The 67,734-nt window shown below is 62.9% G+C and overlaps 4 protein-coding genes across 5 annotated transcripts; 2 read left to right on the top strand and 2 right to left on the bottom strand.

Moving 5' to 3' along the window:
- Positions 1-679: 679 nt before the first annotated feature.
- IGFBP4 (insulin like growth factor binding protein 4) lies at positions 680-9,365 on the bottom strand (the record flags this gene model as incomplete). Its single annotated transcript, XM_082331751.1, has 4 exons — positions 680-1,985; positions 2,295-2,429; positions 2,670-2,824; positions 8,978-9,365. 4 exons carry the CDS (start codon positions 9,363-9,365, stop codon positions 1,857-1,859), a joined length of 807 nt encoding a protein of 268 aa, XP_082187877.1. The 3' UTR covers positions 680-1,856.
- Positions 9,366-21,446: 12,081 nt separating this feature from the next.
- On the top strand, positions 21,447-40,520 carry TOP2A (DNA topoisomerase II alpha; the record flags this gene model as incomplete). The annotated part of the gene is made up of 35 exons (XM_082331740.1): positions 21,447-21,495; positions 21,868-22,014; positions 22,192-22,282; positions 22,744-22,807; positions 23,317-23,462; positions 23,835-23,932; positions 24,253-24,465; positions 24,671-24,844; positions 25,035-25,136; positions 25,618-25,755; positions 25,935-26,077; positions 26,351-26,504; positions 26,930-27,055; positions 27,530-27,640; positions 27,734-27,839; positions 28,518-28,627; positions 29,385-29,477; positions 29,942-30,056; positions 30,375-30,496; positions 31,081-31,229; positions 31,339-31,570; positions 31,700-31,834; positions 31,957-32,157; positions 32,732-32,927; positions 34,252-34,343; positions 34,938-35,078; positions 35,180-35,263; positions 35,906-36,103; positions 37,064-37,169; positions 37,455-37,595; positions 38,022-38,172; positions 38,314-38,375; positions 38,686-38,811; positions 39,882-40,111; positions 40,371-40,520. Exons 1-35 carry the CDS (start codon positions 21,463-21,465, stop codon positions 40,518-40,520), a joined length of 4,680 nt encoding a protein of 1,559 aa, XP_082187866.1. The 5' UTR covers positions 21,447-21,462.
- A 3,153-nt stretch (positions 40,521-43,673) lies between these two features.
- GJD3 (gap junction protein delta 3) lies at positions 43,674-44,393 on the top strand (the record flags this gene model as incomplete). Its single annotated transcript, XM_082331753.1, has 1 exon — positions 43,674-44,393. The coding sequence occupies one exon, from the start codon at positions 43,674-43,676 to the stop codon at positions 44,391-44,393; it is 720 nt and encodes a 239-aa protein (XP_082187879.1).
- An 864-nt stretch (positions 44,394-45,257) lies between these two features.
- RARA (retinoic acid receptor alpha) lies at positions 45,258-67,425 on the bottom strand. Of its 2 annotated transcripts, XM_082331743.1 has the most exons (9): positions 67,295-67,425; positions 59,772-60,073; positions 48,577-48,725; positions 48,340-48,481; positions 47,248-47,408; positions 46,994-47,170; positions 46,701-46,905; positions 46,278-46,436; positions 45,258-45,935 (listed from the first exon to the last, which is right to left on the bottom strand). In XM_082331743.1, the coding sequence occupies exons 2-9, from the start codon at positions 59,947-59,949 to the stop codon at positions 45,724-45,726; spliced, it is 1,383 nt and encodes a 460-aa protein (XP_082187869.1). In that variant the 5' UTR covers positions 59,950-60,073; positions 67,295-67,425; the 3' UTR covers positions 45,258-45,723. The 2 variants fall into 2 exon arrangements, with proteins under 2 accessions (XP_082187869.1, XP_082187870.1); XM_082331744.1 differs by lacking the exons at positions 59,772-60,073; positions 67,295-67,425 and adding an exon at positions 53,911-53,938.
- Between the last annotated feature and the right edge of the window lie 309 nt (positions 67,426-67,734).

Raw genomic sequence — 67,734 nt, 5'->3', positions numbered from 1 at the left:
CCCAGATGAGAACCCAGGCGAAGCCGTGCCGATGAGCTGCAATGCTGAGCCTGGCGCCAGCCCCTGTCCCAGCTCGCTCCATACTCGCTGTCCGGCGAGCCCTGGCCAGCGGGATGGCAGCACTTGCCAATCCCTGTCCCCACCCGCAACCCCACCGAGACACCTGGGAACATCCCTGCCGGCACCAGGGAGCTGCCGTGCCATGCCGTGCCATGCCGTGCCATGCCATGCCATGCCGTGCCATGCCGTGCCATGCCGTGCCAAGCCGGGGAGCTGCTGGGGACCAAAGAGGCAAACGGGTGTTTCACTAAAACTGAAACATTTCATTCCCATCGAGGGCCTTGGCACCCACAGGCGTGGACGGGGCAAATCCACACGGACAACCAAAATCTCCCACTGCGATCATGGAGCCGGGGGCGGGTCTGGGGGGGAATCGGCAAAATCCGCTCCGTCTTTGGCACACTTGCCATGGCAGCCAGCACGGCCATTTCTCACCTAAAAGACATTTAGGTGAAAAATTTCCAGCCCAGCTTAAAAAAAAAAGAAGAAAAAAAAATAGCTGCAAAAATAGTGACAATTTCTCAGCTGAGAACTTTGCGCTGGCGAAATCTGCAGATCTCGTCACTGAGACGTTCCAGAAATTCATCCCAGTTTTGTCACGTTGGCCAAGTTGGAAGAAGAGAAGACAGAAACCATCGCCAGCAGTGCCCCGTTCCATGGAGGAGGAGGATTTCAGCCTCAGGGGCCACATGGTCGGTTTTAAGATCCCACCAATGACATTTTTTAAATATTAAAAATCTTTGGGGAAGAAAAAAAAAACCAAAAGAAGCCCTTCCTGCTGGGAGGTGTTTCCTGGGCGTCCCTCATCCCCCGACCCTCCCGTTGGACCCAGCACCCACGGGGCGCACCCCCGCGCGCCTGGGGGTGCCCGACCCCCCTTGCCCCGGGGACGGCGGCTGGGGACGGGGCAGGGGGAGACAGGACGGACGGGAGGAAAACGCTGCGGCCGCCAGCTTTGTCCCTGCACGGGGAGTGGGACGGGGCTGGGCCGCGGGGCAGGCGGTTCCCGGGCTGGGGGGCTGCAGCGGGGAGGGGGAAGGTCTCTTATTGCTCTGCGCGGCTGCGACGCCCATCGCACGCCCACGCTTTGGGTGAGATGGAGGCAGGGAGGGCCCCAGGCAGGAGGTGCTGGGGGGCTCTCCGGGCCCCCCGGTCCTTGCCTGGGCAGCCTCCCGCCGCCGGGGAGGGCAGGATGAGGCACTTCTCCTGCTGCCGCACACAGAGGTCTGGCGTGGACGGCAAGGCACTGCGGGCAGGGGTGCCGCCACAGCACCCCACGAGGCACCGTGGCTGCCTGCGGGGCCAGGCTGGGCCAGGGCAGCAGCCGAGCCTCTGCCGCAGCCGCCGGGCTCTGGGTCCCCCGGCCGTGCCGCAGCACGGAGGGGCCGGGGTGAAAGCCAGGGGGGCACCACGGAGCGGGTGGGTAGCGGCGGCTGCGGGAGCAGCACCGAGGGGTGGCAGCATCGTGGGTGCTCTCCATCCGCTCCACCCAGGCAGCCTGACGCCAGCTGCAGGGCAGCATCTGTCCAAGCAAGTGTCCGTGCGGGATGGAGGTGCCGCTGGCACATGCCGGGGACGCCTCGGCAGTGGCGGCTAGTGGTCATGGTGCAGGTCGCGGTGCCGTGTCCCGTGCCGTGGGCAGCCCATGGCGCAGAGCACAGCGGCGATCTGGGGCGCATGCCAGGGTCCCCCAGCAACTGGGAGCTGCTCGGCAGTCATGTCCCCTCTCTTCCTCTCCTACGCAGCCCCGGTGGGTGTCCTGGACATGGCACGGCGCGGGGCCGCCGCAGTCGCACTCACATGCTGTCCGCCAGCTGGTGACAGTCCAAGTCCCCCTTCAGCTCCAGGAAGCCCGGCAGCTTCACCCCCGTCTTGCGGTCCACACACCAGCACTTGCCGCGCTGCCCGTCCAGCGCCGGGTGACACTGAGGGGACAGGGTCAGTGAGGGGCGCCCAGCCTGGCCCCCACCGCCCGCTCCCCGCCGGCTGCCTGGCTGGGGCGACCAGGGGCTCTCACGGGGGCTTTGCCACCCCCATCGCACCCCGGGGCTCTTGCAAAGGGCCCCACAACACCCGAAGGGCGATTCCCACCGAAGCCAGGAGCTGAGGGTGCCCTGCTGTGCCCCAGCACCGGCCCGTCCTTCCGTCTGTCCATTCCCCCCTCCCGGCTCTGCAAAACGCCCCCAGGCAAGCGGCCCCCCCAGCCCCCCATGATGGGTGAGAGCCCATCCTACCTGCTTGGGGTGGAAGTTGCCGTTGCGGTCGCAGTTGGGGATGGGGATGACGTACAGGTCTTCGTGCGTGCGGGTCTGCGAGGCGGCCAGCCTCTCCAGCGCCCGGTGCAGCTCGCTCTGGCACGAGCCCTGCGCCTGCGGGAAGGCGGGGCTGAGCCGGCAGCAGGGCTGGCACATGCCCCCGCTGCAGCACCCCGGGACCCCAACCCTTGGGGCTGCCCCACAAGCACCGGCTTCAAACCCCCCTCCTGCCCTAGGCTCCGCCAGCACTGGAGCATGGCCCAGGGATGCTCAGCACCCACTTTGCCCTCCCCAGGCCAGCACCGCCCCGGCGCCCGGTGCCAGCCACCCGCCGCGGTGCCACCCGGTGCTCACTATGGGCCGCGTCTCCTCGCGGTGGTATGGGCTCCCGCTGTTGCGCATCTTGTTGCCGTGGTTCACCCGCTTCGCCTGCTGCTTCTGCAGGCACTTGCGGTCGTGGATGCTGCAGGGGCTGAAGCTGTTGTTGGGGTGGTCGATCTCCTCCTTCTCTGCAAGGACACAGACCGGAGCGGGCTCAGTGCCGCGGGGCAGCCCCAGGGATGGCGGTGCCCCGGCCTCCGTGGAGCAACTTGCACCCCCAGGCTCAACATGCAGCTGGTGCTGCCGGACCCCACGCTGCCCTGCCGGTCCCCACAGGTGTCACCCCCAGCCCTGGGTCCCCTCCTGCCCCTGCCACCACCCTGGGCTGAGCTCTCCCTGCAGCACTGGGAAAGGCTCCTGGGAGTTTTTACGACTCATTAGCCACGATTCACCGGCTTGTTGCCATCTGTTATTGTAGGGCTGGAAGCGCATGCTGCGAGAGCACCAGGCAGTTGCTCCAGTGTGCTGTGCGGCACCGAGGGTCTGGCTGTGCCCTGGCCAGCCACGTGCCACCAGGCGCCGGCTGCTCGTCCACAGCACCGGACCCACAGGGCTGGAAGGTGACCCTGGGAAGCACAGCCAGGGAGCCCCAGGAAGATCCCAGTGCCCCCACAAAGCTGCCTCTGAGGAGCTGCAGTGGGAATGGGGGCACTGGGGCTGCACTGGGACGGTGCTGAGCACCCGCCAGGCCCGGGGCAGCACCGGGCACCACGGCCAGGAGTGGAGCCGTGCTCTGCTTTGGGGCACAGCCCCCGCAAAGACATGAAAGAAGAAATTCCTGGAATAAGAAAGTTAATCTCCCACAGGGCCAATCCCGAAAGGCGGCGCTTGGCATCCTCGCCTGCGCCAGGAGCGCAGCCAAACTGCGATCCCAGATGTTGGCAGCTGGAGGGAGCGTCATGAGACCCGAGCTCTCGGCGCGACTTTATTTTTAAAAAGCTGCCGGTTCCTCCGGTTTGGGGCCCATTAACGCTCCGCCGAGGGGGGACACCCCAGGGAGCCGGGGTTCCACCTGCGCTCGGAGCCGCGTCAGGCACAGCCCAAGCAGCGTTTTGACTCCCAACCCGCCTGGGCTGTAAGAGGAAAGCAGCCAGGGCTCCCTGCCCGGGTTTATCCCGGGGCTGGGCTTATACTAATCAACCTTGCACCCGGGAACGGGAAAAACCTTCCCAAAGCAGGCGGGGGGTGGTCACGGTGCAGCATGGGTGGAAGCACCCAGGGGCTCACAGCATCGGGGATGGAGGCTGCAGGGGTTATGCCCGGCACTGGCTCTTCCTGCAGGCAGGCAGCAGGCAGGCAGCAGGCAGCAGGCAGGCAGCAGGCAGGCAGCGGGGTCAGAGCTGCAGCCTCCTGCCCACCGCGTCCCTGCAGGATCCCGGCCCTGGGCTCCCATCAGCACCTCACGCAGAGGCTCCCCTGCAGCAAAGCGTTCCTGGACCGGCTCCCAGCGGCCCGGTTAAAGTTCACAGCAAAGCCCCAATCAAATCTTTCTCCTTTATTCGTGTTATTTGCTTTTTCTTTAATCTGTCAATTTTTTCCAGGAAATGGCTCATGCCCTTGAAATTTGAAACACAAACCCAAAGCCTCCAGGACCCTGTGCAGAGCGATGCCAGCCCTGGCGCGCACCAGCCCCAGCGGCACCAACCATGGGGCCGTGGCGCAATGCAGGCACTGGCGGCAGAGCCCAACGAGGGGCTCGGGGGGCTCGGGCGGGGATGCTCCTTCCTCCCCCCTGCACCTCCTTGGGGAGACAGGCAAGGAAGAGTCAGGCGGGAGATTTGGCACCGGTGAGGACCACCATGCCAAAGTCCCGGCACCTCCATGCGCTGCTCCCGCGCCGTGGAAAGGCAGGACTGGGAGGCACCGACCGCTGCCCGCTCTGCCCAGGGGAAGCCCTCACCCAGCCCCAGCATGGACAAACACCCCTCCTCCCCCCTCCAGACGCCTTTAGAGCGTCAAATCTCTCGGCTTAAATAAAACCAGATGCCGGTAACATTTTCATAAGGTCACATGAAACGTCGGTGCCTCCGGGCAGCGAGGCAGCTCTCGCCCGGCACCCGGCTCTGCGGATGGAGCTCTGGGACCCGCCGTCCCCCAACCCAGACACCAGCTCCAGGATCCCTCCCTGCGGCGGGGATCGCTGCGGTCCTGGGGGTGACTTTCCCACCCGCTAAGCGATGTGCGGCAGCTCGAGGAGCCTCTCACTTCCCTTGGCAATCCTCCTGCGCCAGCTGGATGAGGGAACTCCTCGCACTCGTGCACAAAGGCATGGAAAAAGCACCTTCTGGAGGCCCCCCGACCCACCAGCCCTCTGCACCGCTCCCGGTGCAGCCCGCTCTGCCCCGACCCCTTGGGAAGCACCATCTGGATGCCGGCCCCGGCAGCACCGGTGCCTGCAGGCTGCCCCCGAGCCTCCTCACACCTCTGCCCCCGGTCCCTCCCCGCCTGGCAGCCCTAGCCGCGCAGGGCAGCCCACGCACCGGCCGCCACCACTCTGGTGCTGCCGGTCGCGGTTGGGGCTGTGCCGGCAGAGAGAGGTCTCCAAGCGGCAGGGGAAGACAGGCAGAGCAGAGGCAGGGGTGCCCTCCTGGCCGCGGGCTGGGGGAAGGCTCTGCTCAGTTTGGGATGGAAGCGGGTGCCAAGGGGATGGGAATGGGTGCTGCCCTCGCCGGCCACACAGACCAGCCACCCTGTCCCAGCAGGAGGAGGGTTTCTGCCCAGCCTTCTGCTCGGCCCGCGGACAGGAGACACAAACGAGTCATTCAGCATCGCCTCCAATTAATGGGAGCTGCAAATGAGGTTGGTCACGTGCTGAACTTGTGACTCACCGCACTGAGCCCAAGGGAACAGCGAAGGGCTCCGGGCTCCACCGCGTGGCTCCCATGGGAGGAGAGCCCGGGGCAGCGAGCGAAGCCTTGGGCGTGTGCGCGTGTCCGTGGGAGAGGGACCAGTGTCAGGGGCCCCTGCAGCTCCAGCCCCGCTCTCCCCACCCCGCCAGCCCAGGCGCAAAGGACCCCACGTGCCCCATGGGCCGGAGGGGACACATCCACGTGTCTGTGGCCAACACGGCACATGAGCCACAGCGAGTCCCAGCACCCTCTGCTTTGCTGTCCGGCACCCCTGCTGTCGCCTGCGGGTGGTCCTGGCAGGGCCGTGGCGCAGTGGCTTGGCTGCCGGGGCTCTTGACTTGGCAGGCATCGGCGCAGAGAAGTCTCTGCTCGTCCTGCCAAGCGCTGGCCCCAGCGAAGCACGGGGAGCCGCGGCACGGGGGTGGCTGGGGCACAGGCACCTACTGCCCCTTGGCCAGGGACACCAGCTGGGAAGCTGGGCCCGTCCCCACCCCGTGGGGACACGCTGCTGAGCCCCGCCATGCTCAAACATGGCTGAGCACATCTGCACCTCCCGGCTCGGCGCCCGACGTGAGCCTGATGGAGGAGAGGTCGGGATACAGGAGAGGGACTGAGGGATGCAGATGATTCCCCGTAGGGACCAGAGCCTCGCCAGGAGCAGTGCCTGGCCCAGAGAAACCCGAGCATGGGCGAAGGCCAGACCCCATCCCAGGGAACAGCTGGGACAGGACAACAGCCTCGCCTGGCGCCCTGACTGGGTGGAAAGGGGCAGTGATGGATGCATACGGGGTGGACGTCGCCGGGGGCTGAACCCGGCCCGTTCTCACCTCCTGTGCACCATCCAGCCGGGGCTCAGCCACCGCCATCCCTCCCAGTCACTGCAAGCAGGAAGGGAAGAGGATCCGTCCCAGCCACTGCTTACAGCAACCACGCGGGATGAATGCAACTCCCATGGGGTCAATTTTTCCCAGACATAATTATTTACCCAGCATTAAATCATTCATCATGTGTGCTGGGGAAAATGTCCTCACCTCTTCCCGGCTGCCACACACGGGTTCAGCCACCACCTCCCCCAGGCACCCACAGGCTGTGCCGAAAAACCACAGCTGGAACCTCCCAGGGCTGGCCCTGTCGCAGGGCTCCCGGCCCGAGCAGCAGCGGGATGCCCCGGGAGCCAGCTCGGAGCTGGCAGGGCTGGGAGCAGGGCGCAGGGACCAGGGTCCTGCACAAGGTCCCCAGACCCACAGCCATGGGAGAGGGTCTCGGGTCAGAGAGCGGCCACCCGCTCCCTCGCTTCCTAGAAAGTCCCGTCCCGCGGGTGCTGCGCGTCCTGGGAGAGCAGAGAGGCTCTTTCCTGGCGATGGAGCAGGGAGCCATCACCCAACCTCTCGGAAAGCCCAGCCTCAGCCCAGCCCCCACTGATCCCAGCCTCTTCCCTGGAATGCGGAGCCCCCCTCCCGGCCGAGCCCCCAGACAAAGTGTTTACTGTACGAGCGTCACGTTAACCGCTTCCCAGCCGCCCGCTGCAGCCTCCGCTCGCCCGGCACCCACATGGGCTCAGCCCCGAGGGACATGGGCGCAGCCGGGGGGCACCTGCTCCATACACCCCTGCCCCTAAACGGGCATTTAAGTCCCTTCTGCTTACCCGGAGGGGACCCGTCGGATGCACCGGCCGTGCCGGGGTGCCCTCGCTGTGCCAGGCAGGGCTGTGGTGGGAGCGACAGGTCTGCAGCCCCCAGCCCCACGCTCCCGCTGGCTCTGGGCTGCTGGAGCAGGACAGGGACTCGTGGCTCGGACGTCCCACCGGGACGTTCCCACCGGGGCTGCACCAAGCAACGTGCTGCGGGGGATCCTGCCCGCGTCCTGCTGGCCTGTCCCGGGCGAAGGGGCTCACCGCTGCCCGCTCCCCCCATCCTGCCACCTGCGATGCTGCAGGCAGACGCGGTGCCTGGCGGGCGAGCCCCGCTCCCACGGCCACCCACCCATCCCCAGCAAGGCCAAAACACCACATGAAGGAAAGGAAAAAACTGCAAGTCTGTTTCCTAAAGGCTCTGGGAAAAAATGCTGCGTTACACAGGGCACGGCCAAAACCAACAGGCCTTGGCAGCCCGACGCAGCCCCGGGCCAGGGAGCCCAGACAGCTCCTGCAGGATGTGGGATGAGGACAGACAGGCAGGGCAGGGGGTCTCCGCAGCAGACCCCATGCCGAGCACTCACGGCCAACTCCCGTCCCTGGAGAGGAGCGGCCGGAGGGGCCCATCCTCGAAGGGCCCTCCTCACCACGGGGACACCGGCGGAGCTGCCATGGACCAGCCATGCAAGCAGGGAACGGAGCTGGGATCCGGCCCTCGGGGCGGACAGGGACAGACGCTGCTCCAGCCCCTTCTGCCCCTCAGGGAGCTCTGGGTGACCCCACACAGGGACACAGGGCCAGGCCAGCTCGTGGACCGTCCTGTGGCGGGATGCTGCTCCCCAGCTCCAGGGGACGTGGTCCCCATCACAGCCCGTGGGACGGGGAAGGTGGAGCATGGCACCCAGACCCACTGATGGGCCAGCCCCACGGGCCAGGTCTCCACACTCAGCCCCTGGGAGCAGCTCCGTTCCCACTGTCAAAGCCACGGCGCGACCTGCGCAGCTCTGGGGCTGGGCTCCCACTGCCGGCTCCGCTCCTGGCCCCCAGGCCCTGCCCAAGCACCACAGGGGTGGCAGGGGGCCACGATCAACACCTGCAAGAGGGTCCTGGGGCAGACAGGTGCAGGCAGAGCCTGCAGGCAGGGGGTTTCTCTGGCCTGGCCCTGCCTGCTGCCCACACCCCCCTACCCTGCGCGGCTGTGGGAAGGACACAGCCCTTGGCCGAGCCCCGGCACAGAGCGAAGCCTGGCCCGCCTGCGAGGGAAGCAGGTGCCCCGAGGCCTCTTTCCTGTTTCCTCCTGGCGGTGCAGGCAGAGCTGCCGGCAGCATCCCGGGGAAGCGGCAGCACAGGGGTCACCGTGCAACGGGAGCTTCCCCAGCAGCTGGGACCAGTCCCCAGGGGCCGCGGGTGCCTGCGGGACCCCGGGCTGCCCTGTCACCCAGGGGCACTCTGCAGCCAGGGCACGGCAGGTGATGAGTCCCTGTGCGGCACCCCGCTCCGGCACGCACGGTGCCACCGGCCGTGGCACTGCTGTGCCAGCGGTGGGTAAGGATGGCACAAACGCGACCCGCTGGTACCCGGCTGCGGGAGCTCGTGCAGCTCAGCGCTGCTCCCTCCCTGGGCCACGCTCCGTGCATGCCCATCGCCGCCGCAGGGTCCCTGCCCCGCTCCCAGCCCTGCGGCCCCAACTCTCGCCAAGGGAGCGGCGACCAGCTTGGCGCAAACGGGGGCTGCTCGGGGTCACCGCTGGCAACCCGGCACCCACCCTTCGCCCCTCGGCCGCCCGGGGCCGCCCTTACCTGGTGGCTGGAGGCTCTCCTGGATGGCCTCGACGTCGGCCAGGTCGGTGCAGACGCCCTGGCCGTGCATGAGGGTGTGCAGGGGCCGCGGCACGCCGCGGGGCGGGTAGCAGCGCAGCCCGGCGCCGCAGCGGGCGGTGTAGACGCCGCAGGCGGTGCCGCGGCCGAGGGCGCAGGTCGCGCAGCAGCCGCAGCCCGGCTCCCGCACCAGCTCCGCGCAGCCCTGCGGGGCTTTGCACCGCGCCAGCCGCTCCTCCGAGCACGGCGGGCACTGGATCGCCTCCTCGCCGCCGCCGCCCCGTCCCGCCGCCGCCGCCGCCAGCAGCAGCAGCAGCAGCAGGAGCGGCGGCGGCAGCGGCGGCAGAGCGAGCCCCGCGGCTCCGCGCATGGCGGCCCCGCTCCGCTCCGCGCTCCGGCCCCGCTGCTGGCGGCGCTGGGCTGGCGGCGGGCGCGGGGCGGCGGCGGTGGCGGCTTTATGCGGCCCCTGGCCACACCTCCCGCCGCCGGCACCGGGGCCACCGGCGGGGCCGCCCCCGTCGCCACCGGGAAGGCACCGGGGAGAGTCGCTCGCTCCCCGGCGGCGGCAACGGCGGCGGCGGCTTCAGCACCGGGGAGGGCGGCTTCAGCACCGGGGCCACCGGCGGAGCGGCTCCGGCGCCGGGCAGCCCGGAGACCCCCGGCCCTGCGGCCCCCCGCCCCCTCGCAGCCCCCCGGCAGCCGCCCCGACACCCCGCCCGCCGCCGCCTTCCCGGCCCTGAGAGCAACTGGGATGAACTGGGAAGGGTGGGAAGCATAACGGGGCTGCATCGCGGGGGCCGTGGTCGAGACCCCCAGCGAGGGGCAGCCCCGGGTGGGCTCCGGACCCCGGGCGCGGGGGTCCCCGGCGGGAGCAAAAGCGCTGCGGGCATCGCAGCATCCCGGGCGGCTCTGCCCCGGGGCGGCTCCGCCGGCTCCCCCCGGCCCCGCACAGGCCCGCCGTAAGTTGAAAGCTGCCGGCACCTAGTGGCTATTTAGGAAAATCGGGAGGCAAAATCGAGCCCCAGCATCCCTCCCCGCGGCTCCGGCCCCGCCAGTCCCCGCAGCAGCCGGGCAGGGGCGGCCGGGCGGGAGGGCGGAGGGCTGGGAGACGGCAGGGACCAGCCCCTGTGCCCGGGGGAACGGGTCCCCGAGCATCCCCCGGGGCCTGGCGGCCCACGAGCTGTGCCCAGGGGCATCGCAGCCAGCGCCGGGCTGGGGCGGCCGGGGGGGACCCGCCTGGATGCGGCAAGGGGGTCTTGGACGCAGCCCGGGGTGGGGTGAGCTCCGGCACAAGCACGGCCTCGCTGCCCCTGCCCTGCGTGAGATGCTGCGGCGCCTGGGCAGGCCTGGCACGGGCTGTCCGCCGTGTCCCCGGCTCGCTGCGGGTCCCTGGGGCAGGATCCGCTGTGGCCAGGGGTAAGGCAGGGGCTGGCTGAACTCACGCCATGGGACAAGGAGCAGCTGCGCGCTGCAGGGAGCTTTGTCCCGCATGCACAGGGACACACGGACACAGCAGCACCCAGGTGCTGGCCGTGTCACCATGCCGGCCCCTGCTCAACGCCGGCAAAACCGCTGCCCTGTGCTGCACAGAGACTGGCAAGATGACCACAACCAGCACCAGCGGGGAGACAACGCAGCCCCTCGGGAAGGTGACCTTCACCCTGTGGGACACGGGGAGCCAGCCCGGCCCCGTGCGGCACTGCGGGGCGAGCACAACGTGCGGGGAACAACCACATCCTGCAGCGTCCGCGCTGGCCCCGCCGAGGACTTGGCTGAGCAGCGGGAGCCGCTGGGGTTTGTGACTGCGCTCCGCACCCCTTTCCAGGCGATTTAATGGGCTGTAAACACTCAGACATCGGGTCCTGCTGCAGGGCCCTGGAGCGGGGCTCTGTGCAGCGGGTGGGACGTGGGGCAGCCTCCCGGGGGTGGGCAAAGCTTGAAAGGGGCCCAAGGAGGTGGGGGCTGCCCCGCGGTGATGTACAAGGGGATGCACCTGGGCTGCCCGGGAGGGATCCTGCCCCAGCGCAGCAGCAGCCTGCAGCTCCCGCAGCTCCCGCAGCTCCCGCCGCTCCCGTCGCTCCCGCCGCTCCCGCCGCTCCTGCCCCAGCACGCTGCTCCTGCCCCAGCACGCTGCTCCGTGACAGAGGGGTGGGGAGGGGGGGGTCACACCAGGGCCCAGCTCTGGTTGTGCCCAGGAATTTAATGCAGCACAGAGGGACAGGAGCAGGCGCAGGGCCCTGTGCGGGTGCAATACTGGATGTCACTTGTTTCATTTGCCCTGATTAAACAGGCAAGAAGGAGGAAGGTGGGGAGCAGTGAGTGGACAAAAAGCCACCTCCTCAGGGTGCTTTAGCATGGCCACACATGGAAAGGGCTCAGCACATCGCAGCCCCCTCGAGAGGAACAGGGCCAGCCTGCAGTGCAGGGCCTGGGCTGAGAACCCCGAACTCATCTCGTGGGTGAGTACATCTAGTGTTCAAACTGGCGTTTTGAGGGTTGGGTGCCAGCACTGGTGGCACTGGCCGCGGGGGCTCCCAGGACCATCTTTTCTCTCCTGTGCAGGTGAGCTGGGCAGCACTGAGCGTGCAGGCAGGACACGGGCAGGCGGGTAGGACTTGGGGCGGGCAGGCAGGGTCTGTGTCCCCCACGCTCTCCAGCCCCCCTTCTCCGCTCCCAGCCGGCGCAGGGGCCCTGCAAGGCGTCAGCATCCAGTGCTGCCACGGAGCCCCTGCCCTGCCTGGCGCTGCCGCGCAGTGGCCGTGACTCGGGGCAGAGGCACCAGCCTTGACACGGTGTCCAAGCGGGGACCAAACCCAAACAGGTGCCCGGCCCCGCTCAGGCCGCGGCACCTTATCAGGCCTTGGCAGCGCTGAGCGCTTGCTGGGGAGACTGTTGTGTCTGCGGGCGCAGGCAGCGCGGCAGTGCTGGCGGCCGGCGCGCCACGCAGGGAACGGGGACGCGCTCGCTGTGCGGCCCTGGGGGCTGTCCCCCGCTCCAGCCAGGCATGGCTCCTCCATCCCAGCACCATCCTGCGAGACAGAGAGGGGGCCAGGGCTGGTGCACCCCACAGCCGTGCTGCCCCCCACCCCAAGATCACGGCCCCGCAGCCAAAGAGGGTGCTCGGTGCTCAGCGCTCGGTGCAGCCCAGCTCCCCCACCTGTGACGGGGCAGCCCCGTGCTCCCAGCCCCGGGGCTCTGTGGGCTCCCAGCACGTCTTTCCCAACCTCGGGGGCTCTTTGGGGTTCCCGAGGCTATAGGGGCTCAGGCTGCTTCCCTACAACTCCCCCACACAGGGTCTGGAGCGACCCCAGCCATGGGGAGAGGCTGCAGGGCAGGGGCAGAAGCGGACTGGGGGTCAGAGAGGGCTGGAGACCCCCAGCTGAGGGTGGCCCTGGCAGAGGTGGCGAGACACAGGGCCCTTTGCACCCGCTGTGGGACACGGTGACTGCACACGCCGTGGGTGCCACACATGCTGCAGGACGCCGACACCTCCTGGGCCCTCGCACTCCCGTCCCCAGGGCTCAGCCCGGCCAACGCTTGAGCCGGTCTCCTCCCAGCATCAGGCACCGGTGGCCGGGCAGACCCCGCAGAGCACCCGGCTGCTGTCCCCATGGCCAATGCCCCCAGCTCTCAGCCAGCCCCTTCCTCCACTCCCCTCCTCGCTGGTTTTACTCCCCATTTCCAGGCAGCATCTCCTCCCTGGCCCTCCCTCGCCTCGCTTCCAGCAGCTCCTCCTGGCTCTGGCTCCCTTCCCGCGGTTCCCGGCTGCCCTCCTTGCCCCTGGCCAGCGGGGCAGATGGTGACGGCCACATGGGTGCTCAGACCCTGCTGGATGTGGCCTGCGGGGTGTGGGTGCCGGGGCGGGCAAGGGGCGTGTCGGGCGGCACAGGGGCCGCCGTGATAACAGCGGGGGCCGTGCTGGGGCCGTGGGAGAAGACGGCGCAGGCAAGCAGGATGAGCCAAACCCCCCTGTCCTGGGCAGCCTGGCCCCGAGGCAGCAGCATGGGATCCGGCGGCTGCCAGCACCTCCTCCATGCTCTCTGCATCCTCTCGGTGCTGGCTGGGCGCCTGTCCCCTGCCACGGCCCAGTGGTTTTACCCCCTGGGCTCAGAGGACACCACCCCGGATCCAGGCACTGGTCCTACAGCCTCAACGGTGCCCACCCTGGACTGGGAAAAAGGTAGGCACGGTGATGCGGGGGCACGGCTTCCCTGGCAGCCCCAGCTCCTGCACCGCAGCAAGGAGGGGACACCTCTGGTGTAAGGCTGGAGGGTGAGGTGTGGGGTGCCGGGGTCCGGGGCTGCTGGTGGCACCACTGTGGCTGCGGTGAGTGCTGGGAACTGGGAGTGCTGTGCCACCCTGGTCCCCCTCCAGCCCTGCCACCTCCCGCCCCATCGCCCCTTTGCTCCTGCAGATGGAGATGCTGGCAGCGTGGAGCCCACGCAGAAGGTGCTGCTGAACAAACCCCCGCTGGCGACAGCCTCCAGGCGCCGGGAGCCCCTCGCCAGGGGGGCAGCGAAGGGCCCGGGCCATGCCCCACCGCGCACACGAGGCCAGGTGCCCTGCCCTGGGCAGCATCCCCCCTTGCTCCCCCAGCCCTCCTGAAACTCCCCAGCCGCTGCCGGGCCCTCGCCACGTCCTTCTCCTTATCTGTGCCCTGCTGGCACAGCCACAGCAGCCCGGGCAGGGCAGCATGCCCTGCTCCAGCCCTGAGCCGCGGCTCGGCCGCCTCTGCTCCCTTGGAAAGGAGCCGCGGCAGCTCCCGGTGTCCCCCTGCACGGCGCAGCCCCACGGCAGCGCTGGGGCTCGGCCCCCACCCCGGGCTGGGGGCAGCGATGGCTGCGGGAGGCTCCCGTGTGTCCCCTGGGATTCCCCCAGCCCCGCACTGAGCTCTCCCCATCTGTCCTAGCAGCACCGACCCACGGCCGCCCCGGAGATCTTCGAGGGGAGCGCGGAGGAAGAGGAGTTCCTGCAGATCAAGGTGGTGGAGGGGTCCTGGTCCCTGGGGGGGGGCTGTGATGGGCAGCCCGGGATGGGCACCCAGGCGAGGGGCTCTGGGGGATGTGGGCTGGCAGGGCAGGACAGGGATGGTGCTGCGGGGGACGGGGACGGTGCTCAGGGGTCTCACACTCAGCCCCTCCTCTCCTCTGCACAGACGACGGCGAAGGGGCTGCCCCGGCGGGGGCCCCCGGCCCCGGAGACGGACCCTGCTCCCCAGGTGAGAGGTGGGCGCAGGGCGCCCGTGCCAGTCCCTGGCAGCCGGGGCTCCCGTCCCGCGGCTCACCGCTCTCTCCCTCTCCAGATGCACAACAGCTCCGGCTGCGTCTGCCCCGTGCGCCCTGGCCCTCCCGGCCTTCCCGGCCCAAAGGTGCGGTGGTCCTCCTCAGGGAGAGGCACAGGGTCCCGCTGGGAGAAATCCCTCTGCTCTTTTGGCCATGCAAAACCTTTTCTGCTTGGGATTTGTACTCTCATTTCGGAGTTTGGGCTGGGGGGACAACTCAGGTGTCCCCTGCCAGGGGGGCGGCATGTCCCCGTGGTGGGTGCTGGCAGAGGAAAGTGCCAGGAGCCAGGAGCCAAGAGCCAGACTCCGTCTTTCCCCGACAGGGAGAGAAAGGCGACCGAGGGTCCCCAGGAGAGAGAGGCCAGCCCGGATTTTCTGGGGAGAGAGGGAAGACCGGCAGCCCAGGGCAGCCAGGTCACCAGGGTCCCCGGGGCCCCCCAGGTCCTCCGGGACCACCGGGGCCCCCGGGACCACCAGGCGCATTGGGAGCCAGGAGCCCACCCGTGCCTGCTGCCCTCCCCAAGGGATCAGAGAATGAGGTGAGCGCCGGGGTGGGGGCACAGGTGGGTGATGCCAGGGCTGGTGGGTGATGCCGGCACTGGCTGCAGTGTCCATCCCCGGCTGGACCGGCAGGGATGGGGAGGGCTGGGGCATGGGGCCGTGGGAGTGGGCAGCCCAGGGGAGGGGGACCAGGGGATGGGATGTGGCCCTTCACTGACTCTGCTCTCTCTTTCCTCTCTCCCTCCAACCTGACACGCAGCTGGGAGCATCCAGCCCTGCGGGGAACCTGGGACCCCCAGGCCCCCCTGGGCTGCCCGGCCTGCCCGGACCCCCTGGCTACCCAGGCCACGAAGGCCCCCCAGGGGCTCCCGGGCGGGAGGGGCAGCCAGGACCCCCCGGCCCACCGGGGGCTGTGGGACCACCTGGTTTCCCCGGGGCTGAAGGACCGCCGGGGTCTCCAGGCTTGGCTGGGCCAGATGGACCCCCGGGGGCACCAGGGCTCCCAGGCCCACAAGGTCCCCCCGGGGTACCCGGGCATGAAGGACCCCCCGGTCCCGCAGGACCTGTGTCACTCCCTGGCAAACCAGGGCTCCGAGGGGAGCCGGGATTCCCCGGACTAAAGGTAAGGGGGTCCCAGCCCAGCCCGTCTGTGGCCCTGGGGCCAGAGCAGAGCCAGCGAGATGGGGATGGAGCAGCTGGGCTCAGTGGCCCCTCGCTCTGCCCCAGCAGGGAGCAGCCCCCAGCACTGAGCCCATCGGAGGGCTCTGGGGCTGCCCCAGCCCTGCTGCTGCGGGGACCAGGGGGACACGGGGTGCCGAGCCCCCATGCTCACCACCCTGCACGCTGTGTGCCGGCAGGGTGAGAAGGGTGAACACGGACTGCCGGGCATGCCAGGGAGCCCTGGCCGAACCGGAGAGACAGGCTCCCCGGGCATGCCCGGTCCCATGGGGCCACCGGGCCCACCGGGGGACTACAGGGTGAGTAGGGGGTCCCAGGGCTGTGGGTGCTCAGGGGCGGGGGGCAGCCCCCACACTCACCCCAGCACATTCTCTCCTTCCAGTGTGACCTGCGCCACGCGGGGCACCACGGACCCACTGGGCCACCAGGCCCCAAGGTGAGCGGGGGGAGCGGGCACCGCGGGCGGCGGGTGTTGGCAGCGAGGGCACAGGGACAGCGTCAGCCGCGGCCACCCCCCAGCGCTGATGCCAAGCCCAAACAGCTCCATGGCGGGTGCTACCCCATGGAGCGAGGCACAGCGCTGTGTCGGGGCGCCAGGAGTGCCCGGGGACCCCTGGAGCCAGGGCACTGACAGGACCTCTCTGCTTTCCTTCCAGGGAGAAAAGGGCGACCCTGGCGAGCGGGTTTGTAGCCACAGGCGCTGGTGTGGGGGGAGCTGGCTGGGGGGGTCCCATCCCCACAGCCTGAGTGTGAACCCCTGAGCCCCGGGTGCTGCCTCCGCTCCCCCACCACCCTCTCCATGCCAGGGCAGTGACAGCCTTCGCCTCGCCCCGGCGGCATCGCCAGAGTTCCTAAACGGGCTGGGGGACAGGGAGGGGGGTGACAGGTCACACCATCCCCTGCGGCACAGGCAAATGCACGTGTGCACACACCCGTGCACGCACACAGCACGCAGCCCCATCCCCACACCCAGCACAGGCTCTAATCATGCCTCTCTCTGTGGCTCACCCAGGGGTGCTGCTACGGGGAACACGGGTGCAAACCGGGCCACCTCCCCTTCCCCAGCACCGGCAGCCAGTCCAGCTCCTGGGTGCCCATCAGCGGGTACCAAACGGTGAGTCCTCAGGGCTCATGGGGCCCCATCATGGTGAGGGGTGCCCGGGGACCCCAGCCTGGCCTTGGGGACACTGCTGCCGGAGCCTGGGTGGCTCTGCATGCCCCATGCCACGGCTCACCCCATCAGCAGTCCCACAGGGCTCACAGCCCCTGCTGGGATGGAGGGATGGAGGATGGAGAGGGGGAGGATGGAGATCAGTCTCAATCTTCTCTCTTCCCTGCAGGGCAGCAAAGAGGAGCCAGAGATTTACGGAGCGATCATCCCCCACGTGAGAGACACTGCCTGGCTCACGTCTGCGCGCTGCCCCGGCCTGGGGAGGTTCAGCCCCGGGAGGGGAACGGAGCGGGAAGGATGAGGGACAGCGACGGGGTGTCTTATAGCTGCCCCCCCCAAAAGGCAGCACCAAAATAGCCCAGCCCAATCTCCACGTTGCTCTACTGCAGGGTCTTCGAGGTACCCCTGGGAATCCCGGCCCCCCCGGCCCCCCTGGCCCCCCTGGACCTCCCGGAGCACCAGGTCTCCTCTACCTCAACGTAAGGCCCAGCACAGGCTGTGCACATGCCTGTGCCAGAGCACGCACACGGGTGAGTGTGCACAGCATGAGAAGCTCCCCACAAACCCGCCTGTCTTTGCTTCCAGAGGGTTTACCCCATCCGTGCCCAGCCGCCCTGCAAGCAGCCGGTAAGCCGCCGCAGCCTCGCTGTCCCTGAGAGAGACCCTGTCCCCTCCCCATGCACCGGGAAGGGCGTCCCTGTGCCCGGCAGCAGTAACGGGCCCCGCTTGCCTTCACAGGCAGCCGCCGACGCAGGCTGGCCAGCAGGTAAGGGCATTTCTCAGGTGTTTTGAGGGCTCCAGCCTCCTTGGAAACACCTTTTGTGAAGTCTTGCCTCCCTTCCCGGGCGCCGGGGCCGTGCCACCTTGCATGGGTCCCCGGCACCGCAGCTGGCTCTCCCACCCGGCTCCTGCCGCCACCGCACCCCTGCGGGGCCAGCTCCTGCGGGAGCATCTAGCCCCTGTGCCGGGGCGCCTCATGACCCCGCACCCTCTCCGGGCTCTCCAGATGCTGACATCCCTTGGACGGAGCCGCTGGACTCCCGCACCGATCTCCGGGTGCGTTCTGGCTGCGGCCACGGGCGAGCCCCCCGGGCTGTCCGGCTGCCCCGCACGCCGCAGCTGGGCTGTGAACTTCTCCATCCCCCCCAGAGCCAGACATGGGTCTTCAGGTCCAAGGAGCTGATGCTGAAGTCGGGCAGCGCCGTGCCCGAGGGGAGCCTGGTCTACGTGCGGGAAGGGAGCAGCGCCTTCCTCCGAACCCCCACCGGCTGGAGCCGCCTCTTGGTACGGTGCACCAAGGACGCCCCTCGGGGTCCCTCGCAGGGAGGGGGGTCCGGGCTGCATCCCAGGCAGCCAGCACCGGGCTGGATTTGGCGCTGGGGCAGCACAGCCCACGAAAGGAACCGGTTCCCCCCTAACCCGTCCCTCTGCTCATTGCATTGAGCAGCTGGAGGATTCGGAGTCACTCTTCGCCGGTGACGACCCCTCCGCCTCCACCCCACGGTACCAGGTGAGGGGTGCGGGCAGCTGCCAGGTCCCCTCGCGTCCCAGCAAGGGGACAGAGCCCTCCTTTGCCTGGCGGGGGGGACAGGCCCCCGCGGGACTGTCCTCTCCTTTCCATCCAGGAGGCGAAGCAGGTGCAGATGAGAGGTCCCGACACGGGGCCGCCTGCGCTGGCCCTGACAGACTCACTGGTGAGCGCTGCTGCCCGTCCGGCCGTGCTGGGAGGGATGTGCCGTGGAGATGGGCTGTTGGCAGGGCAGCACCGGCCCGGCACACGCAGAGCCTGGGGTCATGTTGGGATGGGGAGGGTGCTGCACCCATGGCACCCATGGCACCCATGGCACTGGGATGGGTGTCCCTAGGCTGACCTGAGCCACGTTATTGCAGGTCCAGAAGGAGGAGGGACAAGGGCTGCCCCAGATCCTGCCAACCACCATCGCCCCACGGATCCCATCGGTAAGCAGTGCCCCGCTCTCTGGCTCTGGGGGTGGGAGGCAAGTGGCCCAGCCGTGGGAGAGGGGGGAGAGGTGGCCGGGGGACCCCTCCGTGCCCAGGCAGCACTGCCAGAGGCTCGCACCCTCCCGGGAAGGGGGGAGCAGAGACCTCAATGCCTGGCGGTGCCTGAGCCTCCCCCCTGCCATGCCGCCCCTCCCCAGCTCCGCCTGGCCGCCCTGAACGTGCCCCTCGCCGGTGACATGAGCGGGATCCGGGGCGCCGACCTGCAGTGCTACCGGCAGGCCCAGGAGGCTCAGCTCTACGGCACTTTCCGGGCGTTCCTGTCAGCCCCCACCCAGGACCTGGTCTCCATCGTCAAGAGGACGGACAGGACCCTCCCTGTGCTCAACCTGAAGGCAGGTACCCCCGTCCCCCGTGGGGGCTGCCGGCAGCAAAGCCCCACGGCCCCGGTGAGCCTCGGCGGGGGGAGCCTTGCCCAGTCCCGCGCTGGGGCTGCCGCACCCCGGCCGTGCTCAGCACTTGTGGTTTGGGGGAGCCGGGAGGAACCCAGAGCAAGTTATTGCCCGCATGTGGTCGGGACAAGGGCACTGCCCTGGCCCTCTGGTCCCCAGCCCCCATCTCAGCACCGCTGCCTGTGCCCGCAGGGCCAGCTGCTGGCCAAGTCCTGGAGCTCCCTCTTCGGGGGCCAAGCTGGTGCCGCTCCGCGCGGCCCCATCTACTCCTTCAATGGGCGCAACGTCCTGACAGATCCCCTCTGGTGAGTCCGGCCGCGGGGTGGGCGCTGGCAGGGCGTCCCCGAACAAAGGCACCCACGCCAGGAACCGGGGTGAGGGGGCTGCAGTGGGTCCCCCCCGGCCCCTGGCGCTTGCATGGATGCAGGAGCTGGTGCAAAGAGCCAGAGGTGCCCTGGAGGGTGTCCCCCAGCCCTTCTCACCCCCGTCCCTATCCGCAGGCCCCGCCGGCTGGCCTGGCACGGATCCACGCCGCGGGGCGGCCAAGCCCGCAGGCGGGATTGCCAGGGCTGGCGCAGCTCCGGCCCCGGGGAGGGCCTGGCCGCCCCCCTGGGCGAGGGCAGGCTGCTGGCCGGGCAGCGGCACAACTGTTCGGAGGAGCTGGTGGTGCTCTGCGTGGAGGTGGCCTTTCCCTACCGGCACATGTGGTGACCCCGGCACCGCGGCTCCGGTGACCCCCAACCGCACGCCCCAGGCAGCCCCCCCGTCCTGCAGGGCCGGGGAAACAGCCCTGGGAGCCCCACGGGCAGCGGTGGGGGGGAACTGCAGCATCGGAGCCACGCAAGAGCACCGAGAGGACGCCGTCCGCGCGGCCGGGTTGTGCCGTGCTCATCCCCAGCTGTGCCGTCCCTGCAGATCCCCGTGCCACGGGGCGGCAGGGTGATGCCAGGCTGTGCCCAGCCGCCTCCCTGCACCTCCAGCAACGCAAACGCTGTCACTGCCCCAGAAATAAAGACACAAAAAAGGTGGCGTTTTGGATGACACCCAGTGCTTTGTTACAGGGACATCGCCTGCAGCAGCGAGGGGCGTGGGGGACGCGGCAGCCAGCCCGGGGAGCGGGGAGAGGGTCTGGAGCCTCGGGATCAGCACAGATGGGGGGCGGCGGGAGGGAGGGGGCACCACAGGGTCGGTGAAGTCACAGGGTTCCATTTCCAATGATGTCAGCGTTGCCGGGCGCTGCGTCAACACACCGGCCTCTCCCAGAGTGCGGGCAGCGGGCTTGGCCTCTCCCAGCGTGGGCAGCGGGCTCGGCTGCTCCGGGAGCGCGGGCGGCAGAGTTTGCCTCTCCCGGGTTGCAGGCAGCGGGGTTTGCCCCTCCTGGAGCGCCAGCAGCGGGCGGAGGCAGAATGCACAAGAAGCGGGCACAGTCACGCTCTCCGCAGAGGAGCGGGAAGGCAAGGGGGCGCGGGCAGGGCCGGGGCGCGGGCTCCGGGCAGCCGCGGAGAGGTTCGGGTCTCTGCCTGCACGTGGCGGCAGCCCCCGGTCGGTGGCTGCGGGGTCGGCACGCGGGGCCACGCTCCAGCGGCCGGTTGAAGAGGCAGTGCTGTGCCCCAGTGTCTGCCCGGGGCCTGCCCAGTGGGTCCCACTGTGTCCTCAGGACCTGCCCAGTGGGTCCCAGTGTGTCCTAGAGACCTGCCCAGTGTGTCCCAATGTGTCCCAGGGACCTGCCCAGTATGCCCCAGTGTGTCCCCAGGGCCTGCCCAGTGCGTCCCAGGGACCTGCCCAGTGTGCCCCAATGTGTCCCAGGGACCTGCCCAGTATGCCCCAGTGTGTCCCAGGGACCTGCCCAGTGTGTCCCAATGTGTCCCGGGGACCTGCCCAGTATGCCCCAGTGCGTCCCCATGGCCTGCCCAGTGTGTCCCCAGGACCTGCCCAGTGGTCCCAGTGTGTCCTGGGGACCTGCCCAATATGGTCCCAGGGGCTGCCCAGTATGCCCCAGTGTGACATGAGGGCCAGCCCAGTGGGTCCCCAGGGCCTGTCCAGTAGGTCCCAGTGTATCCCAGTGTGTCCCCGGTTCCTGCCCAGCGCGTCCCAGTACATTACAGCACCAACGGCGACTGGGCAAGCGTTGACCCCCGCCGCACAGTGCCCTCCCCTCGCTCTGCTATTGGTCAATATCGCCGTCCGTCCCGCAGCTGTCCCTCCTGAGTGGCTGGTTTGAATGCGCGGATCGCCTTCTGACTGGCAGGAGGGTGGGAGGGGCGCGACGCGTGTCCCCGCCCTCCCGCTGCGATTGGCGGCCTGCGGGGGGCCCGCGGGCGGGGATTGGCGGAGGGTTTCGGCGGGCTGAGCAGAGGTTTGAAACGCGCCGGGCGGTTGGGGCCGCCATCGCCTCCGCTCAGCAGCGCCCGCCGCCGCCGCCGCCATGGAGCTCCCGGAGTCCCCGGTGCCCCTCCGAGTGCGTGCGGCGCCCCGCCGCTCCCTCCCGCCCCACACAGCGCGGCCCCCTCTCCCCGCAGGGCTTCGGGTTCCCCCGCCGCCCCTTCCCCTCGCCGTCCCGGGCCTCCCTCGGCTCCCTCGGGGTCTCCCCGGGCCCCTCTGGCGGCCTCTTCCCCCCGGTCTCCTCAGGTCCCCCGTTCCCCTGAGATTTCCCCCGTCCACCTTCTCCTCGGGATCCTCCCCCTCTCCCCTGGTACCGCGTCGGGGCCTCCCGCCGCCCGGGCCCACTCCAACTCCCCCCCGCCGCCCCCGGCTTGATCCCCTTCGCCCCCCTCGGTTCCCCTCCCGGATCCCGCTGCCCCTCACCGTCTCTGTCTCTCCCCCCGAGCAGCCCGCGAATGAGAACCACCGGCTGCCCAAGGGCGATGGCCCCAAGAAGCAGATCTCGGTGGAGCACATCTACCAGAAGAAGACGCAGCTGGAGCACATCCTGCTCCGGCCCGACACCTACATCGGCTCCGTGGAGCTGGTCACCCAGGTGCGGGGGGAGGCCCGGGGCCAGGGCGGGTCGTGGGGCTAAGCCGCCTGAACCCCTCGGGGCAGGTGAGGCGTCATTAACATCTGTGTATAAAGGACAAAACGCCGGCTTTACAAACTGGTGGCAGAGAAGAGGAGGTGTACCTGGAGTCTCATGTATTTCTTGCCTTCTTTTCAGCAAATGTGGGTTTTTGACGAGGACGTGGGCCTGAACTGCAGAGATGTGACCTTTGTGCCTGGCTTATACAAAATCTTTGATGAGATTCTAGGTAAGGTGACCTCCCTGCTGAGTCAGTGATTGACGAGTTATTAATGGGTGCTGAATGTCTAAGAAACTGGAACTAAATGTAAGAACTGACCAAGTGTACTTTTATTCAGTTGCGTTGTTGACCAAGTAACACCTATTGCGTAATTTGACGGATGGTGTTTGGAGGGTACGTTGTTGATTGTGCTTGGAAATATTGGATACCAATGTCCTTCCATTAGCGCTGCTTCATAGTAAGCTATTCATGGGATGATGGCGCACTCTATTACAAAACCAATTTCACTCAGCCCAAAATTCTCCCTTCTATATTAACTTGTAGTACTTGTCTCTGTAACTTGCAAAATATTTGCATACCAAGATGATTATTAGTAATGTTGTATTGAATTTTTGCATTCTACTGAAGACACTTAATAGTTTTGTCTTGATTGAGAATGTAATATAATAACAATAATCTTTCCGTTCTAGTCAATGCTGCAGACAACAAGCAGAGGGATAAAAGCATGTCATGCATTAAAGTTACAATTGATGTGTAAGTTTTATTTCATTTTTGTTCATTGCCTTCCCAACTCAAGTGCGTTAGATTTTCTCACTCAGATGCTGTTCGGCTAAGCTGGTGTAGTGTCGGAGGGCTCCGCAATGCGGCCAATCCGAGTCAGACCAAATGTAATTCACCAGTTGTGAAAGCCTTTTTCTTTGTTCAGTCCTTTGGTCTCTTAGCGTGCTGACTGGTGAAATGACTGCTTTTTTGTTGTTGTTGTTTTCCATTGTGTCTGTTTTCCTCTTTTCTTCCTCTCAACGTTTTTATTCTGTCATTGAGCATAGACGGAGGATTTTTGTGTGTGGTGGTCCATTTCATAGTATCTGCAGATCTGAGAATTTTTTTGTTGACTTGTCCTCCCTCTGCTGGCTGTTTCTGCACTTGCTGAACAGAGATTTGCTCTTGATGAAATGGTGGCCTTTCCCCAGAGCTTCCGTAGGATACTTGTTTCATAGTTCAGTCATTTGCAGCCTTAAAAACACACTTTTTTTTTCCCCTAGAGAGAATAACACAATCAGTGTATGGAACAATGGGAAAGGTATTCCAGTTGTTGAACACAAAGTGGAGAAGGTCTACGTGCCTGCTCTTATCTTCGGACAGCTACTAACATCCAGCAACTACGATGACAACGAAAAGAAAGTCACAGGTAGGGAACACTCAAACATGCGCTAATATTCTTGAGCAGCCTGATCGGTTTAAATGTGTGAACTGAACTAAAGCAGGGGGAAGGGGGTCCTTGGTGGAACAAGAAAACAGCGTTCTGAGCCCATCCGAGAGATGTCTCCATGCTCTATTTTAGAGTAACAGCGGTACAAACATGGAGAACAGGAAAAATTCTCTTTGAACGCTAATCCTAATTAAGTATGGGTTTGTAGTCACGTACTGGGTTTGTAGGATGTTGTTGCTTATCGACAGTTGTACTTTGATTGTGCTGAAGTGGCTGAACTCCTGTTACTGCAGAATTCTTTTAGTTTTGAGCAAAAGTAATAACGCAAGTCTGTTTTCCTTCTAATTCCAGGTGGGCGAAATGGTTATGGAGCCAAACTGTGCAACATATTTAGCACAAAATTTACTGTGGAAACTGCATGTCGTGAATACAAAAAGTTATTCAAGCAGGTATGAGTGCTTCTCATTTCAGTAAGGTTACACCTGAGAGTTTCAAATAAGACCCTAAGTTTATTCCAAAAATCTAGGCGTAACCTGCATTCAGTGCACCGTGATTAGAATAAATTTGGCCGACAGTTACTGTATCACCAAATATAACTCAAATGAATAATGAAATGAGCAGACATAATCAGAATCTAGTTTTTAACCAGTGGGGTTGGGTTTTTTGTTTGCAAGTATTTAAAACTCGTAAATCAGCTTACTGCTTTTAAAAACTAAGCTAGTTGCTTTTGTGTGTTACACTTGCAACTCACAAAACCTCCTTTTCTCAGACCTGGACAGACAACATGGGAAAGGCTGGTGAAATGAAACTGAAATATTTTGATGGAGAAGATTACACGTGTGTCACTTTCCAACCTGATCTGTCAAAATTCAAAATGACAGTTCTTGATAAAGACATTGTAGCACTAATGTCTCGAAGAGCATATGATATTGCTGGATCCACAAAGGATGTCAAAGTTTTCCTAAATGGACAGAAGCTGCCTGTAAGTGAGCATTTAAAAGAAACAGTAATATCTGTATTTCTCATGCCATTTAAACAGTGAGATTTCGTTGACGCAATTTACGTCATTGCACATAGTAAAGGGAAAATTTGCACGAGTGGTTTCTCTACCCACTTCTCAGGAGGATAGGAATGAAGTATTTATAGGAGCTGTTATAAACGAGTTGTCTGCTTTCATCTGTATGCAGGTGAAAGGATTCCGCAGTTATGTGGACCTCTATCTGAAGGACAAAGTAGACGAAACTGGTAACGCGCTTAAGGTTATCCATGAGGAAGTAAATTCTCGGTGGGAAGTGTGTTTGACTTTAAGTGAAAAAGGCTTCCAGCAAGTTAGCTTTGTCAACAGCATTGCCACTACAAAGGTAACTCTTCTTTAGTTTATGCCCTATTCTTCACTATTAACATTAGCCATTTTCAAATGTATGTATGTTAGTGAAAAATACTTAGTTGCTTAATGTTGCAAAGACTGTGCTTAAAGCTTTAAAGAGGTATGCGTACTTTTTTTTTTTTCAATGGAATCACCACCAGGTCTTTGGTCCCATTTTCCCCTAGGGTGGCAGGCACGTTGATTATGTAGCTGACCAGCTTGTGACTAAACTCATTGATGTTGTGAAAAAGAAGAACAAAAACGGAGTTGGAGTGAAGCCTTTTCAGGTACAATGTCAGAATTTCCCCAGTGGGAAGCACAACGGCAAATTGTAACTACAGCTTAACGCATTACTACGTTAATAATACATAGTTCCATTGTACAGACAATATATATAAAATTGCTAAGTACAGAAGTCTCATATTGTCCAGTTTAAGCCAAGTCACGATCTTCTCTTTGTTTGGCTGATGTATTTTGTAATCAGAACTCTATAAGTCAGTGTAGGTGCACTAGAACGCAGTGTCTGTTAGATAATACCTGTTTAGGCTGAGAGCTGCTGATTCCTTGACATCCCAAATCATATAACACTGTTTGTGAATGTTCATTAGCTGTCCTCAATTCTTTCAAGACATCTAGGAAAATTCAAAACCATTCAGCAATAACTGAGTGTTTCCGCAGTGTGGTGTTCTGACAGGCGAATGTCGGAATGCGCGGCTGTTACTGAGATGAGCCTGCGTAGTGTGTGATGCTTGCTGTGTTTCACTGTAGGTGAAGAACCACATGTGGCTTTTCGTGAATGCCTTAATTGAAAACCCAACCTTTGACTCTCAGACGAAGGAGAACATGACTCTGCAGGCAAAGAACTTTGGCTCAACCTGTAAACTGAGTGAAAAATTTACTAAGGGTGTAAGTATTGATATACGCGGATAATCAAGATGTCTGTGAAAGCACATCTTATGTTTAACATGGCGAATACATACTTTTGAAGTAACGTCATGAACTAAAGAAAAAGTATATATAAATTAAAATTCCGTCATTGTTAAGGCTTTCCCCACAATTGTTTGGGGTTATTTTTTGTATTGCAGGCAGTTGGCTGTGGCATTGTTGAAAGTATCCTAAATTGGGTAAAATTTAAAGCTCAGAGCCAGCTGAATAAGAAATGTTCGGCTGTGAAACACACAAAGATTAAGGGTGTTCCTAAGCTGGATGATGCCAATGATGCTGGTAAGTGTTTTACATCCTTTGTAGCCAATTCATTCAAAAAGAGTTAAAACTTGTTCATTAGAAACATGAAAGAATTGTCTCCTAGGGAAAAATGAGAAACCCTGTTATAGTTTCTGCCAATTTTACAGTCCCATTTACTGTGTTTATCCCCATTTACTGTATGCAGCGCAACAAAACCTGTATTTATTAGAAGATATTTATTCTCATTCAATTTGTGAGTATGCAGGCTCACTTCTTAATTAGAAAATTGACTTGATTTTTTTTTTTTTTTAGGCAGCAAGAATTCTTTAGATTGTACACTTATCCTGACTGAGGGAGACTCAGCCAAAACACTGGCTGTCTCTGGTCTAGGAGTGGTCGGTAGAGACAAATATGGAGTATTTCCCCTTCGTGGGAAAATACTCAACGTCAGAGAAGCTTCTCATAAGCAGGTTAGTGGGAAAATCGTTCTAGTCTGCATGTTAGAAGGCACGGTGTGCTTTGTGTCCTGCAGTGTGTTTTAACTGAGTCAGTACAGCTGAACACCTGGAACGGTGTAACTCGGAGGAGTAGTGTCTTAAACACCCGAGTGTAGTCTCATCTTCAGCCTGCCTTGCTGGTTAAGTGGGAATATTAAGTCCTGTTCGGTGTTTTGCCTGAAGGGATAGTGTTTGTGTTGTGGACTAGAAAACGTTTGGAATGACCTAGAATAATTTAAGCATTAGGCGTCAGTTTAGAAATGCTAAGTTTCTAAACAGCAAAAAAACACTGACAAGACAAAGCTCAGTCAACGGTATACTCGTGGATAATTTTAGAGTTTTTTGAGCTACGTTTTAAGTCTGAAAGACAAGTTTTTATTCCATGTGATCTTTTCCAGATTATGGAAAATGCTGAAATCAACAACATCATCAAGATTGTGGGTTTACAGTACAAAAAGAACTATGAAGATCAAGAATCTTTAAAGAGTCTTCGCTATGGAAAGATTATGATTATGACAGATCAGGTTAGGTTCACTAAAATTGAAAACTGGGAGAGGGGAAAAAAACCAACAGTTGCATACAGAGGAAAGAAGAAAATACTGCCTTTCTCCCACTGCCATTGTTGTACCTAATTCTCTGTATTTGTTTCTTTTTATCATTCTATATCTCAGTGGGTCATAATGTCTTTTGAGCCACAAAACAAAACAGATAAAGTAGAGGGGGGGTAACATCACCAAATAGCTAAATACTGTCTTTCCAGTCTGCTGATTCGAGGTCCTTGACCAGTCCTTGATACCTTTTTTCACCAAGAATGTGCCTTTTCTGTTTCTCTTGATTTTCAGTAGTTAAACAACGCATGGTCACCTTTTTAGAAGTGAAAGTTAATAGGGTCAGTTAGCTGGAATTACAGAATCATTTGCTATTAAGCTAACAATTGTCAATTCCATCATGGCCCTGATTAAATATGTCTTTTTTTCTATTTTTTCTTTTTAAATCAGGATCAAGATGGATCACATATCAAAGGTTTGCTGATTAACTTCATCCATCACAACTGGCCATCTCTTCTAAGACACAACTTTTTGGAGGAATTTATTACTCCCATCATAAAGGTAAGGACTGGGCAGATGGCAAGGTGAAGGAGCAAGGATCCATTGGTCCAAAGCTGCCTCTCATTTCACAGTTAAAATATTTGTTCATTGTAGGCCTCTAAAAACAAAGAAGAAATTGCGTTCTACAGCATTCCTGAATTTGAAGAATGGAAAAGCAGTACACAGAACTACAATTCATGGAAGATCAAGTACTATAAAGGTTTGTAGAAAACTTAATATGGTGAAATTAAATGATCCAAGCAAGAGCATTCATGATTAAATTCAGACTTAGCCCTGCTTTTGCAGAAAGGGTTTGGACCAGCTGACCTCCAAGCCTCTTCCCTTGTAAGATATTCTGATTACAAATACATAGTGACATAAAATTATAAAAGTAAGGAAGCAATAGCCTCTAACTGGATAAAATCTCAATAAAATCTCTCAAAATAGAACTACGATATTGTAGGTAACCATTCTTTCAGCCCTCTTAAGCAATTATGCTGGTTTATGTGCTATTTTCCACAGTACAGTCCTTGTGTACTGTTAGCGCTGTAAGCTAAGTACTTACTCCAGAATTGCTTAATACCAATACGAAAGTTGCCAACTGCAGAACAATGGCTGGATGATGAGGAATCATTTCCAATTTGCAGGTAATAATTTCAGATATCTACAGGAATTACAGTCAAAATCCAAAAGTACAACATGCAACTGCTCGCTTATCTGTAATTCTTGTGATTTTTGTGACATCTCATTTTAAAGTAACGTAAGTTTTCAGTAAGTCATCTTCATGCTGATCATTTATATGATGCATCACAGAAAGTAAGCATAGCAAAATATTTCTTTGAACTGCAACTTAATTTAAGCAAGAAGTTACTAGGATTAACTAGTACTGTCCCTGCAGGTTTGGGTACCAGCACATCGAAGGAGGCTAAAGAATACTTTGCAGATATGGCTAAACATCGAATTGGCTTCAAATATTCTGGGCCTGAAGATGATGCTGCGATCACCCTGGTAACTAACACTTGATCTAATTGCTGACTTACTACCTTTGGTATTCTACTGCTTAAAGTGCTGTGTATTTTCTCTTAAAATGCTCTTGAAGGCCTTTGGGCTTGAGACGATCTCTTTGTTACCAAGGCTACGGCTTTAGTCTAACCAGTAGAAGCAAATCTGTCCACGGACCTCAGGCCAAGAGTACCCTTTTAATGATGGTTTTTAAATATAGCTCAGAACAAACTAATCACTGCAAACCAATTGACATTTTCAGACACAATAGTAAATATTCCTTTAACATTTTTCTGCATGTTCTGCTGCACTTGTTTCCAAGTCAGACCTCCCCCTTCTCCCCCAGATTCTTCTTGCAAAATGGTTCACCACTGGATTAAAGCAGTCCTCGCTTCTGTGAACTTCTTCGCCTTCAGTAGCTATTGACTCTTAAGTATTCTGAGCTGTTAGGCAATGCCAAAAAACCAAGTTTTTCCCCAAAATATTAATTTTCCCCCAAATCTGCTTTAGTTTTCAGTTATGTTAAAAATCCATACATTTAAACCTAACTATCACGTCCCCAAAAGACTGATGGAAATTATGCTTTTAATGTATTTAGCTACAAGAACCTTTTATTGCACTTCTTGGGCTATTAAGTCAGCCTGTTCAGCATGTTATTCTCCTGGGTAAACTCTTCTGTATGCTTTCTTTTTCTCAAGTGATCCAATAGGGCACACCACAAAATGTCCTAGAATTGAGCTACTTTTCATTTTGTAACATACAGGCCTTTAGCAAGAAGAAGGTAGAAGAGCGCAAGGAGTGGCTGACTAATTTCATGGAGGATAGAAGACAACGGAAGCTGCACGGTCTGCCGGAGGTAAAAGGTTTATGTGTATGAAGGAAACTGGTTTCCTCTCTCTCCCTGGGGCTGTTCTCGGCTTCCGTCTGGCATGCTAGAGCAGCACGCAGCTCAGAGTCAGTGAGTCAGTCACTGGATTACGGGACAGTTAAAAGGTTTCAGGATTTTGCAGAGCAGCTTCTTCTCTCATCTGATCAGTGTAGCCTCATTGTCAATTGTCCAACAGCTAATTTCATGTATAACTCATCTTTCAAATTACTTTTTCAATAGGAAATGATAATTCGAGCAGGACTGTATGAAGACTTTATTTCTCAAAAAAAAAAAGGGCCTGCATCATGGGAAGCGATGTTTCGCTTTGCCATGCTAAAAATGTCAACACTTGAGCTGTGTTTAGCTAGTCTTACAAGGAGCTTCCATTTTAGCAAAATTAGCCAAGTATGACCTTGGTAAAATTAAGGCAATCTTGCACCTGTTTTTTGTAGGAATACCTATATGGGAAAAATACTAATTACCTGACATACAACGACTTCATCAACAAGGAATTAGTCCTGTTCTCAAACTCAGATAATGAAAGATCAATCCCATCACTGGTTGATGGTAAGTTATTTCAAGATAGTGATTCCTCATAGTGCGTTCCCCAGAACTTAATAAATGGGTGCTTCTATGTCATATCATCAGAACGAGGGTAACCTGCTGAGTTTTCAGGACCAGTGTTCTGAAGTCCGTTTTCTGCTGCCCAAGTTTTTTAATCTTTGGATTAAACGTCTTGTCCGTTTTGTAGTATATTATTGCAAGTACCTTACTCTCCTGGTGTAGAATCTTTAGGTGTATAAGTAGTTCTTGGTCTCTAGAGAGCAGAAGCGAAGTGAAGCACATCGTGTGTTCTAATGACGAGGTCTTCTCTTTTTTATACAGGTTTGAAGCCAGGTCAAAGAAAAGTTCTTTTCACATGTTTCAAACGAAATGATAAGCGGGAGGTGAAGGTTGCTCAGCTGGCTGGTTCTGTAGCGGAGATGTCCTCATACCATCATGGTGAAGTAAGAGCCTGGCCTGGTTGTGCAAAATGCTTTTTAAATGAAAGGCAAAAAAGCCCTTCTGTTGACTTGACGGTTAAGATGCCTCTAAAGCAGGATTAGATGTTTGAGTATAAACGCCAAAGCAAAGTGGCCGTATATCCGCTATTAATTCTTCAATATTAATTCACTCTGAGATTGGTCAGTCTGCCTGTCCTGCCTAGACTTGATGGGAGTATATTTCATTCAAAAAGTAGAACAGGAAAAACCTGCTTTATTTTTAGTAGATTTAGGCAGATGTTAATAACCTTTCTACCTTGCTGAGGAGAAGTTAAGTACTAAAACAAGCTTCCCTTGTGAGATTGGTAGAATCTTTCATCGGAGACTTCAAGAACAGGTAGATAGCAATATTTTGTGGGTCACTGGAATGTATCGAGTCATCCAGACTGGAGGGTCTTGGGATGCACTTTCAGTGAGAGTTTCCTCTAGTATTTTATTAGTTGAGTTTATCCTCTATCAATTCTGTTCTTGGTGCGAATTTTGCCTTTAACTTTGTCCGTTCAGTGAAGAATTCTGCGTTTTTAGCTTCAAACCTTCCTTTATTGCAGGCATCGCTGATGATGACTATTATTAACTTAGCTCAGAACTTTGTGGGCAGTAACAACCTCAACTTGCTACAGCCTATTGGTCAGTTTGGCACGAGGCTGCATGGTGGGAAAGACTCTGCGAGCCCTCGATACATATTTACCATGCTCAGGTCAGCATTAAAGATTTCTTACTCTCTTAAATATTCTTAGCATTTTTTTTGCACGGTGGCCACTGTTCTGTAACAAGAATTTGGGCTTCAATTCTCTTTTCCATTCTAGCCCCCTAGCACGGTTGCTGTTCCCACCGATGGATGACAATATCCTGAGGTTCCTGTATGATGACAATCAGCGTGTGGAGCCAGAATGGTATATGCCAATCATTCCAATGGTGCTGATAAATGGGGCAGAAGGGATCGGTACCGGCTGGTCCTGTAAGATCCCCAACTTTGATATCAGGGAAGTTGTGAATAATATCCGTCGTCTGATGGATGGAGAAGAGCCACTGCCGATGGTAAATAATGTATTTAAAAAACAATGTCTCACTCGTTAGTGTGTTCAGCACATATTGGAGCATTTCATGGAAGTGCTTAAAAACAGAAGCATCAACACAAAGCTGAATCCCGTGTTCTTTTCTGCTTAGCTTCCTAGTTACAAGAATTTCAAAGGCACAATAGATGAGCTGGGACCTAATCAGTATGTGATAAGTGGTGAAGTGTCTATCCTCGATTCTACAACCATTGAGATCACTGAGCTGCCTGTCAGAACGTGGACACAGGTAATAAACAGTGCATTTGCCCTAGGAAGGTATAGTTTGCCTTGTAAAGCAAAAAGTGATTAGTGGGTTTTGGAGCTTTTCGTCTCCATGGAAGATGGGTCTGACTTTGATTCTCTTCTCAGACTTATAAAGAGCAAGTTCTGGAGCCAATGTTAAACGGGACTGAGAAGACACCCCCCCTAATCACAGACTATAAAGAATATCACACAGACACGACAGTGAAGTTTATAGTGAAGATGACTGAAGAAAAACTAGCTGAAGCTAAAGCAGCGGGACTGCATAAGGTCTTCAAACTCCAAACAAGTTTAACATGCAACTCCATGGTATGTAATAGATTTTACTGAAGAAAGTTCTTGGTTTAACTCAAAGGCTGTGTGGACAGCTGCAGTTGCTGCACGTAACAAAAATACTCTTTTGCAGTAACCTATTCGCTTTGATTTTTCTGCTGTTACTGGTTTTAAATCAGCTTTCTAAATATACCTGCAAAAGGTCAAGAGACCGGCTTGGGAGTGGGCCCAGAGTGTGGTATGGGTTTGCCTGAAGGAGTCAGAGCGATCCGAGATCACACAGTTCACAGAGACCTTTGTTGCGACAACAGCACCGCCACTGGAGGTCGGGATTCTGACAACGTGTGAAGCTTGATGCAAGATGTTTATCCTACAGATAGCTTTAAGATTCAAATAACCTTAACCCTACCGTGTGTTTTCAAGAACTTTGAAATTCTAAAATTGTCTCTGCTGCCGTACTTGCAAACGGAAGTAATTTCTAAAACAACACTAAGGTTTTATAATTTGTTTGCTAATAATTCAATTGTACTATCACACCTGTGTCACAGGTAACTTTCAGTGGTTTTGGAAATCAGTTTTATCATCGTAATGCCTGCGTTCTTTCCTCTAGGTTCTTTTTGACCATGTCGGCTTTCTCAAGAAGTACGACTCTCCCCAGGATATTCTTAAAGAGTTCTTTGAACTCAGGCTCCGATATTACAATTTGAGGAAAGAATGGCTTATTGGAATGCTAGGTGCCGAGTCTGCAAAACTGAGCAACCAGGCTCGTTTCATCCTGGAGAAAATTGATGGCAAAATTGTGATCGGTATGCATTGTTCTTGGCTCCTTGGTTTATGAAACTGGGAGAAGAACGAGGGGCTCCCTTGAGTTCTGTCAGCACCCACTCAGCCCGGGTCTGGCTCTTAACAAGCTACACCAGAGCTTATCTTTCTGTTCCAGTAACATGCAAGAGGAAAAAGCTTCACAGAGTATCCTTGGTCTGTAGAGCATTATGCACATATTAATTAAAACGGGATACTCATACAGCTTTCCTACTGTGTGTTTGACACTATTTTGAGAGTAGAATTTTTTTTAATAGTTTAGCAATAATTCCTATCTATTTCTGGCTCAGTAGGAACAAGCGTTAAGTACCGGTGGGGTTAGAACGGGGTAGTGTTTTCTGTTCGGATGCATACTTCTCAAGAAGCCGTATCTCTCTGTGTTATCTTTGTGAACCTCTGCAACAATATTCCAGATCATGTTCTCAGTGGATTGGGGTTTCAAACTTAGCAGATACTGAAGTTAGCAGCATCTGAGAATCATGAGCTAGAAAAAGAAACAGATCTTTGTTCCCAGCATTCAAATTTTTCAATCAACTTTTCCACCTCGGTTTAAAAGGCAGTCTGTATTTCACTTGCATGCATGGAGGATGCAGCTAGACAAAGCGTCACAAGATGCTTTGTGGTTTGTGCTGAAGGCAGCCCAATAATCCCAAGCGCCTGTGTCTGTCTGACTTGACTCAGGAAGAGAAATAATTCCCCTGAAATGCATTTTCTTGGGTTTTTGCAATAAGCAGTTCCAAGGCTGACAGAGCTGGTTTCATTTGTATTTGTGTCTCATGGTTGATTGCTTCTGATATCTTAAAAAGGAACAAATTCCAGCTGAAGCATTTCCATTGGTTGAGGCACTTATAGCATAAATTTCCCCGGTGAAGTCTAATGAGGTGCAAGCTATACCAAAGCCTTTGAGTGCTATCGGGGGGGGTTCCTCCACCTGCCTGCTTGTTAGCATGAAACCTTTTTGATACTGTCACACCTTTTTTTCTAAGTTCAAAACCGACTTAGGACAGGGGAAATGCATATATGGAAATGAAGAAGAAAAATATTTACAGAGCTGTGGCAGGTGTTCCTGACAGGTATAGGAGCAACGCTGACCTGACAAGTCACCTGCTAAGTAGGAACTTTTTAGGTGTTATTTCAGGCTCTTCCACATGCCCCACCTCTGATGGGGAAAGGCTGTTTTAGAGCCCGATAGGAGCTGAGCTGCTATAGAACCATGGGATCCAAAATTTAAAGCTCATCTCATCTGTCTTTCCTAAACAGTGACTGGTAGTGGTCACTAACTGACAATCCTGAAATGTCTGTTTACAGAAAACAAACCCAAGAAGGAGTTGATTCAAGTTCTTGTCCAGAGAGGGTATGAATCTGATCCAGTGAAGGCTTGGAAGGAATCGCAAAACAAGGTAATGCTTCCATCACCCTCTCTAAATAGATCTGAACCAGCCCCTCTCTCTGAAGCTTCATAATTCGTAGGAAGAAGCCCAAGTTGCTTTTCAGTTTGTAGGATTCAAGAGCTCGCATGGCTGCTATGTCTGCCACAGGAACCATCAAACAAGCAAAAATTCAGTCTCTTGTTCAGAAGGCACTGAGACCTAGTCATTCAGGTTGGAGTCTGTCGGGTCAAGCCCTCCTGCCACAGCAATTTCTGCTGCTCCTTAAGGCTTTCCTTCTGCCTGTGGGACGCAGTTGTGGAACGGCTGTGAGGAAGATGGTGGGTTTAAGTAGCCTGAGGAGAGAATGCGGACTGTCAAGACAGAGAGACCAAAGAGAGTAGAGCAAAAGAGATTTGGAGAATTGTTTTTGCAGATGGATTCCTCTGTGCGATAGCAGCTGAGGCTTTAAGAAGCGTAACTTTATCCATTTCCGAATTGTTCTAGAAGAGTCTAGGCCACCACAAGCACATGGAGTACCTGTGAAGCAGTCCAAATTTGATCAACAGCCCTACCTCTGTATGTCAATATATTTGTTGGCAATGCTTGTTTTAAATCCACATTCAGGAAGAAGAGGAGAGCGAGGAGGAGAGTGAGAAAGAATCAGCTGCAGCTACCGGACCAGACTTCAACTACCTGCTGAACATGCCCCTTTGGTATCTGACTAAAGAGAAGAAAGATGAGCTCTGTAAGCAGAGGGATAAAAAAGTATGTTCCTTCCTTTTCTTATAACAGCATTATTATATAATGTATTTTTTTAATGGTGGATTAAAATATGACTAATGATTATCAACTGCGATTCCCTTTAGGAAAAGGAGCTGGAAGACCTTAAGTGCAAGAGTCCCTCTGACCTGTGGAAGGAAGACCTTGCTGTCTTTGTTGAAGAACTTGATGTATGTCAGTGTTCGGTGCAGATGGCTGACTCCCTTGGGAGTCTTACCCACCAGCTCTTTATTGACTTTTTTGTCATAACAAGGAAACTAAAAATGATCACTCCTATGTCTTGCCCTCACTGAGGAGAACGAAAGCTTTCTTCACCTTCCTGGCTTGGATAGGAGTAGCACTGCTCTGGGCCAGGGAGTCAGACCACCAAGGTGGCCATCGGAAGGAGGTCACTTACCAGTCTGAATGGTGGCGAGGAGTTTTAGGAGGGCTTGAGAGAAAACTAGTACTAGGATATAGTCTGAGGAGGTGCAGGTCAAAGGGCTTTTTGGACACTGAAAAGGCGAGAGAGGAGCTGGACTTTACTCAACAGTGCCCAAGTTGTGGGCGGGTGGCTGTGCACCATCCCACCTGCTCGCTGCCTGCGTCTCTTCTTACTCCTCAAGTAACCAAACTATAGCTCTGGCTTCAATCATTGCTTGAAAATGTGCAAATCTGTAGCAGAGCGGGAAGCTTCATTTAAATTGATGGTAGGAAATCTATCAGCAAGTACAGAGTGCTTTACTGCGAGGGCGGTGACGGTGGGGTTTTTCAGCAGTACATTGTTTCTTTGGTATTCTCATGGTTGCATTATTTCATGCTCACCTCTGCAGGCAGTGGAAGCCAAGCAAATTCAGGATGAGATGGCAGGGTTTGCTGGTAAACCTTTAAAGGTGAAAGGAGGAAAAACAAAGGTGAAGAAGGCGCAAATGTCAGAAGTAATGCCATCACCTCATGGCATAAGGGTCGTTCCTCGGATAACTGCAGAGATGAAGGCCGAGGCAGAGAAGAGAACTAAAAAGAAAATAAAGGTAAAAAGGAACATTCCGAATGCTTAATCTTTCTTTACATCCTCTTCCATGCAGTCCTAAAGAAATGCAAGTTCTTGTTAGCTGAACTTGTCCTGATGAAGCAGCTATTCGGGCAGAGGGACAGAATCTTAGGACACGGGGAACACTGGAAATGGATGTTTCCAGTCTAAAGGAGAAGGGATTCACTAACGTATCAGGAGATGGCTTAGAGGGAACTCTTGGCAAGAGCGTATATCGCAATGTCAGAGATGAGGTGGTAGCTTAGAAATGAAAAAGCCGATGCAAGTAAGGTTGTTCTAGGTGTCTTGGGGATTTTATAAATCCTCTAGCAGGCAGGAAGTACAGCTAGTAAACTCGCTTCTCTAGAACAGCCTTTGCATTTCCAGTCATGCTTTCAGCCACTTAATGCCATTACTGTTCTCGATATCAAGGAGATAACGAAGATTTAACTCTTTGTATAGGGCTAGTTGAAATGACGCCATTCAGCCATTTGCAACACAGAAAATTAAAATATCCCCTCACCTGTTTTGACCTGTACGCCAGACAGATTGCTCCTTTCCTACAGATGGTTCCCTCTAACGGTTTTTCCAAATAGCTTGCACTGTTGTTTTTAGCCCACCCTGTTCAATTCTGCATCCTCAACACACCCTAGAGCCGTACCATCGGCACACAGAGGCGGTACCAAAGCGCTCTCAGGAGTGGGGACAAAGTTCCTGTTTTTGTTAATGTTGGATTTTGCGTTTTAAGTCACCTGATCTGGGGACAGATCATGTCTGATTTACTTGGCTGTAGTCAATTTTACACGCAGTTTGTTTCACAGACTCTGAGTTCCTGTATCACTAACTTTCGCACATCTAAAATACATCTAAAATAAGCAGCTACTTTCTGCATTACTCTGTGTGCCTCTGCTAACGGTGTGAGCTGACTCGCTATCTCTTTGATATCTGCTTGTATCTTCAGAGTGAAAAAAATGAATTTGATGAGAATCAAGAAGAAAACACATCGGGAGACAAAGAGCCTTCAGGCCTTAAGCAGAGATTGGTGCAGAAGCTTAATACCGAGAAAGGTAAATGCTTTTATGTGTTATTCCCTCAATGGAAAGAGGGGAAGGGTTGTAAATTTGGTTATCTGACCTCTTCCTGAAGGTGATGAGTAACATCTAGGGTCAGTATTTTTGGAAAAATTAGGTGAGAGAGAAAGTGATCCTGGGTAACAGTCAAGCGGGATAGATTACTATTTCTCCTCAGTGCTCAAGCCAGAATCCTCTGAATTTAGTGATGTATTTCTAAGTTGAGCTTGAACGGCTGAGCCTGAAGTTTGCTGGTTCATCCTGCCTCCCGATGTTTTTCAGGGGCTAAGAGACAGGCCACTCTACCGTTTAAGCCATTAAAGAAAATGAAGAAACGAAACCCTTGGTCTGACTCAGGGTCTGATTCAGAGTCTGATTTTGAAGCGCCTCCTCAAAGAGAGAGAGTGATTCGCCAAGCAGCAGGTGAGTGGCGACACAAATGCAGAAGAGGCGCAGTCTGTGGAGGAGAACATGGAACAGACTTTAGAGAGCTCCCGGAGTCCGAGATCTCGGGCAGAAATAATTCGCAAGAGGCTTATTTATTTTACTGTTTATAACAACTAAATATTTCTACCGTTTGAGCAGATTTTCACAATGCTTCTCAAGGGCAACTAGAGAAATAAGGTTATTGGTTTTAATTACACAACTGTCTTGGCAAATCAAATGCGTCGTTGGTAAGCGAGCCCAGAGTACACTTGTGATTCGGAGTCTTCTCACTGGCAGTCTCAATATCTGCTTGGTTTTGTTCAGATCTTTATTTTTTAATAGCTGCAGCTAAAATATTGAAAAAGAAAACTGAGCTGCATATTGCCAAATGTGTAAAATAATACATCTGTGTCATTTCATCAGCCAAAGTCAGGACCATAATCAGTTCGGACTCAGATGCAGATGCCTTCAGCTCAGATGAGGAGTCTGAATTTCAGGGCGACAGCGAAGGCAACACTGAATCGGATACAAACTCGAAAGAAAAACCTCCTCCCAAGCCCAGAGCCGCTCCAAAGTGAGTATCTCTCCACATAGTCGCTGGAAACTAGTTGTGCTTCTAGTGTCAATGCTACATAGAAATTAATAGCTCTTTTTCTTCAGTGCACCTATTTAGCGTGTCATAAGTTGAAAAAATACTTGGGGTTTTGTATTCTAGGGAAACCACTGAAAAAGCAGCTAAAGCTCCCAAGCAGAAGCCAGCGCAAAGCGCTATCCCTGGTGAGTACAAGGCCTTCTAAACCTTGTTGATTTTCCTAAAACCCCACGAGAGCGCGCTGGGCACGCCGACAGCGCTTAACGCTGACAAAGGCAGGCGTTAGTCACGAGATCTTGCAAAGAAACTTTGATGCTAGGGCACAAGCTGGTTTCGGCGCACCAGACTGTTTCTAACTCAAATTTGTGATTAATCCAGTTTTAATAGTTGTTCTTTTTATAAAGTGGATCAAAATTACTTCCTTCTGCTCTAATGTTTATAGCCAGAGTAGATAATTTGACTGTTTCAGACTTCCTTTCTGCTTTCTGTATTCAGTTCAAGTCCAAGACGTTGCTAATGAAAATGTGAGTCAAGCTCCTGCGGTTCCTTCTGTCTCCGCGCCTCGCGGTAAGGCCGTATCTAAAAAACCTGCTGCAGCGAAGAAGGCCGGTGCCGCTAAGGGTAAGGCGAAGTTTAGTAAGATCATTTTTAGATAACAATTATTATTCCTGTGGGAAACAAGTCTGAGTGATCGTGCCAGACATCGAGAGGCCTGAAAAACTTCAGTTTTCATTTCAGGAAAGATCCGAGGTTTGTGGCAAAGGTTGCCTAGTTGTTGTCGTTTTTGAAGAAGTTTGTTTCCAAACATATCGTGTTCTAGTTCATCTCAGGCATGCTTGAAGGGAGTGAATTTTAGTTTGGGAACAGGAAAAGTGAATGCTTCCTACAGTGCTATGTAATACTTGGCAGAAGTAATCCGAGTGGAATTTGTGTCTTGCAGTCGATGTTGTACTTCATGTCTTTTTGGGAAGAAAGCTACTTGGTAGCTTGCTTCCCAGGAAGAAGAAAAGCTTCTTTGGGGTGGCTTGATCTATTTAGTGCTAGCTCGACCTCATAAATCTACAGCGTTTGACTCAGGTTTTTTAAACCTAACTGCCCGCAGTCTTTGTGAAGCTTTGAAAGCTGTTTTGCATCTTCCATCACGAGCTGGTTTTGATCCCAGCAGAAAAGTAGCATGTTACTTCCCAGCAAAATAGCTGTTCCTTCCACTTCTGAATTGAGAAAGCCTGTATCGTTCAAGAATGGCCTGCTCGTTTCAGCTTTACTTGGAGACATGCTTCAAGATGCTGTCAAAAACATGTCAAAATATAGGTAGGAAAGAACTCCACAAGTAACTGTTTAGTAGAGGCGGTAAATTCATTCCTTCCCTGGGCAAAAGTGTGGAAGGTCTAAGATTGGTTACGCAGCCTTGAGAGTTTAGGACTTTTCAATCTGAGATAGCCTGTAAATTGCTTTGGGTACATTTTAATTTGCTCCTCTCAATGTAATGGAACTAAGCAGATAAACAACCTCATTTCTCATAATCTTGGTAAAGAGCAATCGTTCTAGAAAACCACGCTTCGAAACGAGACGACCTGCGCGCTGACCTCGCAGTACAGCGCAGAGCCGTATTTGTCTTGGAAGTAATTCACAAACTGCGAATGAGAAGAGAGGCAGCAGAAGACGGATTTAAACGCAGAGTTCTGTTTCAGATAACCAGCCCTCCATCATGGATATTCTAGCCAAGAAAAAGGCTGCACCCAAATCCGGCAAGGCAGCGGTGAAGGAGGGATCCCTGGGTTCTGAGGCCGCAGCAGCGGGTGACAAGAAGTCTGACCAGACCAAGGGGCGGAAAGTTCCCAAAAGGCAGCCGAGCTCTTTGGATTCGGATTCGGATTCGGATGATTTTGGCTCGAAGCCTTCCAAATCTGTTGCAGCAAAGGTTTGTACTCCGCCACCCGTCGGAGCCGAGGGGGTACCGCAGAGCGCGGCGCCGGTTGTTCTGGCAGGAAAAGCGTGGTAGAGGTAGAACCGCCTGCGACGCCCGGCTTTGCTGCCGGGGTCGGGCGCACGTACTTGGTTCGGTCTCGTCAGTCCGAACAGCCACCTTACCCGTGCCACAGTGGGGCGTTTTGGGCTAATTGCGTTCCGTGTTTACGCTCAGATTCGTGATTCACCTCTCGACTATGCTTTCCCTCCAGAAATCCAAGCTGGAAGACGACGACAGCTTTACTGTTGATTCAACCGCTCGTGCGGACAGCCCCATAGCAGCCGTGCCCCGTACCAGGCCTGGACGTTTCAAAAAGCCTGTCCGGTACTTGGAGGAGTCCGATGAAGATGATATGTTTTGAATTTTTATGAAGATTTTAAACTGTTGGTCCAAATTAAGCTACAAGCAAGCCTTCAGCAGAGCTCCTGAGAAGCTGTCACCAAAGAACATCATCTCAGACTAGGAAATCTTTTCACTGAATTTAAGCTAGTGCAAAAATGTTTGTTATAAGTGAACCCAGCTCTCTCTTTCTTGGTTTTAAATAAGTTAGATTTGTTTGAACAGGAACCCCCCTTTCTCGTGAAGGCTGGAGCTGTGTGCCCAGCTAGTGCTGATGCCCTTCCCTCTTACCCATTAGCTGCCTGGAATCTTTGGATGCTTTGTGGTCATTTTAATGTTCAAGTAGACTTTAGAACATACCAAACCCTTTAAAATACCCTCTCGCATAGATACCTTCCTCTTCAGAGATCTTAAATGCTTATCTATTTTATTGTTTTTTAGCTCCACAACCACAGAGACATAACGTGAGGCGTAGGCATTTAGAACTGAGTTCGGTAGTGGTTTTCTTCCCTTTTTGCAGTCCTTTATGGCTGTGCAGGCCCCGGTTGCTCAACCTCCGCCATGTTGCGTTTTAGCCTTTGGATTTTTAAGTTCAGACTTGGTAACGGAGGTTTGTGCAGACTTGTCTCCCTGCTCTGCTCAGTGTTGGCAGTTTTATCTTCTGTCTGGCTGCCAAGAAACCCCGTGTTCAGCTTCGTTCAGCCCAGAGGTCATCTTCAGGTAAGAGCTGCTCGTGACTGCCACTGCCTTGTGCTGCTGAAGAGCGAAACGGGCGTCTCCGCCGTGCCAGCTGAGCGCGGCGGCCTCCGGGAGCGCGCGGAGGCAGGACAGACGCTCGCCATCCAAGGATCTTTGATCTGGGGGGACTCCAACGCACGCGTCGGAAAAGCAGCTTCCCCTGAGCTCCTCTGCCGCGTCCTTGGCGCTGGAAGAGGCCCTCGTGCAGAGCGGCTGCTCGGCGGCACGAGGCTTCTCCTGCCCCTTCGTTCCTGGGGACAAAGAGCTTCCCCGCGCCCGGCTGCACGCAGAGCGCGGTCCCCTGCGCGGTCGGGCCTGTTCGTCACCTCGGTGCCGCTGCGTGGTCGCGACTTCAAGCGCTCGCGTTCCACGGCAGAAGCGGGGAAGCGCCGTCTTCCCCTTCCCCTTCGAAGTACTTCCCTGGAGCATTTACCCGTAGTCGGGTTTTGCTTTTCAGAGAGCCATTTCTATAGCACTGAGGGGTATTTAACTGTCTGTTTCAATGTTTTCTGTCTTTTTCTTCTTGTCCTGAGTTTGTCCTTAATATTTATGTAATAAAACTGTTTTTACTCAAGCTTTCTTCAATAAAAAGTTGTCTTCACCCACCTCTTCCCTCGCTTTTCCCTCACGCCGCCTCTCCGGAGCCCCACGTTGTCTTTGTGCACGGTGAGTCGGTGAAGCTCAGACTTTGAGGAGCTCCCGCCTTCTGCTAAGACTGGTGTAAACGGGTCACCTCCATTATAACCACGCTCCTTATTTCTGTGGTGATTTCCCCGCGCCGATTTAGCCAATTTTGGCATTGTTACGGAAACAACCATCGCAGAGCTTGCGCCAAGCCCTCTGCTCCGCCATCGCATCCGCGATGGCGGAGCAGAGGGCTTGGCGCAAGCTCTGCTCCGCGTCTCGGACCGGTGCGGTGGTTGGGTGCTTTGCTGGAACCCAGTCAAGTGTGGAAAGCGCTGTCAGATTTTCCACTGCCGGGCTCTGGAGAGCGTCTCCGCCGCGTCCCCGCCGAGGGGCCATGCTATTTACGGCTCTCCTTGCTGCAAGCGCACCCGGAGAATCGGTTGTCGTGACTCGCACGGCAAACGGCGAGGACGCGGCCGTGCCGCGTGGGCTGCTCCGGTAACCCCGGCATCGCCCCAAATGTGTACTCAGAGCTGCGTGGGTGCGAACACGCACACGCAGAGTGTACCGCAACGTCTATACCGGGATTTTCTCCATCGCAAAACCTCCCTGAGCGGGGCGTTGGGGACGCTGGAGGGGGAGCGGAGCTGTGGGGCAGCGGGCACCAACCCAGCCCGGCCATCGCGCGTCCCCTGAGGGCCCAAGGGGGACCAGGGCTCGGCTCCCGTTACCAGAAAGGGAACCTGAGGCACAGGCAAAGGCCGTCGGCGCCTGCCCGGGGCTGACGGGAGCCCCGGCCCTGCCAGGGAGGATTGCTCACGGAGGATTGCTCACGGAGCATCGCAGCGCTTTGAAAAGCAGCTGCCCGGCAGCACGGCCGGCGTGGCTCTTTCTGCCAGCACATGCCGGAGCCGGGGACAGCCCGGAATGGTCCGTGGTGGCCCTGACAGCCCAGGCACAGCGTCACGGAGCAGGGAGGGCCGGTGCCAGCCCCGAGCATCCCCCGGGCACAGCACCCTGGGCAAGACCGCAGGGCCGGAGCTGTCGTGGCACGGTTGAATGCGGCCGATGCACCGGGGCTCTGCCAGGGCCTGGGAGGCGCCGCCGGCGCTGGGGGGGCCTTTTGGGGGCTGAGTGCCGTGGCTTGGCACCCTGAGGCCCTGGGGGCTTGGGGAGGCCAAGGCACGGGGGCATTTCTGCATGGGGGGGGCCGCTGCCCCTGCACCAACCCGCGCCCCAGCGGCTGCTGGCCCCGGGGCAGGGGCAGCGTTTGTCCTTGAGGCCCCCCCCGGCAAAGCCGAGCCCTTCCTTCCCCTCCGGGCGCCCCTGCGGCTGCTCTGTCTCTTTAAAAGGACTCCAGGCGTGGCTGCGGGACCGTCATCGCATCCCAGCCGGACAAGGGACCGGACAGTCCCGCACAGCCCTGGACAGCCGGCGCCAGCCGCGCTGGCACACCGCGGACCGCAGCCTCCGCAGGTACCGGGGCCAACCCCATTGGGCTGGGGCTGGGGGGGCTCAGGGAATCCGGGGGGGACAAGGGATGGGGACCCTGCTGGTCCTGCCCCCGCTGGTGTCCTTGGACCCATCTCTGGGGGAGCGAGTCCCGGGGCACAGCAGACGCCTGGGGACACTTGTGACAGGGGTGAGCTGGGCTGGCACTGCCCGGGCACCCTCCTGTGAGCGGGGACGGTGCGATGGATTTGGGATTGCCATGGAGGACGGTGAGCTGAAGGGGCCGTGCTGCCCGCTGGGGTCCATCCTCGCGGGCACGGCGTCCCCCCAGCGCTGACCCCGCTCCCGCAGCGCGGCCATGGGTGAGTGGGGCTTCCTGAGCTCGCTGCTGGACGCGGTGCAGGAGCACTCGCCCATGGTGGGGCGGTTCTGGCTGGTGGTGATGCTCCTCTTCCGCATCCTGGTCCTGGCCACCGTGGGCAGCGACGTCTTCGAGGACGAGCAGGAGGAGTTCGTCTGCAACACGCAGCAGCCGGGCTGCAAACCTGTCTGCTACGACGACGCCTTCCCCATCTCCCACTACCGCTTCCTCGTCTTCCACATCGTCGTGCTCTCGGCCCCCGCCGCGCTCTTCGTCATCTTCGCCGTGCACCAGGCGGCCAAGCCAGGGCACGGGGGGGCCCCCAGCCAGCGCGCCCGCCGCCTCCAGCCCTTCTACGTGGGCAGCGTGGTGGTACGCATCGCGGCTGAGCTGGGCTTTCTGCTGGGGCAGGCGCTGCTCTACGGCTTCAGGGTGCAGCCGCTCTTCGTCTGCCACCGGCGGCCCTGCCCGCACCACGTCGACTGCTTCGTTTCCCGCCCCACCGAGAAAACCGTCTTCATCCACTTCTACTTCGTGGTGGGGCTCATCTCGGCGCTGCTCAGCCTGGCCGAGCTCGCCCACCTCCTGCGCAAGGGCCCCCCGCCCCGGGCTGGGTGCTGCCACCGGCCGCAGGAGCGGGGAGCGGCCCCCGGGCAGCCGGCGGGGGCCGCGGAGGAGCCGTGCTGCCCTCCGCCACGGGGGGACCTGACCGTGTAGCCAGCCCCGGGCTGCCATCGCTGGCACGAGCTGTGGCCGTTCTCAGCCCGGCTGGTGCCAGCGGGGGGCTGAGGCTCTCCCTGCCCCGGCCCTCGCCGTGCCGGGGAAGCGGGGCCGTGCCAGACCGTGCCCCAGGTTCCTGTTGTGGGCGGCGGATGGGCCTCACCCGGCAGCTGCTGGAAAAAAAATACGGACAAGAGGAAACCAAACAGGTCCCATCCCTGCGCAGCGGCGGGGACGCCCCGACCCCCGCTGCCCCCGCGGCAGGGCTGCCCGCACACCGTGCCGGGGTGTCATGAGTGCATCGGGGCTCTGCAGGCCCCAGCGCAGGGGAACGTGACCGCAGCATTCAGGGGCTGCGAAGGGCAGAGCTTTGGGGGGCCCGAAGAGTCCTGCCCCATCCCAGGCTTTGAGGATGGCCAGAGCCAGCGAGGGCAGATGGGGGGTCCTGGGATGCCCTCCCTGCAGCAAAGAACCCCCCGGACTTGGGGTGCCGCAGCCCCGACCATGCCACCCCCTCCCCAGGCACCCCCCACCCCGGTGCCCCCGCAACAAGAACGAGCCGGGCGCTAGAATAAATAAACTTTATTCTGGAGCCAGCCCCCCCCGTCCCCCCCGTCCTCCCCGTGCCGGCAGGGCCGGGCCCCGCTCCCCGCGAGGCCGGGGCTGGCACCGCCGTGCGCCCCCGCAGCCCCCACCCCGCCTGGGGGGCCGGGGCAGGGCCTGCCCGGCGCCCCCGACTCTAAAACCACTAAAATCTCAACAACAACAAAAAAAAAAAAAAAAAAATTAATAATAATAAATCGTGTGCCCCCCCCACCCCCCGGCAGCGCCCGCCGTGCCCCCTCCACCTGCACAGGCCTAAAAACCCCTCCAAACTTTTACAAAGGTTTTAAAACGTATTTATAGATATTTATAGATATTTATATATATATACTTTGCTTTCTTTTCTCTTTTAAATGACTCTGCTTCCTCGGCGTGCGGGGTCTGGCCGGGTCCTCCCCGCCGGACGGCCGGGACGGGGGGTGGCTCGGTGGTCGCGATCCCATGTGTGCTGGTGCTGGTGGGGCCAGGGCGTCCCCGGGGACGCGGCCGAGGGCCCCCGCGCCCCTGAAATGTGACTCAACCAACGCGCTTCGCCCGGGGCTGGGGGGCCGGGGGCTGCGGGGCTCCCCACGGGGTCCGCTCCGGCGGGGGGGCCCGGGGCTGCGCCGGCGGGGGGCTGCCGAGGAGTCCACCCCAGGGGGGCTGCAGCCAGGGCCGAGGCGCAGGGTGCCCCCCGCCGCGTGCCGGCGTGCCGGCCTCTGTCCTGCTGCGCGCCGGGCGCGGGTCACGGCGAGTGCGTGGCCGGGCTGCTGTGGTTGGAGCTGGGCGAAAGGCTGGGGCTGCAGCTGCCCGGGGGGGGCCCCAGGCTGCCCGCGCGGGGGCCGCCCGCCTGCCCCCCCAGCGTGTCCATGCCCTCCGAGTTCTCCAGCATCTCCTGGATGAGCGGCGGCATCGAGCCCGGGATCTCCATCTTCAGCGTGATCACCCGCTCGGCTCCTGCGGGAAGGGTTGGGATCAGCGGGGCAGGGCACTGCCGGCACCCCCAAACCAGCACCCCCAAACCAGCACCCCTAAACCAGCACCCTCAAACCAGCACCCCCAAACCAGCACCCCCGGCTCTGCTCCTCCCTGGACACCAAGGACAAGGGATGTGGCCCCGTCCCCAGCGCCCCTGGAGGAGGTGGTGCTGTGGGATCCCCTCCGGAAGATGCTGTGCCCTGGGGAAGGATGAGCGACCCAGACCCCCCGACGATGCCGAGCCCAAGGGATGCAGCCCCCGGGATGCTCCCCTGGGACACGGAGCCGCAGGAGCGCGGCCGCCCCCTCCCCAGCGCTCACCCTTGGCGCTGATGCTGCGGAGATCCGTGATCTTCATGAGCATCTTGGGGAACATGTGGGGCTTGTTGGGCCTCCTCTTCCTCACGTAGATCTTCAGCGCCTCCAGCAGCGGCTCCTGCAGCTTGTCCACTTTGTCGGGCTGCTCCAGGTCCTGGCGGTCTGCGGGAGCGGCGGGGGGCACAGTGGTTACAGGGGGGTCAGCACAGATCCTGTCCTTCCCCCTTGCCCCCCATGGGTGTGGATACAGCTCAGCTCCCGTACCGGGCCCCGAGGGGGTCACCAGGGTGGCTGTGCCGCGGCAAAGGGCACCATTTGGGGATCTTCTTGGTCAGCCATTTGGGGAGGACAGCCGGGCAAGCGCCGGGGGTCCACCGGGGCGCTGGGCAGGGTGCCCGTCCCTGCACCCCCCGTCCTGGCACCCACCTCCGCAGATGAGGCAGATGGCGCTGAGCAGCCCCGTCTCGGCGTCGTCCATCTCCAGCGGCAGCAGCTGGTTGGCGAAGGCGAAGACCAGGTCGGTGAGGGGCCCGAAGCCGGCGTTGTGCATCTGCGTGCGGTTCAGCGTCAGCCCGTCCGAGAAGGTCATGGTGTCCTGCTCCGGCGTGTAGCGCGTGCAGATCCGCAGGATCTGGGGGGGGCGAGGGCGAGGGGCTCAGCCTGGTGTCCCCCCCCGTCCCTGTCCCCGTCCCAGTCCCCGCCCCAGTCCCCGCTCTCACCAGAATGTCGAGGCAGGCGGCTTTGAGGAGGGTGATCTGGTCGGCGATGGTGAGCGTGGTGAAGCCGGGGAGCTGCTTGGCAAACTCCACCGTCTTGATGATGCACTTGGTGGACAACTCGCTGAACTTGTCCCACAGGTCGATGTCCAGGGAGACCCGCTGCTCCGAGCTGTTGTTCTGCGGCGGGAGGCGGGGGGTGAGGGCCCGGGGGGGGCTGCCGTGCTCCCCAGCCCCCCGGGACCCCCGTCACTCACCGTAGTGTATTTGCCGAGCTGGCAGAGGGCGGGGAAGGTGTCCTGGTGGGCTTTGCGCACCTTCTCGATGAGCTCCTCCACCTCGGGCGTGATGATGTAGCTCTCCGAGCACTCCGGCTTCGGCACGTCCTTCTTCTTCTTGTTCCGGTCATTGCGGACGGCTGCGGGGACGGCGGGGTCAGCGTCACCCAGCCCCGCTGCCACCCAGCCCCTGCCCGGGGGGGCTCAGCCCCACTGCGCTCTGTCCCCCCCGGGCAGGATCAGGACCCTGTCACCAATGACGGGACCAGCAGTGACAAATGGCCAGCGGAGCCGCCAGCGCGGCACAGCTTTCTGTTAAATAAGCCCCCAGGTCATTAGGAGGCCATTCGGGGTGACACCGCAGCCGTGGGGGGGACACCACACCCTGGCCGGGGGGACAGCGCTCAGCTCCGCTCTGCAACGCTGATAACGGCAGAGAAAAAACACCAGGGAGAGAAAATGGCAGCTGAGCCACCGCGCTCGTCAGCGGGGCGTGCGGACGCCTTCGAGGCGGCAGCGGCGGGGGAGCACCCGCAGGGCTCAGCCTCTGTGGGCCGGGGCGCCAGGACCCCCTTAGGTGCAGGGTGAGCTGCAGCCCCTGGGATGCGGAAGACCCCCTGCGGTGCCCGGCCCCCCAGCACGCGCCGGCCCCCTCGCAGGGCTCGGGGCCCCGCGGGGGCAGCAGATGGGGCACAGGGCTGCCGGGCGCTCGGGGAGGCAGCTGCGCCCCAGCAGCCATCGCTCCCGGTCACCCACCCCCGGTGATGCCGCGCCGCGCGGGGGGTACAGCCGGGCACCATGACAACTGGCACGCAGACGCCAGGAGGCCTCGTCAGCGTCATTTATCTCTGACATCATCAATCACGCGTTGCCTGGGCAACGGCTGGGCTGTGACACAACCCCCGGGGGCCCCCCCATCTCCCCCCCAGGGCCTCGCTGGGCACATGGTGGGGGCTGCCGCAATGGCCCACCGCACCCAGACCCCCCCAGCTGCACCCAGGCAGGGTGTCCCCATCACCGTCACATCCCCATCCCTGTCCCATCCCCATCCCCATCCCTGTCCGCACTCACACTCCTTGGACATGCCGACTTCGAAGCACTTCTGGAGGCGGCAGTACTGGCACCGGTTGCGCGTCACCTTGTTGATGATGCAGTTCTTGTCCCGGTGGCACGTGTACACCATGTTCTTCTGGATGCTGCGGCGGAAGAAGCCCTGGGGACCCCGCACACCCCGGTCAGTGCCCGGCCTGGGGACCCCGGGGACAGGCGGGGCCGGCGGCCCCGGCGCGGGGCGCTGGCAGCTCTCACCTTGCAGCCCTCGCAGGCGCTCACCCCGTAGTGGTACCCCGAGGACTTGTCCTGGCAGACGAAGCAGGGCTTGTAGATGCGGGGCAGGGGCGGGGGCGAGGGCGGGCTGGGCACAATCTCCTCCGAGCTGGTGCTCTGCGTCTCGACGGCTGCAGGGAAAGCGGCAGCGCTCAGGACATGGAGACCCCCAGGCAGGGCTGGCCCCATGAGGACCCCGCACCCCCCAATAGTGCCAGGGCCAGGTCCTGTGTCCGGTGGTCCCGCTGGCCCCCCCGCACTGGCCACCTTGGCCCTCCCCAGCCATGGGGCCGGGTTGCGCGGGGGCAGCGGGGAGAGGACACAAGCTGGGAAGATGCAACTTGACATTTCCAGGCCACGGAGACGATGTGGAATTCAGGCAGACAAAAAAAATAAAAAAAAGGAAAAGCAAAGAAGCAAGCCGGGATCCCAGGAGCCCCCCGCGCGGGCGGCGCTGCTGGCGTCTGCGGGGCCGGCGCGGTGCAGTCCCGGCCTGGCGTGGGGGGGCCGGCGCCGCACACTCGCTCGCACGTGCGGGCACACACGCGTGCATGGCCCGGGGGCCGCCCGCTGCACCCACCGCCCCAGAGCTGAAGGCACGGCCCCCCCCGGGAGGGGACGGGCACAGCGGCACCCAGCCGGCACCCCACGGGACCCCGGCGAGGGACGTCCCCGAGGGCAGCGCTGCCCTCGTCCCCGCGACAAGCAGCCCCCGGCCACCGCGTGCTGCAACGGCCCCGCCAGCACAGGGGATGCAGCCAGTGCCCCCTGCACCCCAAAACCTTGTGGGACGTCACCTGCCCCCCTCCTGCACCCCAAAATCCCGTGGGCCGTGCCCGCTCCCGCCTGCCCCCCAGGAGCACCCCAGTGCCCCCCAGGACCACCCGGGAGGTGCCCGAGCCCCCCAGGACAAGCCCCGTCCCAGCGCAGCCCCAGCCCTGGCGGGGGGCACGGTGCAGCCGGGGTGCCAGCCCCCGGCGTGGGGCGCAGCCAGGCAGGGGTTAAGCGCTCCCCGGCTCCTCCGGGATGTTTGCGAATGTTTTTCTGCAGCGGAGCCAAGCGAACCAGTCAAACAGGATATTAAAGGCCAGGCCCGGCGGGGGAGCCCGGCCCCCCCCGCCCTGCTGGCCCCTGCGCCCCAAAAAGGGCCCCCGAAAAGAGCCCGGACGCCTGCTTCACCCCCGGGGCCGGGGCAGGAAGAGGCCCCAGCAGGGGCACCCACCCTGCGCCCACCCCCGGGGCCGAGGTCCACCCTGGGTCCCGCCGGGGCGGTGGGGCTTGGGGGGGTGACGGATGAGGGGTGGGGGTCCCCATCCCGGCTGTGCCACCGGCCGCTCGCCAAAGGTCTCGGGGCCAGGGATGGGGGGACAACGGGGACAAAGGCACCCACGATGCCGTCCCCCGGCGCAACGGGGACGGGTGAGCGTGCCAGCGCGGAGGCGAGCGTGCAGGGTGGGAGGCGAGCGTGCAAGGCGCAGAGGCGAGCGTGCCCGGCGTCGAGGCGAGCGCGCGGGGCAGAGAACGCAAGCGTGCAGGGTAGGAAGCGAACACGCAGGGCGCGGAGGCGAGCGTGCGGGGTGGGGGGCGAGCGCGCGGGGCGCGGAGGCGAGCGAGCTGGGCAGCGCTTCCCGGGCGGCACTGAATAAATCACCGCTGCCACTCGAGGGAGCGGAGCCATTAAAGTGACTGAGCGAACGTCGTCTATAATTTATCGCCTCTTTTATATAATTTAAGAACTTCCTCGTGGAGAGCTGCACTCACAAAATGCAGATTTGACAAGATTTTGATGTGCTGGGTGCGGAGGGGGGGAGGGGAGCCGGCTCTCCCCGCGCCGGCGCACGCCGGTGTCCCCGGGCAGGCACGGCTGCGCCAGCGCCGCAGGAATCCCCTGCCACTGCGGCCACCAGCCAAGGGACCACCGTGCCACCGGGGAGGGGACAGGGCTGCGGGCACAGCCGCCTGCCTGCTCAGCTCCCCAGGAGCCCATCGTGGTGGCGTCAGGCCTGGGTGCCCCTCACGCCCCTGCGGGACACCGGGAGGGCAGAGAGCAGCACCCAAAGGTGCTGAGCGGGCAGGATGGGTGCAAAACTCCCCTGCTCCCACGGGGCTGGGTGCAGGAGGGGCCGGCTGGGGACACCGGGGACCCGGGTGTCTGGGCTCCCTCCCCTCCCCCAGCCCCATCTCCTCCTGGAGCAGGAGGGACCCAGGCTCCTGCCCCCCCCGGCCCCCCCGTTCGGAGGAAGCGGAGCCCAGCTGCAGACCAGATGCTGCGGCTTCGCCAGCATCCCCGGCCGAACGCGCCGCCCCCGCCCGCGGCCCCGCCGGCCGCTTCCTGCCCGCGCCAAGGGACCCCGGGGCACCCCGGCACCCGGCAACCCGCCCCGGCGTGGGAAAGCGCCCGCGGGGCCACACTGGGTGCCAGGGCCCGGGGGGGCACCCAGGAGTCTGGGCTGCTGCCACCCCCGCCAACAACCTGCCATCGCTCCTGGGCCAGAGCCGGGGACGGGACCCAGGCCTCTGGAGCGGGGGGATGAGGAGCAAAGCCCGGCCGCAGCGGGGGTCCGCTGGTGCTCACCGCAGGGCCCGACCCGGCAGGCAGCGCCGTGCCAGGCAGGACAGCCCCACGCCCGTGCCGTGGGGCCCAGCGCGCCCGGCAGGAGGGTGGGCGTCCGCCTAGGGCTTTCCTGCAGATGAGGATCCCACGTGCCCCGAATTCCTGCGCCTCTGCGGGAGCGAGGCTGGGGGGGAAGGAGGGTCCCGGGGCCGCAACGGGGCCGGGAGCCCCAAACCACGGGCTGCCCTGGGCCATGGGGTGCCCGGTCCTGGCCACGTGGCGCCAGGCACGGTGCTCAGCCCACCGGGCACCGCCACGCCGCCGGGTCCCCACCGGGCATCCTGCCCAGCAGAGCCAGGGGTCCCGTTCCCTGCCAGGGCCTGGGGTCCCCACCACCCCGACTCACCCATCTGTCGCACCGCCACGCCGTGCCGCAGCACTGCGCTGGCTGCGCGCCACCGGCCGGCCTGGAGTGACGGAGCGTGGCTAACGCGAGGAGACGGCGGGGCCACCCCGTGCCCGGCGGGGCGGTGCTCGTGCACAACCCGAGCCCACGTACCCCGAGACCCCCACAGCCACGGGATGCCCACTGCCTCAGTGGGCTCCTGCAAGCACCGCCGCCACTGTCGGGAACTGCCTCGTGCCTCAGTTTCCCCAGCTGTGGCGTGGCAGCGTCCCCAGGCCCCGCTGCAGCAGCAGGCAGGCTCCCCGCACCCCAAGGAGCGGCTCTTCCCCCCATGCCAGCGAGATGGCGTCCCGCCGGGCAGGGCAGCGCTGGTGCCGGGCCAGCAGCCAGCACCTCAGGACCAGCCCCACCAGGCACAGCCCAGCCGCAGCCACAGCTGTCTCTGGGGAAACTGAGGCACAGTCTCTCCAACACCAGCATCACCGAGCCATGCCGTGGGCTGGCACCCCTGGGCTGGGGAGACACGGCACCTCGGCATGACGTAGGGAGCGGGGCACCCTGCCAGGGAGTCCCGCCAGCAGCTGCCGCCCACGCGCCCGCTGGGTCACGGTCACCACGACCAGAGCCCGGAGGTGCCCCGGCCTGGGCAGGGGCCCCATGCAGCACCGCGGCCGCGCGGCCGCCCAGAGCGGCAGGCCACGGGGAGGGGGCTCCGGTCAGGAGGCCCCTCTCCTGCATGACTGGGGGTACCGGGGGGGACGACGGCCCCCAGCCACCCCACTCAGGACAGCAGGGCCCCAGTGGGATCTGGGGGGGACCCCGTGCTAAGGGGATGGCACCGGAGCCTGGGACACACGGCCCCTGCCAGGCCCTGCCTGCGCCCTGCCTGCTCCGGGGAGGCGGTGGGAGCCCCCGCGGCAGCCCCGCGCCGTCCCCAGCTGCAGACAAAGGCCCCTCGCGCCGCGCTCGCGCCCGATGCCAGCGGAAAGGTCGAGCGGCCCCGAGACAATGGGGGGAGCGAGACCGCGGGGGCCGTGGCCGCACACCCCCCGTGCAGCAACGGCCAGGGGCACCACACCGCACCGGGCATCACCACGGGAAGGACGAACCGGCGGCAGGGAGAGGGTCCCAGCGGCCCCCCAGGGACGAGGCGGGCCCCCCAGCCCCACGGGAGGGCCCTGCAGCCCTTATCGGGGTGAAAGTCCTACGGAGCCGGGCAGGACTTTCCCCAGGCCATGGCCGCCCACGGGCCCTGGGCGCCGGGCCAGGCCGGCCGGCTGCCCGCTGCGGGGGGGCACGGGACGCCTTCCAGCCCACCCGGGCCCCACTCGCCCCCCGCACCACGGGCACAAAGCACAGCGGGGCCCCGCGTCCCCCGTGGGGTGGCAGCCCCCGGGCCGGCCGGCAGTTTGGGGCACGCTGCCTGCGCCCCTGCCTGCTCCCGCTGCCCGCTGCCCGCCCCGGCACGGAGGTGCCCGCACACCCTCCGCGCCCCCCGTCTGCGCAGAGCACGGGGCTGCCCGTCCCCGCGGACGGCGGGGGACCCCCGGGGGGACACCGGGCTGGGACCCCCGCAGGGACACGGGGCAGGATCCCGCCAGCGGGACTGGCCGGGCCCCACATCAGCACCCAGGAGACCCCGGCCCGGGGGGACGCCCCGATCCCCGGCGGGGCCGTGGCGGGGGGCCCACGCTGGCGCTCGCCCTCCGCCCGTGCGGCAGCAGCAGGCGCAGCGGCTCTGTAGTTAATTGGATTTTGTCGGAGCCCTTATCAGGAGGGAGCGAAATTCCCGGTGGAGCTGGCGCTGCCGCCGCCCCCGCTCACGGGCAGGGGGTGCGGAGGTGCGAGGGGTGCCCCGCCGGGCCCCGGCCCCCCCGCCGGGCTCCCCCGGCCCCGGCCCCGGCCCGGCCGTCCCAGCTCTCCCCGAAATAGGCCAAGGGTTGTTTATGGCCGAGCCGGCGGCATCTGCGCAGAGCTCGGCCCGGCGGGGAGGGCGCTGGGCCGGGGGCTGAGCCCGGCTCCCCCCGGGGATCAGCACCCAGCCCCCCGCCCACGGCCGAGCCCCCAGCACCCATCGCTCTGCGCCCATCCCCGCACCCAGCACCCATGGCTCCGCACTCCCTCCCGCACCCAGCGCCCATCCCCGCACCCATCCCCGCACCCAGCACCCATGGCTCCGCACTCCCTCCCGCACCCAGCGCCCATCCCCGCACCCAGCACCCCGCAGCCCCCCGCCCCCCCCGCCCCGCCCGGATCAGAGCCGCGTTTGAGGCCGCTCTTCCCGCCCGGGCGGGCTCCAGCCCCGGCCCGAGGCTGCGGTGAGGGGCCCGGCCGCCCCCGGGGCGCAGGTACCTACAGCGGCCGGAGCTGCTCCAGGGCGGGGGGCGGCGGGCGGCCCCGCGGGGCGCGGGGGGGCCCCGCTCCGGCAGCAGGCAGCCCCGGCCCGGCCCGTACAAATCCATCCGGAGGAAGGGGCCGGGGGGCAGCCCCGCCACCGCCGCGCCCTCGTACATGGCCCGGGGCCGCGGGGGGCGGCTCCCCCGCTCCGGCGGCGGGGGCGGCCCCGGGGGGTCAGCGCTTCCCCCCGCGGCAACCGGACCCCCGGGGCCCCCCGGGCCGCGCTGCCATGGCCCCGCCGCGGCTCAGCCGGGGAGCGGGGGCCCCGCCGCTCCGCTCCGCGCCCGGGCAGGCGGCGGCGGCGGCGGAGGAGGAGGAGGGGGAAGGGAGGAAGGCGCAGCCCCGCCGGCTCTGCGGCTCCGGCAGCCCCGGTCCCTCCCGACACCAGCCGCCTCCCCACAGCCTTAACCCGCTCCGTGCCGCGGGGCCGCCCGCCCGCCCCCGCCGCCGCCGCCTCCCCGCCCCGGGACGGGCGGCACCGGCACCGGCACCGGGCGCGCAGGGGGGGCGCGGAGGCGCGGGGGGGGGCGGCGGGGCCGGGGGCGGCCCGGGGCGGGGGGGGGGGGGGGGCGGCGGGGCCGGGGGCGGCCCGGGGCCGCGGCTCATTTGCTTAATGGGATGCGGGTGAACTGCGGGTGAACCCGGCGGGAAGGGCTCACCTCGCCCTGACCCCCGGCCGCCCCCCCGGGGGTGCGGGTGCCACCGCACGGGGGGGCGTGCGCGTGTGCATGCGTGTGCGCGTGCGTGTGTGAGTGTGCATGCGTGTGTGTGCACGCATGTGTGTGTGCACGCGTGTGTGTGCACGCGTGTCCCGCTGCACGGTGGGGTACCTGCATGTCTGCGTTCCCACTGCAGAGGGGCCCGCGTGTGCTCCTGGTGCACCCCTGCGCGGGGGGTGCGTGTGCATGCACGCGCATTCCCGCAGTCCACGGGGCAGCCTGTGTGCACATACGCGTGCGTGCATCCATTCCGCACAGGCGTACACATGTGTGACACCGTGTCCCCACCACAGGAGCAGCTGTGTGTGTGCACACGTCTGCGTGTGTCCCCACTGCAGCTGTGTGCACATGCCCACTGCACACGCGTGTGTTTGCGTGTGCACATGCGGGCCAGGGCACCACACGCTCCCTCTCCCCATGCTCACAGGTCCCCACGGGAGGTGACACCCCAAGCCCAGGGCCCCTCCCGGGGCTGCCCGAGCGGTGACGGCGCTGCCCGCACAGCCGGCCGTCACCCCACGCGGCACAGCCGGCTGCCCGCACCCAAACACGGACAGACAGACGGCAAGGACGGCGGCCGCAGGCTGTGCTAGCAGGACGGGCCCCGGCGGTGCCACTTCCCCGTCACGCCGGGAACCTCCCCGCCGCACGGTCTCACCCACCCACCCTCGCTTCCTGCAGCGCGGGGCCCAGCCGCGGCACGCTCCACGGCGGGCACGCGGCCTCTGCCACCCCGGGGGTCTGCTCTGCCCCCCTGGCAGGGGCGTCCTCACCGGGAGAGCCCAGGATGGCGGCAGGGCCCCGCCGAGCCTCCGGCCGGGTCCTGCCGCGGGCAAGGAGCCGGAGCAGCACACGCGTGTGCACGGCCGGACACCGATGGGAGGAGGCGGGAGCTGCTGCACGGCCGCATGCAGCAAGCAGGAGCATGCATGCGCAGCTGTTCGTGTGCACGTGCGTGTGCACGCATGCACACACACACACGGCAGCGTGCACACACACGCGGCAGCGTGCACACACACTCCCCAGTGCTGAGGGCACCCTCCTGCCGCCACGGCCGCGCTCTGCAGGCCCACGCGCCCCAGCCCCCAAGTGAGCAGCCAGGGCCTCCCTGCTTTTCTTGCAACCTGCCCCCCCGCGAGAGGGGGTGGGAAAGGGGAGAAAACCAAAAAAGAAGAAGAAGAAGGGCCGGGAGGCGTGTGTGCGTGTGCATGTGTGTGTGCATATGTGTGTGCGCGTGTGTGTCTGCGCAGAGCGGATCAGCAGCGCCTGTTTAAATAATAATAGAAAGTCAAAGGCTTTGCTTAGCCAGCAGGTTTCTGAACAAAAGCCCAGCGCTCCTCCAACTTCCTGCAGCGAACATGACAAATGTCTGCTTTGACTCATTTACCAGCGCTGGAAAGAATGTGGCTGCGACGGAGGGGACGCAGGCCGGTGGCACCGCGCGGCTCAGCGACGGCACAGCCGTGCCATGCACGCACGCCGGCGGCCGCCCCGCCGGGCAGCGCTTCCCGTCCCACGCCGGCGGCAACAGGAAGAAACAGAGATTAAAAAAAAAAAAAAAACCCCAAAGCCTTAATGCAGAAGCCAAGAGGAACTGGGCGAGGGGAGCGCCCCGCACGCAGCCCCGTGGCGCGAGGGGGACGGGGACGCCCCGCCATGCGCCCCGTCCCACCGCCCCGCTGGCAGCCTGGAGGCACCAGAATGGGGCCCCCCGTCAGCAGCACCCCCCGGCTCCGCTTCCTCCTGGCCCCACTCACGGGGGCGGCCGATGCTCCGGGGATGCCCCCAGGGGCACGATGGAGACCCGGCCACGAAGCCCACGGGGACGCCACGGGGGACCCTGCTGTGCCCAGAGCGGGCAGCTCCAGGAGCGCAGGGTCACGGCCCCAGCAGCCAAGGGGACGTGGGCAGGGACCCCCGGGACCCCCACGCAAACCCACCCAGCCCGGGGTACGGGGTGCCTGGCCCCCGGCCCCTTCCCCCCATCCCCACGCCGGCACCTCGGGGCCCCACGGCCCCCCTCTCGCCCGCCCACTTCAAAAGACCCCATTTATCCCCTTCAGTGGCTTTTGAGCGCGGCGAATTCCCGGCCGGCGCAGGCGGCTCCCCCCGGCCCCCGTGACAGTGATAGAAAACCTCCGCCGTAATGGGCTTTCCCAGGCGTGGGGGCCCAGCGCCCAGCCCGGCCTCATCAATCTTCCTGGGCGGGGATGGGGGGGCCAGGGGGTCCCCCACACCGCACCCCGCGTGGGCTCCCCAGCCCCTGCCCCGAGCGGGACCCCCCCAGCCCTGCTGCCCCCCGCCCGCGGCCCCCGGCCTGCAGGGAGCACGTTTTGCTCATTAATTTTTAAAAATTAATTAATTATGGGGCGCTGCGGGGGAGCGGCTGCGGCGCGGAGGAAACTGGAGCCAGCGGGTAGGGTGACAGGCTGGGCCCGGCCGCGGGGCCCCCCGTCCCGGCAGCCGAGAGCGGGGCCAGGGGGGCCCAGCTGCAGGGGGAGGGGGCCGCGGCGGGGTCCCATTTCCCACAGCCTGGGAACCGGGGGGGGGGGCAGCCCAGGGAGCCCCTCATGGGGCGGCGGGCGGGAATCCCTCCTGCTCCCCCCACGAGACCCTCCGTGGGCCAGGGGAGGGGACCCCCGGGGACAGCCAGGCCCTGGGAACGAGGGCACAGCCCTGGCACCCCAAGACGCGTGCACGCACCCGGCGTGGGGCCACGGGCGGCTCCGCACCGCGTGCAGCGCGCACACGCGGGCGCAGGGCAGCGAGCACACCCGCGCACACACACGCACAGTCGCTCAGCCCTGCGCACACTCGCTACACGCACGCACACCCCCCGCAGCCCCAGCTGGGCGCACGCGGGCATGCACACACACGCACCGGCACAGCCGGCGGCGCACGCGCACCGCGGACACACACACACACGCAGCCAGCTCCACGCGCACGCGGGTGTGCGCACCCCCTCGCACGGGCTGCGTGGGTACACGGGCACACGCATGCACACCCACCGTGCGAGCGCCCACGCGCCCACACGCAGCCCTGAGCGTGGAGAGGCCCCACGCCCACCCCGGGTGCCCCCCGCCGCCGTCCCCTGCCCGCCCCGGGGTGCCCCGCACCGGGGCCCAGCGTGGGGCAGGGGCTCGCGTCCCCAGCCCGTGGGGAAGCTGCAGGGCTCGTGCCGGGGGGCCGTGCCGGGGGTCCCCAGGACCGTGCCTGGCACCTCCGCTCACTTCCCCTTTGCCGGCGCTCTCGGCTCACGGCACGAAGGGCCCTGGCACATGGGTCTGGCCACAGCCAGGACGGTGGCACCCAGGGAGACCCGCCTCGGGCCGGGGGGTGCAACGGGTCCCCCCTGCACCCACGTCGAGTGAGGCAGCCCCCAGCACCACGCACAGGATACGGCCGATCCCGTTTCCCCAAGCCGGGGGCAAAGCACGCAGCACCCCGGGGGGCCGGATTTGGCACTGGCAGCTCCCCTGCAGCCCCACCGCCACCAGATCCCCATCCCGGGGTGCCGGCCAAACCCCGGGGGGGGCATCTGCACCCCCAGGAGGGCCCAGCCGGATCGGCCCCGAGGCCGCGCAGCTGCAGCACATCTGGCGGGGGCGGGCCGGCGGCGGGGCCAGCGGCGGGGCCGGACATGCGTGAAGAGGGGGTGGCTGCACTGGGCCCCTCCGCGGCCCCCCAGCCCCGCGTACCCCCCAGCCGGGACACGGACCCCGGTGTTTCCCTGCCGGCCCCACAACCAGGAGGGAGAGCGGGGCCATCCCACCCAGGCACACACCAAATACTGCAGGACCTACACAAACAGGGCACCCACCAGGCCGTGCGGGTGCTACAGGGGGTGGCAGACATGGTACCCCCACCCCCTGCATCCCCCCAGGACCCCTGGGCTCCCCAACAGGGAAAGCCAAAGGGAAACTGAGGCACAGTCTGCACCCTCCAGCCCTGCCCGTGGCCCCCATCCCCAGTGTCAGGGAAGGTGGGGGGGACAGCCCCCCCCCCCAGCCCGTTCCCACAACGCCGTGCGGGAACGGCCCCAGAACCAGCGCGGGGGAGGAACCCCACCCGCCGCCACCCAGTCGCTGAACTGGTCCCACTGGGTCCCACCGCCGCCGGGGCGGCTCCGGCGGGGGACAGCGCCCGGGGCTGGCCCTGCCCGGGCCTGTACCGTCCCCCGGGGCCAGGGACGGGCTGGGGGGGCCCCGCCACACCCCGACCCACGGGGGCCTCCCCGACGGCGGGCGCCGCAGGGCACCCATGCCGGCACGGCACGGGAATGGGCAAGGGCGCCCATCCACAGCAGTGCTGGGGATAGGAAGGGGTCCGGCAGGCGCCCCATGGCACCCAGCGAGGGTGTGGGGAAACTGAGGCACGCCGTGAGCTGGAGTGATGGCGCAGGGAGGACCCCAGCCGGGAGCCCACCTCCCGCGGCTCCCAGCTGCCGGCGCAGTGGGGCGGTGATTACCGGGGCCGTGATGGACGACCCTGTCAGGGGGAAATTGAATCAGGAGCAGACGCGATGATTGCCTTCATCGCCTCCCCCACGGGCGGCCCCCGCGCCGCCGGCAAACAAAGAGCCGCCGCGGGGACGCAGCGTGGCACCGGCCTCCCCAGCTCCCCACCACCGCCGAGCCCCCCGTCTCCCAGCCTGGCCGCGGTGGGTGCCGGGGACGGTGACAGCCAACGGCCCCTAACCAGGGTCAGCTGGGCCGTTAACAGCCGGGGTATAAACACAGCCATTAACGAAGGCGGCCACACAGCAGCAATTAATTCACACACGCCCCGCCGGGTGCCACTGCCCGCTCCGTGCCTCAGTTTCCCCAGTGGCAGCGCTAACGGGGACACACGGGGGGAAGCACCTGGCGCTTGCCTCCCGCCAGGCAAGGAGCCGGTGCCCCCAAACACAGCTCCCCACGGGTGGGCGATGCGGTGGCTGGGAGCAGGGACACCCCCTCACTGGTGCCACCGCCCCGGGGCAGGTTACCGACGGGCAACACCCACGTCCCACGCTGGCAACAGACCCCAGCACAGAGGGTTCCCTGCACACCCCCCCGACACCAGGGGTCCCACCCACGCCCCACGGGGCCGCGGTACTCACTGGCAGGTGAAGGGGTGCTGTATCCGCTGACGGGCAGCTGGTGCTGGATGCCGGCCAGCGTGCTGGGCGGCGAGAGCCCCCCCAGCATGTGGGGGAAGAAGAAGGCGTAGGGGGGCACGGGGTAGCTGTTGAGGTGCCCCCCTCCAGGCGTGGGGCAGGAGCTGCTGTTGCTGGCCATGGCGGGGGTCTCCGGCGCGGGGGGGCTCTCAGGCGCGGGACGCAGGGGCCGAGCAGAGCATGGGGCCCGTGGGCGACCCACTGCCCAGCGGCTGTCCTCGCCGGCGGCGCTGGCTCCTGCAACACTGCGGGGAGAGCAGAGAGGGGGGTTAGCGGAGGGGCTGGGATGCCTGGCCCTCGTCCCGATGTGGTGCCCGGCAGCCGTGCCTCAGTTTCCCCAGACCCCCCCCAGAGGCCGCATCCCCTCCTGGCCCCAGGAGGGCGCAGCCGGCCGGGCCCAGCGCTCCCCGCGAGATTAACGACAATCCCCCAGATTAACGACACCGCCACCGGCGGGGCCCGGCAGGCGCAGGTCGCTAATCCTGGCTTAGCGGGCGAGGTGGCAGGGGACAGGGGGATGGCGTGGGGACACTGCGCCTCCACAGGGCACCCCCTTGGGCCAGGGGCCACGCGACGGCCCCAAACCTGCTCCCCAGGCCTGGCCTGGGAACAGGGGCACAGAGGGGATCTCGGGGGGGCAGCACCCCTTGCCCCAGCCTGGGGGGCTGCAAGGCAGTCACGAGGGGGACGGGCATGCCGGGGTCCTCTGAGGACAGCGGCTCTGCTCCAGCCCAGCTCTGCCGTCATGGCCACTCGCCCCCGCTGGCTCTGCTCCCCCCACGCCTGCACGGAGCACGAGGGGGCTCAGCCACCCGGCCCCGGGGCCGGAGGGGGCTCATCCCCCTGGGACCAGCACCCGGGGACTCAGCCCGGCCGCCCGCCGCAGGGCTGGGCTCTGCCCGTCGGGACGCGGCCTCCGCCCTGTGCCGGGCCGTGCCGTGTGCCGGGTCGTGCCGGCAGCTCCCACGCCAGCCCGGCGGGGCGCAGACCCCGCAGCCCAGGCCAGGCCGGGGGGCGGCGGTGGGAAGGGGGGCACGGGGCTTTCACAATCCCGGGCTGGCTGTTTATTTAAGCGCTGGCGCGGGGCCCGGCGGGGGCTGTTTATTTGCCGAGAGTGCTGGCTCCCGGCCCCGCGGAGGCGGAAAAGGATCCAGAGGAACAAGGCTGGGCCGCCCGGCGAGGCGCTGGGGAGGGGCCGGGACGGGCACGGCCCTGCCCGCCCCCCCCAGCACCCAGCTGGCTGCACCCCTGGAAGCAGGATCCCCCAGCCTCCCAGTTCACACCAGCACCCACAGCGCCGGTGCTGCCCCCCACCCGTGAGGACCCGCTGGAGCGCCCATGGGGAGAGCCATGGTCCGGCTGCCCCTGGGGTGGGCACCCATGGGGGTCCCCTGCCAGCACAGGGTGTCCCGCCGGGCGCTGCAGCACGTGTCGGATTCCCACGGGCACCGCTGGGGCACGGTGCCGGACGCCGGGTCAGCATCTGGCCGGGCAGAGGGGCCGCGGCTCAGCCCCGGGGAAGGGACGGCCCTGGCGTGGGGTCCCCACATGGCGCCGCAGGGACCCCAGCCCGTGGTGTGGGGGGCTGCCCCTGGCCCCCCCCAGCTAGGCCGTGGCCCCCGAGCCGTGCCGGCCGGGGGGAGCAGGGGGGAGGGAGGCGCGGGAAGAACTGTTTATGTTTGCCAGTGCCAAGTGCTCGCCGGGCACCGCGCCAGCCACGCTGGGGCCCAATTACTCAACCCGCTCCTGCCCCCCCCGCACAGCGCCGGCCTGGGACCGAGCGAGGCCAGCACCGCCAGCCCGGCCACTGCGCGCCCCAAACCCCGCGGGCGCCTGCCGGCCCCCCGACCCCTTCCCAACACCCCCAGGGGACCAGCAGCAGCCAGGAGGGTCTGGGGAGCCCGGCCAGCCCCACTCCCGTGGGTCCCCGTGGGCAGAAGGAGCTGCAGCCCAGAGGAGCCTCCACAGGCCCCTGTGCTGGCACAGACCCCGGCACACGGCTGCGCCCTGACCGGGGGGTCCTGGGCATCCCAAATGGGGGTCCTGGGTGTCCCAGCTGGGGGTCCTGGGCGTCCTGGCCAGGCCCTGCTCCTGTAGCGCTCCAGGCCAGCAGCGTGGGGCTGGGGGCCGCGCAGCCCCTTGGCGGGGGCCCACGCTTGTCCTCCCCGGCGCCTTTTCCTCCAGTCCCCAGCAGGAGCTGGACGGGGCCCGGAGCTTCCTGGAATCCAGCGCCTCGTTCCAGCCCCGTGGAAAACAGGGCCGCGGGGCCCGGGCCAAATCCCAGCCACGAGGAACCTCCCGCCCAGGCTGGGGGCGGCCCCCGGGAATGGACGGACGGATGCACGGACGCGCAGACTGGAGCCGTTCCCAAGGCCAGTGGCATTGTGGCTGGGGGGACCGCAAATGCCCAAGCCACCCGTGACCCCAAACCGGGGCACGAAACCCACCCCGCACACGCAGATAGGCCAGGCAGCGCCGGCACAACCCCCCCAAGAGACCCCTTCCGAAAATGCAGCCCCCAGCTGTGACCCCAGGCCGGATTCACCGCCCGCACCCGGGCAGGGCCGCATCCTGCTCCCCTGCGCCTGGCACGGCCAACGCTAACCACAGAGCAACAGGGATTGCACCGGGACGGCAGCACCGCGACACTCACGGCCCCAGCGGCCACCCCCAGCCCTGCCTGCCGAGGGGGCCAGGCAGCACCCCCCGTCCCACCCCATGGCACCCTGAACCCCCCCGCTGCAGGCAGCACCCCCAGCCCCGGTGCCCATGTCACATCACCAAACCCAGCCACGCTTCCTGCCGGGGCACACGACGATGGCATCGCCAGCGCCCGGATGTGACACGCCGGTGAGCGGGGGCACCGCCCTGTCCCTGTCCCCCCGGCCCCCCCCCGGCACTGCAGGGGCAAGCGGGGCCAGGGCTGCTCTGGGGAGCCTGGCAGGGCAGCGGGCAGTGACCGAGCCCTTCCTGTCATGCCTGCGGGCACCGCGCTCCCGGCCGCAGCTTCCCCTTGCCGCTCTCGATTCCTGGGCGGCCAGGTTTCAGTTCAGCCCTGGCCCCGCTGCCACCGGCCCCTGCCACTCTGGACCCTGTCACCCTGCTCCCCTGCCACCCCAAACCCTGTCACCCTGCTCCCCTGCCACCCCGCTCCCCTGCCCTGCCCCTGCTGCCCACCACGCCAGCCCCCTGCCAGCCAAATCTCCCCAAATCTGGCAGAGGTGGCTGCTGCCCACGTCCCCCATCCCGGGGGGTACAACCAGGACAGGTCATGGGGACAGCCCGGTGCCAGGCTGCCCTGCGGTGCGTGGGCGGAGGGAGGGGGTGCCGTGCCCCCCGGTGCGGGGGGAGCAGGGTGGCCCCGCTCCGCTGGCAGCCTCCCGGGCAGGGCAGGAAGCGCCCGCGGAGCCGCTGTGCGGTCGCAGCCTGCGGTTTCCTCGCTGCTGTCAGCACCCAGCCCAGGGCAGCCTCACACGCGAGGCCAAGGGCCCAGCCACCCTCTACCGCTGCTGGCCCCCCTGGCTCCCCCCGGGCCAGCCAGAGCCACGCAGGGGGCGTGAGGTGCCCCCCGGCCGGGCTGCCGAGCGAGACCCCCTCCCCGCATCCCCGAAGCATCTCGGCCGTGAGTCACCGTCACGTTTCTCACGTCCCCGGGCAGGCGTGAATCATGCCCCAGCCCAGCAGCAGGGCCGGAGCCAGCGGCACACACTCAGCACAGGCAGCGTGCACCGGAGCCGGGGCCGCCCGCAGCCCCCGTTCCAGGGGATCTGGTGGTGCTGGGGCCGGTGCGGACCCCAGGACTTGCACGCCGCTCCCAAGGGCCAATGGCGCACCCAGGGGCTCGCTCAGCCCCACCACAGGTCCCTGGGCAGCACCAGTGCCCCCATGCCCTGGCACCCTCCAGGCCAGCAGCAACCCATGCCCGGCCACCCCGGCTTCCACCAGCACGGTCACGGGGCCAGGGACACCATGCTGGCCAGCGGGGACAGTGTCTGTACCAGCCTCCCCACCCTGTGGGGGCACACAGGCACCCCAGGGAGCGGCCGCCAGCCCCGTGGGCATGGGTCCTCGCCCCGACACCCCCACATCCCGCTGCCGGGTGGGAGCCACAAACTGAAATTCCACCTGTCGCGGCCGGGCCAGCTCCGGTTACGCGGGGAACGCGCCGCTCCGGTTACACCTCCCGCACCCGCCGCCAGACGCGCCATTCTTTTGCGGGAACAGGTGCCCCGGCCCCCGCCATGGCCCCCAGGATGGGCATGGCTGTGCCACGCCACCACCGGCACCAGCACTGCCCCGTCCCAGCTGCTCCATGGGTGCTGGCTCACCGGATCCTGGAAAGAGCGAGCGAGCCAGCCCGGCTCAGCCCCAAAGGCCCAGCCGTGTCCAGGCCAGCTCTACCCACCAGCCCCTCGCACCGTGGGACGGCCCCACAGCACCCTGGGGACCCCCACCCACCCCTGGCACTGCCTGCCCACAGCAGGGGCACCCTGGGCCCAGCCCGGCGCCCACCCCGCGGTGCAGCCCCAACCCTCGGGATGAGCCCAGGGAACCGCAGGTCCCACAGCCCTGCCTGCTGCCGGGGAGGGGTTGCGGTGCCGGGGTGCCCCATCCCGGTTCCCCCACGGGCTCCCAGGAAGCAGCGGGATTGCGCCATGGCAGCCGCTCGCAGCAGCCCCCGGTTGTTTTTAGCCCTGGATGCGGCACGCAGCCGGCGCCCTGGGAACGGCGTGCCGGGAACAGCGCGGCCCCAGACAGCCCTTTCTGGCTCGGCGACAGCCGGCAGACAAGTGCAGCTGGCTGCGCCGCCGGCCCGCGGCACGGGGCCGCTCGGGACACGGCGCCCAGGGCTGGCGTGGGTGGACCCAGCGGGCAGGCAGCCGCGCGACACCCCCGGACACCGGGATTTGGTGGCACCGTGCCCCTGGCCCCGGGCAGGTTCCCGAGGGCCGGGATCAGGCCAGGCCAGGCTGGCACCTGGCGTACCTGGGGGGGCCAAACCGCCCTGGGCTGCAGGAACCGCAACCCACCACACCACAACCGGGCTGGCTGCGGGAGGGCGTGCAGATGCGGGGCAGTGCCATGTCTCCTGACACGGCCTGGCAGCCGTGGCTCAGCCGGGGACAGCGGAGGCCAGGGCGGGCGCACGCGGCCCCTCGCCGGGCCCTGCCACGAGCCACCCCCCGCTAAGCCGCTTCCAGCCGCAGGGAGATTAACCCATTTTCCGTAATCAGCACATGTGTCACCGCAGATATGATCGCAGCCCCCCCGCGCCTGCCGGCACTGCAGCCCTTCCCCCCGAGCCCCGCGGCTGGCACTGCCACGGGGGGCCCTGCGGCACAGGGGTGCCCCACGGCGTGGGGTGCCTGTGGGTGCTGGGGGTCCCTGGGCACACGGTGCGAGTGCCCCACAGCTCCGCTGGCCAAGGGCCCCCCAAAGCGCCACAGCAGCACCCCAAAAAGGGCCAGGGGGACCCCAGAGCCCAGCCACCCCCCAGGCTGGCAGCGCTGGCATCGGCGCGGGCCCTTGCCAGGGCGGGTGGCCCAGGGCACGCTCTGCCCGCGGCCGGCGCAGCCGAGTGTGGCACGTCGACACGCCAGAGCCTCCTGGTTATAAATAGAGCCGGAGCGGCGGAGCTGGTGAATCCCAGCGCCGCAGGGCAGGCGGCGGCACGGGCCCTCCCCAGGTTCGGCGGCCGCGACGCTGCTCCTGGCGCGAGGATTGAGCGCCGGGGACACGGCGGGCGCGCGAGGCCGGCCGGGTGAAGCCGGGCATCCCAGCCAGGACAGGGCGCCCACGGGCAGCGGGCAGTGTGGGACGAGGCACGGGGCCCTGCCCTCCTCCCCGCTGTCCCCATGCCCACCGGTGGCAGCCCTGTCACCTGGGGGGGGCTGCGAGCGGAGCAGCGGACGAAGGGGCCGGGCACCCACCGGCACCCCTGGCACGAGCACCCACAGGGCCACACGTGTCCCTGCGCTGCAGCAAGGTCACCCCCAAGGGCAGGGCGCGGGGCCCACGGGTGACACACGGCCCGGGAGCAGTGGCCACAGGGCCGCTAAGCCACCGAGCCGTCACCCGCTAATCCCGGCACGGAGGCCGGCGGTCGGGGTGCCGCACCCAGAGCCGCCGGCCGGTGCCTGCGCGGCACCCCTGAGCGGGACGGCCGTCCCTGCGGCAGGGACACGCGTGGGCACCGCGGGGAAGCACCCGTGTCCCCCCTCCCGCACCCGCCGCGCTGCGGGACGGCCCCCACCGCCCAAGGAGGTCAAAGGTCAGAGGCACAGATTTGGGGGACACCCCGGCTCCGGCGGGCAGGGGCGCTCAGCCCCGACCCCCCCCCGCCCTGGGGGGCTGCTGCCCGGCCCCGGGGGGGGGGGGGGGGGCCTCCCCCCACCCCCGGAGCCGCGGCCTGGGGAGCCCCCGGTGGGGCAGCCCCCACCTCCCCGCCGCCCCTCACCACCGCCCCCGGGCACCGCTGCCGCGGCGGGGGAGGCGGCGGCCGGCGCCCCCCGCCCGGCCCCCCCGGCCCCGCCGCCGCGCCAGCGCCCTGTCAGCCGCGGAGAGCGATGGCTTCCTCCGCCCGCCGGCCAGGAAACGGCGCAGACGCCGCTCCCGCCCCCCCGGACCCCGGCCCCGGCCCCGGCCCCCGCCACCCCCCGCTCCCTTCTGCGCCCCGGCTTCCCCCGCACCCCGAAAAGGGGAAGCGGCCCCGGCGCCCCCCCGCCGCCGGAGGGGGGGGGAACGGGGGACGTGGCTGCGCGCACCGGTGGCCCCGGGGGGGGCCCGGGGGGGGCATCCCCAGCACCGCGGTGCCTGGCGGTGCCCCGGGCCTCCCCCCCGGGCGGTGGGGGACCGCAGCCCCCCGCGGCCCGGGTACCCCGAGCCCTCACCGGGGTGGGGGGGTGGGGGAACGGTGCCGCTCGGGAGCATCCAGCCAGCCGGTCCCGGGAGGGGGGAGCCCAGCGCCGGTAACCGGGGTGGGGGGGCCCGGCCCCGCCAAGGCCCGGGGCAAATCCACGATCCCGAACGGGGGCGAAGGGAACAACGCTGCTCCTCCGGGGCTCTCAGCCGCCTCAGCCGGGCGGGGGCCCTCGCCCCCCCCCGGGGACCCCACCACCGAGCCGGAGCGAGGGGGATCCCCAGGAACACCCCCCCCCCCCCGCCCCGGTTACCGGAGGGGGATCCCCAGCGCCGCCTCCCGGGGGGGGGGGAGGCCCCCACCGCCCTGGGACCCCCAAGACAACCCCTCCCGGGGCTGGACCTCCAGCAGCACCCTCCCGGGGCGGGGACACCCCCCCCACCCCGAGCCACCGGGACGGGGCGGGGGTCTCCGGTGGGACGGCACCCCCCCCACCCCCGGTCTTTGCACCCCCTCCCACCGGTAACAGATCCCAACCCGGTTACCGGGACGGCGACAAAAACCCTCCCTCCCCACCCCGTCTGAAGACGGGGGCCCACTCGTTTACCTGATCACGGGAGCGCTTCACACCGAAATCCTTAAAACCGGAAAGCTCCCGGTTGTTGGGTACATGGCGGTACCGGGAGACCCGGCCTCAAAGGGAAGGGGGACGGGGAACCGGGGTGAAGGGGAGGCGGGGGGTGGTGGTGGGGGGGGGTGGTTTAACGAGCGGCGGCCGCGGCCATTGCGAGTCATGTGCTCGCGGGGAAACTTTACCCGGGGCTGGGCCGGGCGGGGCGGCGGCGGCGGCGGCGGCGGCGGCGGCGGAGGGCGGGGGGGGAGCGAGGGAGGAGGCCACGCCCCCTTTCTGCCGGCCACGCCCACGCCCCGCCCCGCCCGCCAATGGGGCGCCGCCTCTGGCGGCGCCCCATTGGCGGGCGGGGCGGGGCGTGGGCGTGGCCGGCGCTACATTGTAACTCTTTGAAGTCTCCAGAAGGCGGAAGGGGA

Source organism: Platalea leucorodia (genome assembly GCF_965183815.1).
Source record: "Platalea leucorodia genome assembly, chromosome: 22".
Taxonomy (NCBI): domain Eukaryota; kingdom Metazoa; phylum Chordata; class Aves; order Pelecaniformes; family Threskiornithidae; genus Platalea; species Platalea leucorodia.
This window is presented reverse-complemented; position numbering and strand designations above follow the sequence as displayed.

What these genes read in the sequence shown, in the direction of transcription:
- RARA (XM_082331743.1), bottom strand. Translation starts at nt 59,949, where the DNA reads ATGGCCAGCAACAGCAGCTCCTGCCCCACGCCTGGAGGGGGGCACCTC. An exon ending in GCGCCTGCGAGGGCTGCAAG is followed by an intron (nt 48,482 to 48,576) that starts GTGAGAGCTGCC and finishes CGGGGTCCCCAG; the next exon opens with GGCTTCTTCCGCCGCAGCAT. An exon ending in AGCTCGGCAAATACACTACG is followed by an intron (nt 47,171 to 47,247) that starts GTGAGTGACGGG and finishes CTCCCGCCGCAG; the next exon opens with AACAACAGCTCGGAGCAGCG.